Below are 71479 nucleotides of genomic sequence, written 5' to 3' on the forward strand. Positions count from 1 at the left end.
CCCTGCATGAAACATGGGGCTACCAGCCTTCCCAGGATCCATCTAGGACGCCCACACAGAGACCTTCCCTGAGCCCACCCAAAATGAACCCCCCTCCACCTTACCCATAGCTGGGCACTCACCATTGCACCACCCTGCTTTATCACAAGCCTGGCGTGTTTTTTTTTTTAATTGAATCACCATTAGACACAGTTACAAAGCTTTCATGACTGAGTTTCAGTCATACAATGTTCCAATACCCATCCGTCCACCAGTGCACATTTCCCCCCACCAATGTCCCCAGAATCCCTCCTACCCCCTGACTCTACGGGGTGGTGCAGGCTGTTAGCAAAGCAATTTTCCTCTTACTCTCTCTCTACTTTGGGCATTATGGTTTGCAATACAGATACTGAGAGACATCATATCTGGTCCTGTATCGACTTTCAGCTCACATCTCCCATCCTGAGAGATGCCTCCAACCATCATTGACTTAGTGATCCCTTCTCTATCCCAGCTGCCTCCTCCCCCCCCCCCCCCCCCCGCCGATCATGAGGCAGGCTGCCAACTGATGACACTGCATTGAAGGGAGCAATTCGCTTCCGGTCTAGTGAGTGGAAACTAGGCAGGTTGCTAAAAATCCAAAGAAGAAGCTCTCCCACCTGGACCCAAGGAAACATCACCATTCTCCAAACTGCAAGAGCACCAAGGTCAGAAAAATGTTGCTCTGAAGAGCAAACACTCCAGCTAATACTTAGAGGCGGGAAGAGGAAGCTGGTGCATACGTTAAGGCCTGATCAGGTTAAAACTGTGCCTCTGTGTCTTCTGCTGCCCTTCCCCTCTCCTAGTCCTTTGGTCATTAATTTGCTCCCACAGATGTTACCGAGTATTGCTATTTGTTTAACATGGGGTGTGCGGTTGTTTCCATCCGTCGCAGCTTCAGAGCAAACCCGACTGTTCTGACAGTTGCTGTGATGAGGAATTTGGAAGGCATCCAGCAGGGTGGTGCCAGGTCAAGGTGCCCAGTGGAGTGGAATCCAGATGGCAGCCAAGGGTCACTCCCCTTGAAGGCCCAACTGGGCCTGAGGCCTCTTTGGTGAAGACTAGCTCCTATAGCCTCGGGGTGGTGCAGGCTGTTAGCAAAGCAAGTGACCTCAGGTTCCTCATGCCTGGACCCCTCTGCCCGCCCAGCTCCTGGCCGGCACGTGGTCTGGGAAAGAGCAAAGCAAGCCGTCACATGTTTGTCTCCCTGCTTTTCAGCCCCGCGCCAGCCCTGCCACCTTGCTTCCCTTGTGCAGATCTCCTCTATATTTTTGATTATTTATGTTTTTTAGTGAAGCAAGGTTTTTTTTTTTATTGAATGAAACATGCTTGGAAAGATGTGAGAGGAAAGGGCAAATATGTGTTTATAAGAGAACAGAGGCTGGGGCTGGAGAGAGAGTATAGCGGGTGAGGAGATGCCTTACACACTGCCGACCGGGTTTGATCCCCGGCATCCTGTATGGTTCCTGGGCATCATTAGGAGTGATTCCTGAGTGCAGAGCTGGAGCATTGCCACATGTGAGCAGGGAAAGAGAGAAAGAAATGCATATATATATATATATATATGTGTGTGTGTGTGTGTGTATATATATATATATATATATATATAGAGAGAGAGAGAGAGAGAGAGAGAGAGAGAGAGAGAGAGAGAGAGAGAGGAGAGAAAACACAACATTCTCCAGAATGGAAATAGTAAGCAAAGAAATACAGAGACGAGCAAGCGATCTATGAGTTTGCAAGGATATCAATAAAAACCTAGATTCACTGAAAATGTTGGTTCACATTAATTCTAAGGTTCTGTGACTCCATTGAGAATTCAACATTCATTACTTAATGCAGGCAACACAATAAAAGAAAGTCATACAATAAATGTATGAAAATACGTTTAATGCAGAAAATACAATAAAAGAAAGTCTGACAAAATATCCTGTACTGACAATACAAAATATATTCTTTCAGTTGTGTTTTGGGACAGGGATTGGAGTTTGTGATGGAAACATCCCGGTGGTGGGAAGGTGTTTGAATATTAAATGTAATCAAATACTGTGAACTAACTTATAAAATAAACAATTTTTTTTAAAGTCAAACAATGAGAATTTTCAGAGATAGTGAGTCTTTTCCTAGGTAAGGAATTTACATTTAAACTTTTCCACACTTCATTCAGAGGTATAATTAGGGATTTTTCTCATAGGAGGTGATTTTTAAACTGTTTCTAAACTTGATGGGATGTATGAAGGAGAATAGTTCTGTACTTCACATAATTTATTATTAGTCTGGAACATTTTTAATGAAAATGCATTTGTCTTCTTAAAAAATAAATAGTCATCCTGTACAAATAACTTCATAATCAAATAGTTTCAAAATACACTAAACTTCAGTGTATTTTTCTAATATGTAGGGTCTTAAAAGCTTACTTAAGATCTAAACTCGAGGGCTGGAGAGAGAGTGCAGAGGTAAGTGCTTGCCTTGCATGCAGCCGACTCTGGTTTAGTCTCGGGCACCACATATGGCTTCCCAGGCACTGCCAGGAGCTACTCCTGAATATAGAGGCAGAAATAGGTCCTAAGCACTGCGGGTGTGTGGTCCAAAATTGAAAAAAATATAGGTTTGAGCCTAAAGAGAGAGAGGGAGAGAGAGAGAAAGAAAAGGAAAGGGAGAGAGACAAATTGAGAGGGAGAGGAAGACAGAGAGAAGAAAGGGAGAGAGAGAGGGGGAGGGAGGCGGAGATAAGTAGAAAAGAGAGAGAAAGGTAGAGAAAGAGGGAGAGATAGGCCAGAGACGGAGGGAGAAGAGGGGTGGAGGAGAGAGGGAATGGAGAGAAGGAGAGAGAGGGATAGGAAAGAGAGGGAGGGAGAGAGCGTACTTAGTTGCTGGGGGCTCTTCCTTCTCTCCTTCAGGCTCGGATTCTTGCCCCTCCAGCTATGAGGGTGAGACTCCTGTTTCCTTCATCTCGCCTTGGGAGAAGCTACATGACCTCAAAAAGAAGCATCTGGAAGAGACAGTTGGAGGGAGTCTTAGTTCTAAAACAGTCATCAAAACTAGAGTTAGGGGGGCTGGAGCAATAGCACAGCAGGTAGGGCATTTGCCTTGCACACAGCTGACCTGGGTTCAATTCCCAGCATCCCATATGTCCTCTGAGCACTGCCAGGGGTGATTCCTGAGTGCAGAGCCAGGAGTAACCCCTGTGCATCGCTGGGTGTGACCCCCAAAAAAGAAAAAAAAAACACAAAAATGACTAGAGTTAGGAAAGAAAACTTTAAGAAGCTTCAAGGTGAAAACAAGAAACTAGAAGGGGGGGTGCAGGGAACCCAAGTGTGAGCACCACAAATCAAGACTGTGACCCAACTTCTACAAAATAAACAATGTAGTAATGATTAAAACTTGGCTTTTAAGAAATTATTAGATTCTGGATCAGAGAGATAGTGCAAGTGATTAAGGCTTTTACCTTACATGTAGCTAACCCTGGTTTGATCCCCGACACCCCATATAGTTCTCCAAGCCCGCAAGGAGTAATTCCTGAGCACAGAGGCAGCAGTAACCTCTGAGCACTGCAGGTGTGGGCGCCCCACCCCCAGAAAATAGTATAGCTGCCGTCTGTTCCCTAAATCAAGTAAATCTTTCAAAGAACACAGTGTCCCATTTATTTTCACTATTTACACATAATTGGATTACCCAGATCCTATTTCTCTTCTCCTCTTATTACCTGTCTCATTTCCTCACTTAATATACATGAGTCCTGTGTGGAAAAATGAGCATGAAGAAAATTTACTCAATTTTCCTTAATAAACATTTCTTGTTTCTAGGTTTAAATAAGTCCTGAAAATATGTTTGCACTTATTTGTATTATTGTTAATATATGTCACTCTCAATCTCCAAAATGCTCTTCTCTTCTTTGAAAAATCCATTCGTTGGGGCTGAAGAGAGTGCTGTGGGTGAAACATTTGCCTTGCACATGGCTAACCAAGGTGTGACCTCCAGTACCACATACGAAATGGAATCCTGCCACAGGTGATCCCTAAGCACAGAACCAGGAGTGACCCCTGCTGTGACAGGTGTGGTCCCAAATTTTAAAAAAATCACTTATTTATCCATTAGCCTTCCACTTTCCCAATTTTTACCTATTACCTGTCCCAGGTAATTATTTAGCTAATCTATTTGTCTCCCACACCTGTGTAGTTATATCATGGTCCCTAGATGTTTGTTTCTATCATCCATGTCCGAACCTGTTTCCATCTGGTATTAAAAAGAGCCATTCAATCATTCAAGCACAAATGGAAAAAAAAAATTAACGCTGTCTTCCTAGAACCATGGGCTTCATTAATCCACGGGTGATGGTCTGTTTTCCTAAAGACATTGAAAATACTCCATGCAGATGTTGACTGTTTTGTGGACATCCAGAATCCCCTGGTCTTGCTATTTATTTGTCCTTCTAGATAGGGGCTGCAGATGTTTTAGCAAAGAACATTAGGAAAGCATAAGGGTGTCCAAACCACCGCAGTGTCATTGAGGGAGCTCTTGGTTCTGTATCTGCACATCCATGTCAGATGCTTTCCCTGGATTTAGCATTTCCTGGGCTTTGGTGTCAGTCAAGTCCAACCCCCACTTCTCCCTGACCTGACTCCCTGTACTCCAATAAAACAATCAAGCCTTCTTTGTCAGCAGCTCAGGGTTAATTGTTCTTTCTAAAGCTTGACCTTCGGACTGTTTCAAATCCCTACCCTCTTTAATCTACTGCTGCTGCCTCTTTGATAGAGTTTAACTTACTTATGCCATGTGCATGCATAAACTATTCTTGCTGGGTGCTGCTGTGGTGGCAAACTCTCTGAAAGAAGGTGACTTCATCCTGCAAATTGCTTAGGTAGATCTTTTGATTAATCGTGGTTGCGAGAAATACTTCAACACATGCCTTCTTTTTTCCACTGGTCACTTACCAATTAAAATGTTCCTCCAGTTGTTCCTTATTCATGCTTTAATTGTCCCAGCCCGAAGCATGCTGACTGTATTAGCCGATGGAAAAATCAATGTTTAACAAATAAGTGAAGCATTAACCGCATGAAAGTTAATCACACCAATAACGCACATTGGGTTTATCCGAGTCACCATCTCACTTTTTTGGGTTTTGCTTCCATTTTTCTATCAAGTCCCTAAAGAGTGATGGTTTTTCAAGGATTCCTGAGGATATCATGACATAGAATGTGGGAAAAAAAAAACCCAAAAAATGAAAAAGTCATCTTGTGGGCTAGGGTAGAGAAAAGACCAGGCAGAGTAGAAGATAGAAATTCTGCTCTTCAGTCCAGGAATAGATGTTAGATCAGGTCTGCGAAAATTGGCAGAAATTCGCGTTTGTGCTCGATTCCTTTTCCAGATGCATGTTTTCCAAAATCAGGAGGGTTTCTTCTGCTATATGCACTCTCATTGTATCTGGGGGCTTTTAATAAATTCCAAATGTTCCCCTGGCTTATTCATGGGTACTCAAAATGAAAATACCAGCCAGAAATGGACAAATTCTTCTGACCTTTCTCCTCACAGTGGCCCACAATCTCTTGAATTGGAGCAATAGCAGAGCAGGTAGGGTGTTTGCCTTGCACACAGCTGACCTGGGTTCAATTCCCCCACCCCTCTCAGAGAGCCCGGCAAGCTACAAGAGTATCTTGCCCACATGGCAGAGCCTGGCAAGCTACTCATGGTGCATTCGATATGCTAAAAACAGTAACAAGTTTCATAATGGAAACGTTACTGGTGCCTGCTCAAGCAAATCGATGAGCAACGGGATGATAGTGATACAGTGACAGTGATACATTTTTTGAAACTGGAGCCCTGCCTGTCGCCTTTACCTGGGCTGGCCACTATCTCAATGTGTTCAGGTCCTCTGGGTTAATGGATGTGATGGTACTTGAGCCACCCCTCCTCATTTTTACTTTGTCCTTAGGAGTTCTCTGTTACCATGACTCCTGACATCGGAGAAAATGTCTGGGATTATAAACCAGCACCTGCATTTTTGCACAACCGAGGTCAATGGTAATTTCTGAAAGCTAGACTACTGCACGACATCAAATTTTAAAGTCTTTACCTTCACTTCCAAAATGAAAAAAGATGATATGTTTTAAAATCTAATTGGGTCAGGGATGTAACTCAGTAGCAGTGAACATGCTTTGAATGTATTAGCCAATGGAAATTGTGGGTGAAACAATTCAAACAATTCAAAAGGCTCTGTGTCACATACAAACTTATTCTCTCTAATGTTAAAAAAGATGATCACGGGGCTGGAGCAATAGTACAACGCATAGGGCGTTTGCCTTGCACACAGCCAACCTGGGTTCAATTCCCAGCATCCCATAGGGTCCCCCAGCACCACCAGGAATAATTCCTGAGTGCAGAGCCAGGAGTAAACACTGTGCAAAGCCGGGTGTGACCCACAAAGAAGGAAAAAAAGAGATGATCACTATCATCCTATTGATCGTTGATTTGCTCAAGCGGGCCCGGTAACATCTCCATTCGTCTAGCCCTGATATTTTAGCAGTCTCTCTTTACTCGTCCTTCCCAACAGTGCTGCATTAGAGGCTCTTTCAGGATCAGGAGAAGGAGATTCATCATTGTTACTGGTTTTGGCATATGAATACGCCACGGGGAGCTTGCCAGGCTCTCCCGTGAGGGCATGTTTTTATTAAAGGAATAAAATTCACAAAGATTTTTTTGCCAACAGTCTCCAGGACCAAGCCTTAGGACCGTCTTGTCCTGCCCATTATTCCAAGGATCAGCATGAAACTCCACACACAGACCTGGAGAACTCAGAGCTGTGAGCCAAGAAAGGACAAACTTCTAGGGCTGACCTAAGAAGTCTCTGCCTTGGACCTGGAAATGTCCTGATGGCAGGCTCCCTCCAGCACCAAGTCACAGCCCCACCTGGGGAGACACTGCCAGATGCTCCTTCCTCTCCCGGGAACCCATAGCAGGCTGGAATTAGGGCTGTCTGTCAGACAGGAGTGCTGGGCCCTGTCTACAGGGCAGGAAACTGCAGCCCTGAGACCTGGGATTCCTCCCTAGGCCCACAGGAAGATTCTTATGGGCCCAGCCAGGGGCTGACTCCTAGGCCAGGAGCTCCTTTGATTTAAGTACTCCCTGAGCTTCAAGGCTGCCCACAGTTACCACAGCCCCCAAAGTGGTTCTGCCATAGGGGCAGCCACAGGGCCTCAGCGTGGACAAACTTTTAGCCTCATTCTGCTCACATAATTATCGTGTGTGTGTGTGTGTGTGTGTGTGTGTGTGTGTGTGTGTGTGTGTTTCGATTTGGGGGCCACAACAGGAAGTGCTCATGGCTTATTCCAAGCTTTGCACTGAGGGATCACCCCTAGTGTGGCTTGGCGGATGGTTGGAATTCCAGGAATTGAACCTGGATTGGCCCTGTGCAAGGGAAGTGCCCTCCCCGCAATACTACCACTCCAGTTCTTTCTAAATAAATTTCGTTCCAACACATCAGGATTGATCCCTGAAAAAGTATCTCCTCACACTCCCCCGCAAAAAAAATTTAAAAAACCAACTATCTTGCTTAAAAAGAACCCCTTTACACGCAGTATAAACCCTTACATCCGGGACTCGCCTAGTCAGCGTCAGGGAGTTGATGAAGAATGGAGGGATGCTTTTCAACTTGACTTGAGGGACCAAAAATTCTTTATCAGGAAAAAAGATACCAAAGTAGGGCCGGTTAGATAGTTATGAGTATATGGTGCTTTGGGGCTGGAGTAATAGCACAGCGGGTAGGGCGTTTGCCTTGCACATGGCTGACCCGGGTTCGATTCCCAGCATCCCATATAGTCCCCTGAGCACCACCAGGAATAATTCCTGAGTTCATGAACCAGGAATAACCCCTGTGCATCGCTGGGTGTGACCCAAAAAAGCACACACAAAAAAAGAGTATATGGTGCTTAGGGCTGGAGTGATATCACAGGGGGTAGAGTGTTTGCCTTGCATGTGGCCAATTCGGATTCGATTCCCAGCATGCCATTTGGTCCCCCGAGCACTGCAAGGAGTAATTTCTGAGTGCAGAGCCAGGAGTAAACCCTGAGCATTGCTGGGTGTGACCCAAAAAGCAATAAATAAATAAATAAATAAATAAATAAATAAATAAATAAAATAAAAAGAGTATTGGGTGCTTCCCTTACTGATGAAGACCAATCATCGGCATCCCATATGAAATCACAGTCACTGATGGAAATTATTTCTGAGGGTACAGCCTATAGCCTGGAGCAACCTCTGAGCACCTATAGGTATGCCCACTTCCCCACCAAAAAAAAAATAATAAACAACCCAAAATTGTCAGAAAAGTAAATGTTCACTTACAAACCCTAGCCACAGGCAAGAACCACTTTCTCAGGATGGCCTGACTCCTTGCAGCAGCCAGTGAAAATGACGGGCATCGACAGGGTCTCTCGCCATTGAGGAGGTCGAGTAGGTGCCCCTCAAAGTGATTAGCGGTTCTACATAAGCACGTCTACACCAAAAGCTGCAGCACAGAGCCCAGCACAGCCCTACGTTGGATGGGTGGGGACGTCGAAGACTCCCTCCATTGGCAGGTCCTATACCCCCAAGTCCTGCAGCCCACACCCCTGTGCTCAGCTTCGTGCCCAGGCGACACTGCCACATTGCGGAGTTGGAGGCGAAGCTGCCCCCAAGGATCATACACTCAGACCCTCGCCCCTGTGCCTGCTAAATCCCCACACTACATACAACAAATCTTCCTAAAGCCTCTGGAGCAAGTTGGACCCCAGGAACCACCTGGACATTGGGGGTGGGGGAGTCAGAAACAACCACGATAGTGCCCCACAAGCTGGCAAGGCCTGTCAATCACAATATGGGGACTGGAAGCAATAGGTGCTCATGTCCTGCCGCAAATTGGACTTCAGTGTCTCCCTCCCACAGTGGGGTGTCACTTTGTCCTTTACACACGCGCCCAGAGGTGACCTGATCCACTTGACATCATCAGGAAGAAAAAAGATGATAATGTAAATAATATATTTATAACATATATACATATAAGTATACAATAGACATATGTCATTGATCAAGAGAATAAGAAGACAAACCATAAACTGGGAAAAAATACCAGCCAAAGGCATGGCTTGTAAACGTGTACAAAGATAGAATCTGTCTGGGGCTGGAGAGACAGTACAGCAAGGTAAGTTGCTTGTCTTGCATGTGACCAGCCCAGGTTTTTCTTTGATACCACATATGATCTCACAGGCCCCACCAGGAGGTATTTCTGAGTGCAGAGCCAGGAATAAACCCCGATCCAAAATTTTAAAAAGCCTTTGTACATCTATAACATATTAAAGAACTACTACAACGTAATGAGGGACCCCTACATGTGACCAGGTATGGAGCATCCGCCTTGCGTACGTGAGGGCTTGAATTCTATTCCAAGCCCTGAATATTGCAACCACAAAGAAAAGGAGGGGGGGGATAATTTTTTAAACCTAGCAGAGGGCTAGAGGTATGGTTCAAGTGGTGGGATACATGCCTAGCCTGAGGGGGCCCTGAGCTCAGCCTCTGGCACTACACGGACCTCAGGCGGTGCTGGCCCGGAGCACAGAACTGTCAGGCTCGTGCAGCTGGGCTGAGCCTCATGGGATTGGCTTTGGACCACACTGGTGTTCGTGAAAAATAACACCAGTAACGGCTAAACAAACCAAGGTCGGTTCCATCTGGATTAGAAAGTGGACTAGGGCCAGGAGAATGCACAAAGGCCAGACCTGCATGCTTTGCATGCTCGTGTTCCAGGCTTGATCGTAAGAGGTTTGCTCTGAAACTTCAGGGACCCCCCCTCCCTACACCAAGCACCATCAGGGGTGGCCCCCAAACAAAGACAACACAAAAACCAGACCCACCAACCCTAATAGATACAGCAGCAAAAGTATACAGAAGGCAAATACATCGAAAAATGTTCCACGGGACACGCTACCAGAGAAGATGCACATTGGCAATGAGATGCCACCACGTGCCTACGGGAATGGGCAGAAGCCATAACACCAGCAACACTGCATCTTGGGGAGCACAGAGCTTCGGGCACTTCCGTTCACTCACTGCTGAGGGTCAGCCATGTGGGGTACTCATGCTGGAAGACAGTTTGGTACTTCTGCCCCAAACGAAATGCTCTCTTATCACTCAGTCCTACAACAATGTTCCTTGGTGTTGGCTAAACCCAAAGAAATGCAACTCATGTACATACTAAACCCTGCACAGGCATTGGCAGGCATAGCGGCATAGCTGTGTGTGTGTGTGTGTGTGTGTGTGTATGTATATATATTTGTTTTGTTTTTTGGCCACAACTAGTGATGCTCAAGGGTTACTCCTGGCTCTGTACTCAGGAGTAGGTCCAGGTGGTGCTTGAGGGACCATATGAGATGACGGGGATCAAATTCGAGTCAGCTGTGTGCAAGGCAAATGCCCTACCAGCTATGCTATTGCACGAGCCCCCTGATCAGGGATAATTTATAGCAGCTTTCTTCACAATTGCCAATGCCTGAAGGGTTCCTTCCAGAGGAGAGTGAACCAGTAAACAGTGGAGCATGCAGACCATGGAGCATTATTCAGTGCTAAAAAGGAAACAGAGATCATGGGGGAAAGCTATGGAGAAAACTTGGATGCAAATTAGGAAGTGAAAGAAGCCAACCTGAAAAAAGTGTCAGAGTGTATCAAGTCCAACCAAATGACATTCTGGAAAAGACAATGTTAAGGAGACAGGAACAAACTGCTTCCTTCAAGGACAGTGATAAGGGAATGGGAGAATAAGCAGGGAACAGAGGGCTTGGGGGACCGTAAAATGACTCAATATGGGACTTTCATGGTGGACATATTTGTCCAAACCCATTCAGGGTACAAAGGGTGCATGAGCCCTACTTTAAAATCAGTTTTGCTTGTTTGGTCTGAGGGCCATACTCGACAGCGCTCAGGGCTTATTCCTAACTCTGTGCTCAGGGGTCACTCCTGGTGGTGCCTCAGGAACCATATGTTATGTTAGGGATTGAGCCCGGACCAGCTGTGTGCAAGGCAAGCACCTTACCGGCTGTACTATCTCTCTGACCCCTACTGTGTACTTCACATTGAGGGTGATAACTATTTACCAGGATAGGTTCTGCAGGGATGGCAAACGAACCAGTTGGGACTGTAGAATGAAAATGTAAAGAGGTGTCCAACAAAAAAAGTGTATAGCTGGTAGGCTATACACTTTCTCATCTTCCCATCAAAATATTATGAAAGAGTTGTTCGAAAACTAAGAGTCAACATTTGCCAGAGTCTGGGGAAAATTTGCAAAATCTTCACGACAGTGAAGTGAAGATGCCAAACCGAGAACCTTTCTTTTGGATCCTTTGTCCTCTGTAAAAGAAGAGTGAAGTTGGCAGGGAGGCGTTTTAAGCCTCTCAACTGTTATTAAATCAGAACTGACAAAGCCCCAGAGGAAGTCCAGAGGGCCCCGGGAGGTAGGGGAGGCTGTTCACAGAGTGTGATGGATAGAAGCATGGAATCAGGAGGTGCAGATAAAGCAGCGGGCGGAAGCCTGTGGACAGCCCACTGTTTTCAAGTTTGTCGTGTTTCCATTCATCACTGCTGATTAAAGAGGACTCACAGATAGCCTCTGTCTCTTGACAATATCAATTCTCCTTATTGCAGACAACTGGACAATGGGCAAGGGAATCTTGTCAGGGCAACTGTTCAACAGGTGATAAATGTCACAGTTGGCTCCATAGGAGAACATGGGGCAGGCAGAGTGCATTTGCCCCTACACAGCATGTTCGAACTGTCAGATTTCTAGAGAATGAAGCAGAGGAAATTGCATCTGTCAGGGGCCCTGCTCTGACACTGGGCAAATTCCCTCCCGCATGCATTCTAGTAAAGTAATCCTTAGCACCACAGAGTGATCCAAAATTCGATGGGAGAGGAGAAAAATGTAATCAGGAGAACTTCCGGGGAGAGATTGAACCCAAAGACAATTCACTCCAGAAAAGGAAAACTTGAGAAAATGCTTGTGTCTTTAGAATAGCACATGGGGCTATTGGTCTGTTGCACAATGAGGTAAGGAGGAATAGAAGAATAGCAAGCTCTTCCATGTGGAATGAAGATTGTTGTGGAAAGCAAAAAAGCCAAATGGACTCTGTTTGGCTCATCCAAACAGTCACATGCATAGGATGAATATGAAGGGGTTACTGGGGGAGAGGGGATTGGGCCATACCTGCTGGTGCTCTGTGCTCAGGGATCACTCCTGGAGGGTTTTGGGGAACACATGTGGTGGCAGTGATAGAACCCAATCTTGGGGCTGGAGCAATAGCACAGCAGGTAGGGCGTTTGCCTTGCATGCGGCCAACCCGGGTTCGATTCCCAGCATCCCATATGGTCCCCTGAGCACTGCCAGGGATCATTCCTGAATGCAGAGCCAGGAGTAACCCCTGTGCATTGCTGAGTGTGACGCCAAAAAAAAAACAAAAAAAAAAAACAACCAATCTTGCTGTACCACACAAGGTCAGGGCCTGGGCCTGGTCTCCATACTATCTCTCCAGCTTCTGAATAGGTTTTTCAAGACTCCTATTTCCCCACGGACTCAGTTTTCTAAACAGTGTGCTCGTCATTACTAGCTCCTATTTACTGTGCTTGAAGAACTGCATTTGGTGTTTGTGTTCATCCCTGGTCTTCAGGTAGGCCCTGGGACCTACCCATCTATACCCAATAAGCATTACTGTCCCCGAGCGTGAAGGCCTCGGAGTGAAGGCCTCGGAGCATGTGTGAAAGGAGTGTTGGCTGCGGGGTGTGGGGAGGGCTGTCTTGGTTTTGACATTTTTGTTCTGTTCATCAGCATGTACAAAAACCCCACCTGTGAAGGAAACTTACAATAACGGGGCCACAGTACATGCATGTCATAAATGCATGTCTGAGCGTGTTTGTATGTCTATGTATTCATATGTTTAGTATATGTGTATGTCTCTCTGTGTCTCTCTATATGTTTGTGTATCTTATCTCTGTGGATGCTAGGTATGTGTCTGTGTTTGTATGTCTATGTGTGTGAGCAGTTATGAAGTATAGGTTGGGGAAAAAAATGTATATTTTTAGGGAAATGGAACTGTTGGATAAAGGAATGAGGATGATAGCAAGTCAAGGGTTATTCGAAAAAAGTGATAGAAGGGCTGGAGTGACAGTATAGCGGTAAAGGGCGTTTGCCTAACATAAGCCCAACCCAGGTTCTATCCCCGTCATCCCATCTAGTCCCCTGAGCACGCCAGGAGTGATTCCTGAGTGCAGAGCCAGGAGCAACCACTGAGCCCCACCAGGTATGGCCTTAAAATGACAAAAACAAAACAAAAATGGGAAACAAGTAGTAAGGCTATTCAACGGATTTAGAAGAGATGTTACTTTCCTAAGGTTATTGCTGAATCAAAAGGAAGCAGAGAATACTCCCTCTGCCTTTTATTACCAGATCAGTATCCTTTGCTTATTGCTTTTTCATTTTCATTCTTCACCCTCCCTTTGTTTTTTCTTTTTAGGTCACACCCGGCAATGCACAGGGGCTACTCCTGGCTCTGCACTCAGGAATTACTCCTGGCGGTACTCGGGGAACCATATGGGATGCTGGGAATCAAACCCGGGTCGGTCGCATGCAAGGCAAGCACCCTACCCACTGTACTATCACTCTAGCTCCATCATCCTTTCCCCTTTAAAAAGGAATCCTTATCATGCTTTCGACTTGCCAATGTTATCTTTATAAACAGTTCAGTGTGTCTTAGATTAAAGTCCTACACCTTCATGGCTTCAAAAATAGAAGTAATCCCTTAATCAAGTCCAAAATGACAGGCAGGCTTTTGGGCACTCAAGCTCCTTGCAAATTAAGTTCTTCCTCCTTTAAGGTGGCAGAATCTTCTCCAATGACAGGTAGAGATCCATGGTGGTGTGGGGCAAGGGGGAGGGGTAGGTGATGGGGGGGATGGTGGCAACAGTTTCAAGCAGGTTGGCTGGAGGGACTACCTGCCTGGTCACTTTCCATCAGTCGGTGCCCAGGCACATGACCTCAGCCAATTGCAAGAGGGGAATAGTAACAGTGGGTGTGGCAGAGGAAAGTGAGGTGTAGTGGCCTCTCAGCTTACCTGCTACAAAATCCAACAGAGGACCATCCTGTAGAAGCTTCTGTGTGATCCTCTCCTCATTGTCCTACCTAATCTTACATGTAATCTTCAAATGGGGTTGGCTACTAGAACATCCAGTTTAGTAACTCATGGTCACACAGCCCAGAACCACAAACCAAATATGACCCAATTCTGCCTCCAGAGCCTGCTGTGTTCAGCTAGTTCTCCCATTACATCATACTCGGGAAGTGAGAGGATGGCCTGATCGATCGGTGATGACATGTTAAAGACCATGCGACTGCCAACTCACCAAGAGTTCGCTCTTTGTTGGAATGATGGGCTTTCCTATTTGAATGCACAGTGCACAACTGGGGAGACGGTTGCGGTCCAGTACAGCAAAAGAGTGATCTTTGCTCGCTCCTGTCTCCTCTGAGCTAATAGACAATGCACGTTTGCCTTTCTAGAATGAATAGCTTCTACCTCCCACTTCTCCTTGGCTTTGGGTTTTCGAGCCACACCCAGAAGCGCTCGGCAGTCACTCCTGGTGATGCTAAGGGACCGTACAGCGACTGGAACTAAGGTTGGCTTCTTGCAAGGGAAGTGCCTTAACCCCTGTACTATTTTTCTGGCTCACATATTTGAAAAAAACATTTTTAACTTATCATACATATTATATTCACAACCCTTTGGACTGAAGAGATATCAGATACAGCTATTTACAAATAATGTTCAAACAAGAAATGGTGCTTTTCCATTATAATGTACCCAACTGCCATATAACTATATTACACATTGCAGTATTATGCTACTTTACTTAATCCATATTACTACCAAATGAGTTGTTCTTCTTACCAGTATTTTATTTATGTAGAAATAAAGGCACAGAGATTAAGAAACTGAACTGAAGCAACAGTCGTGAAGAAAAAGTCAGGCTGATGGGTGAAAGTTGTCCAGTGAATTTCTGAGTTCAAGTTCATAGGTCCCATTTATTCTTTGGACATTTCCTTTGCTATGTAGTATTATACATAGTCCTTCAAGATATTTATTACTTGGGATTTTCATAATTTTTTGTTTGATTCTGGGCCAGACCCGGTTGTGTTCAGGGCTTACTCCTGGCTCTGTGCTCAGGAATCACTCCGGGCAGTGCTCAGGACATATGTGGTGCCATGATCAAACCTGGGTCAGCAGAGTGCAAGGTAAGCACCTGACCTGCTATATTCTCCTGGGGCCCTCATAACATTTTTTATTCTTGCTTCTGGCAACCTCATTACACCTTTATTTCAAGAACTTGTTGAGTATGTGAAAGCTTACTTCCTATTGTCTCTACAAATATGTGTCCTGCTCGAGAGAGCATGAGAAAAAAAAGCTAATTTAGTTGTTTCTCCCAAGTCAGTTCACAACTTATTTTATATAGACATTCCTTAATTTCCTCTAAAAGGCACATACTCAACCGAAACAAATTTCATATACTAAGGAAACATCTATTACCATTTCCAGAGAGGTTACTTTATCTGTCAAGTTTCTGATACATAGAACTGGAGACTTCTTTTTTAAGGAGAAAGTTTTGAAATATTAGTCATTTTAAGTGAGTCACTCCCTGAATTTACTTGGGAGTCAGAGAAAGGTGACTTTAATCTCACAAATAAAAACCGGGATCAGGAGCGGGGAGAGAGAAAGCCTGGCATACCGGCCGGGCCCAGGCTCCATCTGGGCACCACATTGGTCCCCCAAACACGGGCAAGAGTGACCACTGCCCACTGCTGGGTGTGGCCTAAACCCCAAAAGCAGGAGAGAGAGAGAGAGAGAGAGAGAGAGACAGAGAGAGAGAGAGACAGAGAGAGAGAGACAGAGAGACAGAGAGAGAGAGAGAGAGAGAACAGCAGGTAAGGTGCTTGCTTCCGCTCAGCTTGGTTGGGTTCAACCCAGGCACCAGCACTGCAGTCTCCCTACCACCCCCGCCAGGAGTGACCCCTGAGCGCAGAGCCAGAACTAAGTCCTAACCACTTCCGGGGTGTGGCCTGCAAACCAAAAAATAACCACCCGATCAATTTGTTCATCCGTTCAGCCTGTGAATCTGCAGAGTGTGACCATCTTGGGAAGATCATTCTATCTGGTTTATACTGCACGATGGAAATGCCGGGTGTCACCTTAGCAAATCTGGCCCGATCCAGCAGACAGAAGGAACGGGGGTTCCAAGGGCAAGCAGTCTTTTCGTTTGGTTTTTCTGTGCCTGCCGCGGGGAAATATGCAGACCCCCTCCGCAGAACCTGAGGCCTGAGGCTTACGGCTCTTTTCTCTCCGGGGACTTGAAGCTGGACCGGGGCTCAGTAAAAAGGGGGGGGGCGTGGAGGCGGCCCCAGAAGTTTCGCTGACCAGAGAGCAGCTCTCTCCCTCTCCGACGAGCAACTCTCTATGAGCTTTGCAAGCGGTTCTGTGCCAGCCCGGCACCACCAACCCGTCCTTTCTCGGCTTTAACACGTTGGAGCCAGAGGAGCAGGGCCAGGGGCGGGCGGCGGAGGGAAGGAACTTCCTGGAACTGGCAGGGCGGCGGCCCCGGGCCGTCCAGGTTGGCACGTTGGGGCGGCACCTGCGATTTCCGCTCTGGTCCTTCCCCATCCTCCGGGCTCCCCGGCCAGGTGGCTGCCTCCGAGCTCCGCTTCCAGGCGGAAAAAAAAAAAAGGGTGGGGTGGGGGGTCCATGACCTTCTTGTTTGCAATCACTGCGGCACGAAATGTGCGTGTGTGCGTGGGCACGCTGGCCTCGAGCCTCCAGCCCGGGCCTCCGCTCCGCTCGTCCTTGGCCTCGCTCCAAGATGAGGTTTCACGCGATCACCCCAAACCCTCCCGCGCCCCAAGGCGCCGGCCAGTTCTCAGGGTTGGTGGGGGATGGGGGAGGCTTTCCGGCCTCTCGGAAGGCCACGGGGGTCTCCCCGCACCCCTGCTTCGCGCCCACCCATTGTCTCCCGCCCCTCGGCAGCTGTCACGGCGCCTGATTGGCAGACGGGCCCGTCACTCGGCGCCCGGCCGCGCCTTAAAAGGTCTCGGGCCGCCGCGCCCGGAGCCGGCAGGTACCGGCGGCGGCGCGGGCCGCGGGGGAGGGGCCGGGTCCTTTCGGGGTCCCCCGTGACCGCGCCCTCCGCACTGCCCCCCACCCCAAGTCCCTCTCATAATGCCCGCGCCGCCGAGCCGCTCTCGTCACCGGGCAGTCAGCGGCGCCCGAGCACGGAGGGCGGGGCGCGCGCGCGCGGCCGCGGGAGGGGGCGGCGGGCCCGCGGAAGGTCCCGGATGTGGCCGCGGGCGTGACCGGCGCAGGCGCAGAGGGGCGGCCCGGCTCCTCGGTGGGGGCGGGGAGAGCGCGGCTCGGCGCCGGTTTCCGAGGGAGTGGGAGCTGCTGGAGGCGGCGGGGCGAGCCGAGGTAGGGGGGTCGCGGGCGGGCGGGCGGGCGGGCCGGCCGGCCCCGGGCTCCGGGCCTCGAGGCGGAGAGGCGGGCGCGGCTGCGCGCTCCCGGGCGCTCGCCCTCGGGCGCGGGCGGGCCGGAGGCGCGCGCCAGGGAGCGGCGGTTGTGCTGGGCGGGCGGGCGCCCACCCCCACCCCGAGCTGTGGGCACCAATCAACGGTTGCCATAGCAGCGTTTGACGTCAGCGTGCGTGTGGTGCCCCTGCTGCCGGGGCTGGTGATTGGAGGAAACCCCGTGTCTGCGGCGCGGCTGTAGCCTGTGAGCAGCGAGATCCAGGGACAGAGTCTCAGCCTCGCCGCTGCCGCCGCCGCCGCCGCCCAGAGCCCGCCGAGCCCCGGCCCGTCCGCCGCCGCCGCCGCCGCCCCTTCGGGACCCAGGTGAGGCGCCCGGCCGCCACCGCCGCCCGAGCCGCCCCGACCCCTGCGCCGCCCGAGGCCGGAGACGCTGGGGCCGCCGCGGTCGCCCGGCGCGGAGCGGCGCGGGGCCGAGGCGGCGTCTCCGCGGGCGGGGACGGGCGGCGGCTGCGCTTCCGCCAGGTTCGGGCGGGCGGGGGCCGGCCGCGGGCGCCCCTCGCCGGCCGCCCCGGCCAACGGGGGCGGTGTGTGTGTGGATCCGCGGGGCCCCGGGAGGGAGGGAGGGAGGGTCCCGAGGCTCCCCCGGCCCCCGCCCGCCCGCGCCTACCCGCCCGCGCCCAGTTTCCGCCCGCGCGCGCGCCAGGAGGGGCCTCGGGGGCGGCAGCGCAGGTGAGGCCGCCCCCTCTCGCGCCCCTCCGGGACCCCCGCCCGGACCCCCCCCCGGCCCGTGGGCGGCCGGCGGGCCCCGGTTTCCTGGCTACCGCGGCCCGGGGCGGGAGGCGCGCTGGGGGGCTTTCGGGGGGAGGGGCGGCCCTTTCTCCCGAGGATGGGCGCGCTCGGGGGGCCGGCTGGGAGGCGGGAGGGGGGCTCGGAGGGCCGGGCCGGGGGTCCCCGCGCCCCAGCGGCCGGCGGGGGCCGGCGCGCCGGGGTGTGGCCCGGGCCTCGGCTCCCTGCCCCCGCGGGGTTGCAGCTGTCGCGGCGCGGGGGACCCGCGGGCCGGGCGCCGGGCGGGCCGCGGCGGCCCCCGAGGTGCAGCGGCGGCGGCGGGCGGGGGCGCGGCGCTCCTCCCCCGGCCCCAGGCCGCCATGACAAAGAGCGCGGCGGGCGGCGCGGAGCCGGGCTGGGGCGGAGCCGGGCGCGGGGCGCGGCGCGGGCCCGGGAAGGGTTAACTGGGCGCGGCGAGGCCTCCGCAGTGGAGCGGCGCGGCCGGGAGCCCCGCGCGCCCGCACCCCGCCGCGGCGGCCGGGCACCTTTGTGCGGGTTTTCCATCCTTTCTCTGGCACACACACACCCCTCCCCCGACGTGGGCAGGGCCACTGGCCAGAGAGCGCATTGGGGGGGCTCCTCGGCGCCCCGGGGGAGGTGGGGGGTGGGCGATCGCGCTCCTGCCTTGGCAGGGAAACGGTTTCCCCGTTGGAACCCTCCAGGCTGAGCGTCCGGCCCTGGGCGCTTCTCGGGTCGGGGAGAGGAAATTACTGCGGGTCTCCCCGGGCAGGTGGGTGGTAACTGCCGAGTGGATTCCCACCGCGACCGTGCCTCTTGGCCTTTTTTCTTCCCCAGCGCTCCGAGGCTGCCCGCTTTTCCCCCCTTTCTTTTTGTTCCGTGGGCTCACTGTTGAGCGTCTCTCCGTGTGGCTTTAGCAGCAGAGGTTTACCTTTAAAGACGCGTTGTCGTAGGTAAATGGAAATGTAGGGGGGGTTACATTTTCCCCCCCTTTTTTTGCTGTTCCTCACAAAGCTAATTTACGATGTAGGGAGCTGACATGGAATTTTGTGTTGGGAAGACATAAAATAATTCGATGGGAACTCATGCTCAGGGGCAGCTTGAGTGAGAATATTGAATTTAGCTTTGGCTATGAGAAATAAAATGCAGGCATTCTACGTGAAAAATGGAATGATCTTACAAATGTTTGTCGCACTGGAAGCACTTAATGCATTGTAGTGTTCACTTGAACATTTAAACTTGGGTGCGTGTGACAAGGTTATGGACAAAGGAGGCCCGATGGTTGCATATTGATCTTGGGTAGGTAGTTGTGTTGCAGTAAAAATACTGTAGAACAAGCATTTTTGGTCGTTTTTCTTGGAAAGCCATTAGCTGTCATCTGCTCGCATATGAAGTAGAGCTCCAGTGAATTTGGGGTGTGGTAATACAACTGAATTTGAACACTGCTGATAAGAGCAGGTAACATTCCTGACAAGAGCAAGGGGGGGGGGGAACGCCATTTAATTGATAATGGTGGTTCTGGAAAGTGTAATCTAAATAAAATCTTTCTTAAATGGTGCTTGCAGTACAAAAAACCTTACATTTTTATTCCTCTAGAGACAGGGTTTAATTGATATCAGCCAAATAAGAAAAGGCTTGGTTTTTAAGGCAACCTCTTAACATTTTGACATAGTGTGAAATTAGGATCTTGAATAAATAGGAAATATGTAATTTTGGTTTTGCTAAACTGATGTTGGGCACTTTGAATTTATCTTTTGCTTGCTGAATTTGCCAGTTTTTGTTTTTCTGATCCTTTTGTGAGATTGTTTCTTAAGTTTTTATGTGAATGATTTTTAAAGGGGTCGAGGTTTGAGGTATTTGTAGTTTATTTACACCAGATACATTGAGTCTGTTTCAGTGGAAATACCTAAACGCTGTCTCTTTTTTCCCCTGCAGAACAACATCCAGTCATGGATAAAAATGAGCTGGTGCAGAAGGCCAAACTGGCAGAGCAGGCTGAGCGGTATGATGACATGGCAGCCTGCATGAAGTCTGTAACTGAGCAAGGAGCTGAGTTATCCAATGAGGAGAGGAATCTTCTCTCCGTTGCTTATAAAAATGTTGTAGGAGCCCGTAGGTCATCTTGGAGGGTTGTGTCAAGTATTGAGCAAAAGACGGAAGGTGCTGAGAAAAAGCAGCAGATGGCTCGAGAATACAGAGAGAAAATTGAGACCGAGCTGAGAGATATCTGCAATGATGTACTGGTGAGAATCAATCATCATCAAGTTTTACAGAACCTAGAGTTTCTATTAATAAATATCGGTTATCTTTTCCATCTTTTCTTTTTTTCTGCCCTTTTAAAAGTTGAGCTTAAATTTTAACATCCTTTGAGTGTCATTATTAAAAGATGCTCTAGTGTACTCAAAGCTCATGAAGTAAATCAATGGGTTATCGGTTCAGGTAGACTTAAAAATAGGCTGGTAGTATATTTCGAAAGATAAAGAATAGGGTTACTGATTCAGTTATGGTTAGGCTGCTGTTCTAGGGTTAATTCTCTGAAATGTACATGTGTGGATACAGAAATTTCTATAGAGATGGTTTTATGTAAGAGCTGTAATAGGAGGAGACTGTGTAGTAGACATGGTTCCCTTCCCTGACTTAGCCACTATGTTAATGTAGTTAGTCAACCAACCAGAAAACTCTTTAACTTCACAGGTAATCATTGCCTCTTCTGTATTTAAGCGTTGAAATGAGTTTTGAACAGACAGCCCCAATAAGAGGTCATGAATAGCTCAAGAATGTATTTTACGTATTCATTACTTTCCATGTTAAAATGCTGGGTTTTGTTTTTTCTTTAAAACATGAACTAAGTGTACTGCATTTGGGCTACTTTCCATCTGTCAAGTGATAACTTTCTGATTCGGGAGAGTGAATCAGGGTATGTGGGCTGATCCCATCTATAGTATACTCCATCCTATATACTTCAGTATTGTTACTTTTCAATGAAACCTGGAGTTTTGAAATATTTAAAGTGATTTTTATTAAATGGTTATCTTCAGGCCCAGAGAGATAATAGAGCATTTAAGGCACTTGGCTTGCATGTGGCACCCCATATGATCCCTGAGTACTGCTGGGTGAAACCCAGAGAACCCCTTCCTCCCCTCCCACACACCCCAATAAAAGTGACTACCTTTAGATCACAAGATTCAGGTTACAGGTTCCATTTCAGTATGGCAAGACTCAGGTTAGAAAGAGGTAGTAGATCGGTTTCTCTGGACAGGTTGGTTTATTGAGTGCCATTCAGGGTGGAAATCCACACATACACCTACTGTTTGAATCTCATTCATGGAAGAACTCGTACTGAATGCTAATGGATTCTTTCTGGTGTAGTGAGGCTGGGGGACTGTTAGAGGACTTGATAAATTTCTTTACATTAGAATCACTAATAAGGTGACTTTAATTCTTAAATTGTATTTTTCTTAGTTGATACTCTTAATGCTGTCTTTTGCAGCACAGTAATATCTTCTAATGTGATCATAGTTTTCTTATGTATATGTCCTGAGTGTTTTTTTTTTCTTTTTACATGCTTACTCAGAATTTATGACGACTCATTTCCTAAAATGAGAAAGGATTTCTATATCTATACTTTCATTGAGGCTAAATGACAAATGCTTATCTTGTGGTTTGCTAAGATAATAATTGTTAAAACTTTAAAAAAAATACATTTTTTTTCTATAATAAAGGAGGTGATTTTTTTCTTTGCTTTTTCACCTATCTACATGCTAGTGGATGTAGTTCATGATGACCTTTCCCACCAATTTTGACACCTACTGGTTAAAATTTTTTAACCAATTTTTTACTAGTCCCATATTATAAGTTATAGATTTCTTTAATCAGAAATTAAGTTTAGGGGCTGGAGCAATAGTACAGCGGGTAATGCATTTGCCTTGCATGCAGCCGACCCAGGTTTGATTCCCAGCATCCCATATGGTCCCCTGAGCACCGCCAGGAGTAATTCCTGAGTGCAGAGCCAGAAGTAACCCCTGTCCAATGCTGGGTGTGACCCAAAAAGCAAAAAAGAAATATCAGGTTTAGGGCTGGAGTGATAGTACAGTGGATAGGGCGTTTGTTTGCCTGGCACACAACTGACTGGGGTTTAATCCCCAGCATCCCATATTGTTCCTCCGAGCACTGCCAGGAGTAATTCTGAGTGCAGAGCTAGGAGTACCCCTGTGCATGGCTGGGTGTGACCCAAAAAGCCAAGAAAAAAAGGTTTAGGGATTAAAAAGGGAGGCCTTGTAGTATTTACCTTTTACTAGCTTTGTTACTGTTCAGGTGGGAATTTGCATGTTTTCAACATGCAAATTTGTATGAATTCGACAGTATAAATTCATGTCATCGTGGGCATTTTCCTGTAGCACTGTTGTCCCATTGTTCGATTTGTTCGAGCGGGCACCAGTAATGTCTCTATTGTGAAACTTGTTACTGTTTTTGACATATTGACTACGCCACGGGTAGCTTGCCAGGCTCTGCCTCTGCCTCTCGGTAGCTTGCTGGGCTCTCAGAGGGACGGAGAAATCGAACCCGGGTCAGTCACCTGCAAGGCAAATGCCCTACCCGCTGTGCTGTTGCTCCTTAAAAGTACATGTAAATGAAAGTTTGATTTCTTTACCACGTAAACAAATTCAGCAAATCCTAAACAAGATTTTGTTTTCAGCTCTTATGCTTTCAAGAGTAAAAAGTTCTGTTAGTGATCTTTGACTTTTGCCTTCTAAAAAATAGTAGATAATGAGTATTTGTTAAATACTTTGAACAAAAGGGCTTCTTGGGGCTGGGGGGGAGGGTAATAAAATTAGGTCAGCAGCACCGCTAATTTTCCAAGGCTGTCTGTTTCAACTTGGGAAGATCTGGTATTTATAGATACCGTGATTTTGTTTAAGCAGGTTTCTTCCCCACCACCCTCCCGTCTTTTTTTCCTCCTCCCTCCCTCCTCTTGGTTCCTTTCATTTTTGTGCCACACCCAGCAGTGCTTAGGGGGCTCTGCCTGACACTGTGGCCCCTGGCAGTGCTCTAGGAACCATATATGGCCGTGTTGTTGGATCAAGTACCCTCTTTTTTTCTTTTTCTGGGCAGTAGTTGATTTTGAAATGATATTGCGTAAACTTTTTAACTTTTTAGTGAAATAAATGAATGAGAGTAGAACTGGTATTTTTAAACTAGGAAAAAATTATTTGAATGGTATGTACTTCATTAGTCACATTGCTTTAGCTTTATTTTACCATAAAAATGATAATTTAGGGGCTGGAGCAATAGCACAGCGGGTAGGGCATTTGCCTTGCACACAGCCAACCCGGGTTCAATTCCCAGCATCCCCTGAGCACCACCAGGAGTAATTCCTGAGTGCAGAGCTAGGAGTAACCCCTGTGCCAGGTATGACCCCCAAAAAAGCAAAAAAAATAAAAGGTAATTTAAATATTCAGGTTTTTTCTGGCCTTTATTACAGTGGGTAAGGCACCTGCCTTGCACACAGCCCGCCTGGGTTTAGTCCCCAGAATCCTATATGGTTGCCCAAGCACACTGCCAGGTGTAATTCCTAAGCACAGCCAGGTATGGCCCCAAAACCAAAAAAGCAAAATATAAAACATCCCCCAAAACAAGTTTCTTGCCTTCTGTACTATCTCTTCCTCTTTTTTTTTTTCCCTGTTTAGAAAAAATAAGCAGGTTGTCTCCTTTAAGGATGTAGCATCAGTGATGAGCCAGACTTACAATTTGAACACCTATGCCTACCGCTTAAGAAAACATACTCCCTATAAATACAGGGGGCTAAACTCTAAAATTGAAAGTTTTTCTAAAGAACTCTTTAACCTTTTTTTTTCCTTTTCTTTCTTTTTGGGTCACCTGGCAATGCACAGGAGTCACTCCTGGCTCTGCACTCAGGAATTACCCCTGGCGGTGCTCAGGGGACCATATAGGATGCTGGGAATCGAACCCGGGTCGGCCGCGTGCAAGGCAAACGCCCTACCTGCAGAGCTATTGCTCCAGCCCCTCTTTAGCCTCTTTTTAAATCCTTATTGCTAATTTTAAGTGTTAGTTTGGTGGCCACGCCTGAATCATTTCTAGCTTTCTTTGTTTAGGGATCCTTCTGGTGATGCCTGGGAGGGGGGGGATCATAATTGGTACTAGGGATAGAACCTGACAGTGCAAGGCAAGCACCTAACCTGCTGTGCTCTCAGGCTCCAGTTTTCAAGAGTTATTGCCATTTACTAGTATACCAGAGAACCAGAGAATATGCGCTGAAAAATATTGGTTGGAAGCAAATTCACATATTGAACTTGGTTATTTTAAGAAAGAACTTAAGAATTCTCATCCTTGCACTGTTAATTTGAAATTGTAAAACTAATACGGTAGCCTGACCTGTCAGATCTTACACCCAAAGCTCCTGGTGTTCCAGTACTAGGGGCTCAGTACCTTTGATCCCTACCATCTGGAGTTAAAAATGGGATGTCTTTTCTTGAACGTGAAGTGGAAATTTGGAGATTCAAATTCAAAAATGTAATGGTATAAAAAGAATTGTTACGATTGAGTCAAACCAACTTTTGCCTTTTAATAATTTCCTGGCTGAAGGAAATCACTTTTTCTGGGAAGACTGAGCTCACCTAAATGGGAATATCTACCCCATGAGATTGTAGTGGAGAAAGAGAATCCTTTAAAGCAACTTGACTACTACCTATATCGTGTTTGTTTCACTTTTGGGCAACTCTGTTCTTACAGTTTTAAGGTAGTAACTGGACAAGCCTGCCTAGTCAAGGGGCAGGGGAATCTCAGTCCCTGAGTGAGATACAGAAGCTCCAAGAAGACTGAGAACTTACTGGGGAGAGAGGGCAAACACAGAGCATCCGTACCCACTGGTAATTTTTTGAAAGTTACACTTAAAACCTAAAGCCCTACTCAATTCGTCTGGTGGTAAGCAGCAGTGAAAGTTGCAAGTTCAGCATTGGCAGCAATGGTTGAGTAATAATGATTCTTTAAACTAATGAGGTTCCACTTCTACATTTTTATTGGCTTAAGGCAATTTTGGGGGTCATGCTGGGCAGCACAAGATTACCATCATAAAGGAACTAGAATTTTTATGACAGACAACTGTAGCCTCTTTGAGAAAGGAGTACATGGTATAGTCTCTATCAGTAGTGATGTGTCAGTGGTCATTTTTAGAAGTATTGCTATACTAGAGAGCTAGTACAGCAGTTAGGATGCTTACCTTGCACGAAACTGACCCAGGTTGGATCCCAGGCACCCTGTATGGTCCGTGAACCCTGCCAAATGTGCCCCTGCAAAAAACAAACAAAAAAAATTTACCTAGTGAGGTAGTGTTGGTAATATTGTACATTTGGAAAGTTAGGGAGATGAAAAGTGTAAACAATAAACAAGGAATGAGTGGGAAAGTGTGGAAGGGCACAGTCTCCTGATTAAGTATTACCAGTGATCCTTTTTGTTTAGTATAAGACTAATCAGTGAAATCCTCCTTACCAGTGAGGTGACCTTTTTTTTTAGTAAAATGAAATAAAAGAATGATGTGAAGTTGGAATTAGCTAGAAGGGAAAGGGAAATCTGAACGTCTTAAAAACTACACACTTAGGAGATTAAATGATAACTTTTGGGTCTGGAGGGAGGCGGTCGGTGCCCCACAGAGTGGTGCCGGGCTGCTTCCTGTTGTGCCGAGGTGGGTGGGGAAGGGACATGGATGAGGAAAGGGAATTCACCCATCTGAGGAGGTATGCACACCAGTCCTATGAGCTGTCTCCATCTCAGCCTGCCCAATGACTCTTAAAAGAGGAAGGAAATTGTATTTAGTTGTAGTGGAGGCATTTTACTTAGTGAAAAACAACTCACCCGTAGTTCCATTTGCTCAGAGAGAGTAGTTTTATTTTCCATTTTCTCTTTAAAGAACGGCCAGTGTTACCAGTAATCTAATACTTCATTAGGAATACAGTAAGGGTATCCTTGTTTATTGCAAAATTGTTCTAGTATGTGTGATCATACTTGTTTTAAAACATCTTAAATATAAAACATGAAAGTTGTCATAGGGACTGGAGTTCAGCAGGTACAGCATTTGCCTTGCATGTAGTCAACCCAGGTTCCATTCTTGGCATCTTATATGGTACCCCGGGCCTGCCAGGAGTGAGCCCTGAGCACCTCTGGGTGTGTCCTCCCTCCCCCAAAAAATGTTTCCATTTGCATTTAGTGTCCTAGAGATGTAGATTTTCCCTAATTTTTGAATTGTCCAAGTGTAAGACTAAAAAAAGGAAAAGAAAAGACAAACCCCACAGGAATGAGGGACAGTGAGTCCCCAGAGAGATCATCCAGTGGGGAATGGGCCTCCCTGGCCCTGAGCACCTTCAGGAATGATCCCTGAACACAGCTGGGTGTACCCTACCCCCAAAACAGATTGGTATAAAAAGCTTTCTATTTAATTTTCATCAGAACACCTCTTTTTTTTACTTGCATTTCATAACACTTAAGTAGCATTTGAAGTGATTACAGATAGTATAATGGCATGTTTTATTAACAAATGGAACTATTGAAAAGATGTTGGGAGGATTCCTGATAATCTAAAAACCTACTATCCTCAGTCATTTGGACTAGGTCGTGGATATTGTTTACTCAGGAGAAAAGAATCTGGTATTAACCAGACTAAGTAAGAAGGAATGTAGTTAATTCATCAAATTGAGCAGTAGTATGGTGATTATAGCATCGGCCTTGCATGCATCATACCCGGGTTTGATTCTTGGTACCCCATTTGGTCCCCTGAACACCATCAGGAGTGATCCCTGAGTGCTACCCAAAGTGGCCTAAAAGCAATCCAAAAAGACCCCCAACAAATTAAATGAAAGTTTTCTAGTAGTTGTTGGATTCTTGATGGTTCTCTCAGAGCCTTGGGTGGAGAGAACGTTTCTACATGTAAAACGCTTCTCCAAGAATTTTGCAAGAGATTCGACCAGTAGAGGATATTGGTTAGATTAGGAGCCAGATGCCTGCTCTAAGTTACGAAAAACACATCAGAGGAAGTGATGTCAGATTTTTCTCTCTGAAGGTCAGTTGATAGAAATGCAAAGCAGTTGTTTTACAAAGGAAATCAGCTTTTATGATTGTCAATTAAAATTGTTTATTTTGTTTACAGTATTAATATATTAGTTTTTCATGGACATGATTATCGGTTTTTTTTTTTTTTAAGTAAGATTTGACTTGTGTTTCAGTTCTAGTCTCTGGAGTAATTTCCTGTTTATTAGGATAGTTCTTCGGTACCCTCCATCAGTTTATCCTTTGTATATTGTCTTGCTATATTTTGGGAGGGTTTTGGCATTTTGAACCGTTTAATGACCTAGGGATGAATATAATATCTGTTTCACATCTATTAAGTGGTTCTAGCTTGTAAAGGGAACCCAAATTAGGAAATAATGCTGTTTTTAAAAATTAAATATTGTGTGTTTATTTTGACCATGCATTTTAAGTATTGTCTTAATTAGTGAACCTTGGCACAGAGGAAGTTTTGATGGTTTTGGGGATTTAGCCTGAGGCTTCACACATGAAAGGCAGGTGCTCTACCAGTGAGCTACATCCTAGCCCAAGAGAAATAATTTAAGTCAAAACTACGAGTGTTCTGATGTCAGTGAGTTTTTTTTTTATTATTACTATTTTTTGCTTTTGGGTCCACCCGGTTGATGCACAGGGATTACTCCTGGCTCATGCACTCAGGAATTAACTTGGCGGCCCTCAGGGTACCATATGGGATGCTGGGAATCAACCTGGGTGGGCGATGTGCAAGGCAAACGCCCTACCTGCTGTGCTCTATTGCTCCAGTCCCTGGTGTCAGTTTTGAAGTTTAAGTTTAATAGTATAATTTTAGAATGCATTCATTCCCCCCTCCACCCCCAGCCCCCCAGTGTGAGAACTTTAGTGACTTCGTCCTTGTTACCATATAACTATTGTGATGGTTTTATTTTGAGAATTAAACATTATTTTAGGTGATTGGGAATTGATACTTTTAATTTTCCCAATGCCAGAGTTCATCATTTTGAAGCTGCCTCTTCTAATAACCTATTTTGGCATATTTCCTATGCTTAAACACAATGGCATCTTTGGCTATGTTTTCTGCCTGCAAGTTGTTAGTTGCCTTCTTGTTCCCTCCATCTATGTCCTCAACCTTGACTTCAATGTTGAATACTTAATTTGTATGTAGCAGTACCCAAGGATAGTACCTTCCATTCGGAAACATATGACAAGAAAGTGATAGCGTAAGGAGAAATATGATATACTATTAATATACAAATGCTAACTTACAAACCTTTATTGCTCCTTGTGGTTATTTACACAGTCTTGCTACCTTTACTATTCCATTATTCCCTCGTGCACACCCCCCCCAACCCCCCAGCAACTTAGTCTTTGCTGTTTAAAAAAATTGGGACCACCAAAGGCAGTGCTCACGGCTTACTCCTAGGTTTGCAGTCAGATCACTCCTGCTAAGGCTAAGGGTCATATGGTGTGCTAGGGATTGAAGCTAAGTCAGCCATATGCAAGGCAAGTGCCCAACTGGCTGTACTATTTCTCCAGCCCCTGTCTTTTCCTTTGAAAACACTGGTTTTGTTCTGGACATCTGCTTGATCTTACATATGTTGTAGGTCCTGGAAGAATGTTTTATTATAACACTGAAAAAAATTAGTCCTGATCAGTGTTGAACAAAACATTTTAGAATCTGCTTTGATATACTTTTCTTCACTCAAAGTTGGGGTTGTCTGAACTAAACCAGGATACTGAGGGCACCTTTGATCTAACTCAGTTTACCTTAACTTTCTCAATTCAAGGATTGACTACATTCCTTCTTGAAAACAGGGCCATTGATGCTGGTGATGTTCGTTTCTCTTGTAAAAATTACACTGGAGGAATAAGCTATGCCAAATACCAGCTGATACAAATTTGAACTTGGCCTGGAAAGGGGAGCACTTTTTTTTTTTTTCTTTTCATTTTGGGTCACACCCAGCAATGCACAGGGCTTACTCCTGGCTCTGCACTCAGGAATTACTCCTGGCGGTGCTTGGGGGACCATATGGGATGCTGGGGATCGAACCAAGGTCAGCCGAGTGCAAGGCAAACGCCCTACCTGCTGTACTATCACTCGGGCTCTAGGGGAGCACATTTTTAACTACTAAATATGTCATAGTTCCCACTGTACTAGGTGTATCTCTCTCTTCAATGGGCCATCTCCATTTGTTCTCTAACTCCCTTGAATTATGAACAACTGATCTCAGTGGAAATTGCTGTGCAAGAGTGGTTGTCTCGTCATCTCTGTGGTATTGCAGTGTTCTGGGAAGGCATGTATCATGATGTCAGGCAGTATAGTATACTGTTTGGTGAGATCTTTTTTATGGGACCACACTTAGAAGAGTTTCTCCTGGCTTGGTCCTTGGTGTCAGTCCTGGTGGTACTCTGAGGATCATGTGCCTGGGAATTAAGCTGGACTTCCCACAGGAAGACTGTTTGCTTCAGCCCAGAGCTTTCTCCTTAGCCCTTCACTATTTCTATTGATTCATAGTTCTGTGAGAGTGTGGAAGCAGAACTGAGTGAAGAAAGCTGATTTACTGTCAATTTCTTGTATAGCACACTGGAATAGATACAGTTTATGCTTGTTAATTTTTTTCAGGTCTTCAAATATTTCTTTTTGTTTATTGATACAATTTGTTTAAACAAGTGTGAATGTTTGGGTGATACAGTTTTCTAATAACCAAGACATAAGTATACGTATCAGTGTGAATTTCTTTTTTTTTTTCTTGCTAGAATTTGCAGTGTGAACTTTTTCTTGCTTCTCAAAGCCTAGATAAAAATGAATTTAAAAATGACTAGTACTAACCATAATTGTATGCTAGGTAAGGAAAGGATAGTCCAGAGATAAGCCTAAAGAGTTGGAGAGATGGCACGGTGGCCTGAGTACGTACTTAGAATCCCTGGCACCTCTGTCCCCAGTACTGCTGGGAATGCCAACCTGCGCCTCCGCCCCCCCGTCAGTCAGAGATTTACTTGATTTTTTAAGTATCTCAAAATGAGACTTTGCCACTGGGTTGACCTGTATCCTTATTTAATTTTAAAAATCTAGGAAAGCTGTCACTGCGTTTGATTTATCAGGAATGTGAGTTTTTAATGGGCTAGTTATAATTAAAGGAGAAATGGATTACAAATGAGTTTGGGATCTTAAGGTTTTTTTTAGATTAGCAATATTGCCAATTGTAAGCTGATTATTTCTCAGCTTGGTGATTTGTACATACTTTGTACATACAAAGTACATACTTTGCCAAGATACACTTACTTAGATTATTGGTCCATGATCCCTAGACTGTTAGCTTTTTTTTTTTTTTCACCCCTTATACAGCAAGTAGCTGGAGAGTATAGAGACAACGTATAGTGATGCTGACAATGCATGCGCCTTATCCCTAGTTTAATCCCCAGGATGCCTGTGGATTGATTCCTGAGCCCAGAGCCAGAAGTAAGCCCTGAGCATAGCAGCATGTGGTGAAAAACCCTCCAAAACAAAATAAGAACACTGTAGGGGCTGGAGAATATAAAGGTTTAAGACAGTTACCTAGAATGTGACTGCAGCCATGATCCTAATACCATCCCTGTGCCCTAGCACTAACGGACAAAAAACATACTATAGATATTGCCCAGTTTAGAAGCGCTCACTTAAAGTACTTTTAATTCAGGGACACTTGTTAAAAATCCTACCTGTACCACATTAAAATGTGATTTGAAGGGCTGGGGCTATAGTACAGCGTTCAAATCAAGTAGGGCACTTGATTTGAATGCATCCAACCCGGGGGCCAACCCTGAATGGAGAGCCAGGAGTAAGTCCTTGAGCACTGCCAGACGTGGCCCCAAAACCAAAAATTAGTGTGATTCTGTGGAGTTGACGATTGGGGGCAGTATTATGTCAGGCGATAGTATATAATAAACGATTCTCAGTTGATGAGTACGGTTTCCTTCCAGTTTCAGTTTCCCTCCGATTGGTTCCATTTCATGGGAGTGAGGCAGAATAGCAATCAGGCTGCTAATTAGATTATAGGCATAAAATATGAAGAATAATAGTCTTTGAAAAGCAAGGAAGTTAGTGTGTCCTACCATGTTTCAGAGGTGATGCACATAGTTTGAATTATTCTTTGGAACTACATCTGGCAATGCTCAGGGCTTAACCTGGTGTTGCTCTGGGACCGTACGCAATGTTGGACATCAAACCAGAGTCGGCCACTTGGAAGGCAAGCCCTTGTATTGTCTCTGGCTCTAGAGTGTGAATTTTTTGTTTATGATTTATGACAAGTTATATTATTGTGATTTGCTACATCTTCTAAATGAGAATGATAATATGAACTACCTCTAGGATGCTTTGGAAATTACTTCCCTACTTTCCTTGATAATCTTTTATAATGGTGTGGTTTGATATGTTAATTTGACATTAAGATAATTTTTATAATCTTGTGCTCTTTAATATGTATTGATCATGTATTTGAGAAGCCCTTTGTTATACTTTGAGCCCAAAGTTATACTTTGATGAGAAGTATAACCCCCAGGTATATTTCTCAGATATAAGTATATCTGAGAAGAGTTGTTCTTAAAGAATCTGATTCTAGAAAAGAAACATGTACATAAAAATAAGAAATAAAGTTTTGCATGAATGTTAAATGTAGACATCTAACTAGGAATTTATAGTTATTGCATATGCAAGTTTAAATGATACAAATGAGGTGTTCCAAGCAAAGAAAAAACGTAGAAATATAAGGGGATGAAGCCTTTAGTGAAAAATTTTTATCACGACCAAGTTTAGTTCTTGCTTTTTAAAGGGAGGGTGAAGGAAAGCCCACCCATTTGTGTCAATAATAATCTTTAACAGCTAGCGTTTGTAGGCTGGAGGATAGAGTACTTGCCTTTCATTCCATGCGTGAGGCTCTGGGTTCGATTCCCAAAACTGCTTGAAGCAGTCCCTGAGCATCAGTCCGGGACTAGCTCCCTAGTACCACCAGATGTGCCCCAGCTCCCAGAAAATCAGAGTTTCCAGTTACTTGCAGTAAGTTCTTTTTGGTACTTTACCATTTTACTTTTAACTTCTAAAAGCTTCAGTTTGGGACCAAAGAGATGACAGAAAGGTTAAGGTGCTTGTTTGCCTGGCATGTGTCTGCAACCACGTACTGGTTCGATCCCTGGCACCCATATAGTCATCTCTGAGCACAAACCGGGAGTAAGCACTCAACACTTCTAGATGTGGCCCAAATACTTTTTAAAGAACTATACACTGGAGGGGGCTGGAGCAATAGCACAGCAGGTAAGGCGTTTGCCTTGCACGTGGCCGACCTGGGTTCAATTCCCAGCATCCCATATGGTCCCCTGAGCACCGCCAGGAGTAATTCCTGAGTGCAGAGCCAGGAGTAACCCCTGTGCATCACCAGGTGTGACCCAAAGAAGGGGAAAAAAAAAAAACTATACGCTGGGAACATCTGAAACTTGATTATAAATAACTTTGTAAGTCATGATATCTCATACTTTTTTTTTTCTTAAAGAGATAAAGCTACATTGGGGAGAAAGGGTTCTTTCTTACTTGTGTTTTTTTTCGTCATACCTGGCAGTACTCAAAGACCATTGTGGTTCCAGGGATTGAACTTAAGTCCAACTTAACACTGAACTATCCTCTTCTGCCACTAAGGCTACATTTTGAATTTGAGGTCTAAAGTATTGATTCTGTTGGGATTATTTTGCTAGCTTTAAAGATCCAGAATTCTCTGAACCTGATTGATATAATTCAGCAGTTTTTAATGCCACTTACTTTAGCTTTTTATGTTTTGGGTTCTCTGTCATGTTTGAATTTTACTGTTATCTTGTATTTTGTGCAAAATTCTGGGAGTTGACTGAGTTAGCTCTTAACAAGAATTATAACAAAACTTTATACTTAAGACCAGGGATAATTCTTGGTTTTAAGAGTTAAAAGGGGATGATGTGTGCCAGGGATAAAGCTGTAGAAGCATGCATGTCTTAGTATGTGAGGCCCTGGGTTTGATCCCTGTCACATAAAGTAAGATGGAAAATATAAAATTACATGAGATTTGTCACTGTTAATAGAAAATACTTCATTGCATGAGTGCTCAGAATTCTCTTGATTTCCATCCTTGAGGTAAGAAGTTTGTTTCTTCATATCTGTGACCTTATTCAATTATAGAACTTATAAACTTTTGCTTCCTTTTGCCAACACTGTGCAAATACTGCCACATTAGATCAGGACCTCACCTGATGAGAGGGTTTGTTTTCCTAATTGATTAGTTGGAAGCAACTGATGAAGTTGTAATTGAAAGGAAAAAGCCACTCCAGCCACAAGGGGGAGTATGGGATTGATTTCCAAATCTAGAGGCCCAATTTCCATCAAAAAGCTGCTTTGCCTCCTTTCTTTCTAGAACATTAAAATACCAAGAAATGACATGGTGCAGTGAGTCTGCAGAATAAGGTGTCAGTTCTAGAAAAATCCTCTCTGCCCAAGGAAATTGCAGGACAGTTTGGACCTTGACGTTGTGCTGCAAAAGTGGAATTAAATTTTCTACTGAGGATAGTGTTAAAAATACGTTTAAAATTTGTGTGGGGGTGAGGATATAAGCCTCTGAAAGGGCTGGATTGTATGCTTTACAGACAACAGGAGCCCTCGGTTCAGTCCACAGCAATGCTATTGTGGCCTAATTGCACCCCAAAAGGAAGATACATGTGGGGTATTTTTACTTTATTTGAATAAAATAGTTGGGATTCAGTTTTCTAGAACTGTTGAATTTTAGGCTTTAAGGAGCTTCCAACCTGGCTCTCACTGTTTACTGAAGCTACTGGATAACACCTGCTATTCACTGACATAAATTAGGTCAGATAATAAGCTTTAATATTTGCTGTCCCTTATGTAGTATCACCTTACTAATAGCTATGTTTGCTGTGATGAAAGTGTATGGGTTAGAGGAGGGAGCGATAGAACAGCATGTAGGGTGCTTACCTTGGCATATAGCCGACCCAGCTTTGATTACTTCCTGGTACCACATACAATCTTTCCCCCCTGCATATGGTCCCTTGCCACGTCCCTGCTAGGTAAACTCTAAGCACTGCAAAGTTTCGGCTGTAAAAACAAAAACATTTTATATGTTTTAGAAAGGATGGGCTTGTTGAAATACTGAGAGGTGGTGGTGGGAAATGCTACTTTTCAAAAAGTAGCAAGAAGCTGGAGAGACAGTACAGGGATATACAATAGAGTACCTTGCCTTGCCTGAGGCTAACCTTAGTTTGGTCCCTGGAACCCACCAGGAGTGATCCTTGAGCACAGAGCCAGGAGAAAGCACTGAGCTTCTCCAGGGTGACCCAAAGCCCACTCCCCCTTCCCCCCCAAAAATAGCCCTAAAACCAAAGAACAATATTTTGGTGCCCCGTGTCTCATTGGTATTTTGTGCACGTTTTGTATGAAAGAGAATCTATATCCTACTTGAGTCTTCATTTATTGTATTTGAGTCCTTGGAGCGATAGCACAGCGGTTGGGCGTTCGCCTTTCACTCGGCCGACCCAAGTTCGATTCCTCTGCCCCTCTTGGAGAGCCTGGCAAGTTACCCGTGCGCATTGGATATGCCAAAAACAGTAACAATAAGTCTCTCAATGAGAGACGTTACTGGTGCCCGCTTGAACAAATCGATGAGCAACGGGATGACAGCCAAATGATGCTTGGTCTTTGCCTCTGTTTTTTGTTTGGGGAACCATTTGTAGTGCTGGGGATTGAGTCAGGGTCAGCTGCATGAAACACAAACACCTTAATCCGTGTACTCTTTGGTTTTTTCCCTTTCACTTAATATTTGTGTTTATTTTATGCCTTGTTTATTCTTGGGCAGTCAGTGTTTGCTTCTTCAGTTTTCTTCTGTGAATACCATTTTCTTCTGTGCCAGCTCCCCTCAGGTGTAGGAACAGTCTGCTCTTTCTCGTGAGGCGCCTGTCCATGGAGAGACTCATGGAGGGGTGAATCCAGCCCTGAGCCCCCTTAAGTTCTGCAGGGGTTCCTGGATATTCCTGGAGATGCTCAGTTGTCTGAGAATGTTCATCTAAAACTTAAGTTCAGCCTTACTCTGCATTTTTTAGGCACATGCAGTAAAATTTCCACAGTAAAATTTTGGCTGCTCCAGTGACCCTGTGTCCAGCCTCACTTTTTGACCTGGACATCTATGCCAGCTTCATCTAGAATGAAGGAATGGTACGCCTTGATCTGGAGAGTGACATCCTTAGATAGTTGGAGTTTCAGATTTGCCTGTCCCTAGATGGCTTGTGCAGTTTCACTAGTGTCCTTAAAGTAAACGTGAGGGTTTGGATCTTTTGATTTGCCATATTTTATTTTTTCATCTTCCAAGTCAAGTGGCTTGGGAGTCATTTTGATACACCGTAAGGCTCTCAGGCTCTCTACATACAGACTGAGAAGTGATGGGACTGGGAGAAATCTTGAACATCAGCTGTCTATATTTTCAAATTTTAGTCTATGCAGTAGAGATTTACTGTTTTTGCTTTGATATTCTGGGCTGTTTACTTAAATTTGATAGTTTTTATGTATAATTGGCTCAAAAAAAAACCGAGTATTCTGTTAAGACAAAATGGGAAATGTCTTCCACCCTTCATGTTTTTTTTTTCTTTATTTTTTAATAAGTGAGTCACCGTGAGGGTACAGTTACAAATTTACCCATCTTCGTGCTTGTGTTTCCCTCATACAATGTTCGAGAACCCATCCCTCCACCACTGTCCATTCTCCACCACCAGTGAACCCAGTATCCCTCCCACCCTCCAATCCCGTTCCGCCCTTCATGTTTTTGCAGATCATTTGCAGTCGTACTGAGCTAAGTTGTAGGATCCTGGTGATGCTAAGGGGATTTTGTGGGGCTGGGATTCCTCGGGCGCTGGGACATGAAAGGCTTGCTCACCAGCCCTTTGAAGTGTCCTGTCCTGTCACACCTTGCGTTTTTATTTACAAATGTGTTGCTTGTATTTGTGCCATTAGTTGTAATATTTACTACTAAGGAAGTTTGGAATGCAGATGAGTACAAAAAGGGTTTGATGATGGAAAGCAGAACTCACCGGTAATGCCATTTTCTGGAAATGGGTGGGAGGTAGTATTACCATATGATAATTTTGATAAAGGGAAAATAACTAACTATACTTTCTAGAGTTACTTTTAACTTAAGCATCTTTTAATTTCAAAATGGAGGGGGAAATACAAGAAATGTTTCATATATCCTTTATCTGGTCCCCACATGTTAATGATACATGATCACCATAGTATATTTTTTGGAGGACAAAGGGTGGTCTTTGGGCTACATAGGGGCTATTTCTGGCTCTGTGCTGGAGGGTAACTCCTGGTAGTGCTCAGGAAGCCAGAGGCACAGGAATGAAACTGGGGCTGGCTACAAGCAAAACACGCGCCACTTGATCACTTTTTTTTTTAATTTGTGAAGCTTGCTTATAAATTTTGTCGCCTTAATCTTTTTCTGGCCTAAAATTCAAATCAGGCTTTGACTTTGCAGTTAATTGTCATGTATACTTAAACTTAATTTGGATCAGCTTTTCAGACTGCCCCTTTCATGGTTTGGGGGAGTTTATTATGAGTCATTTTGTAGCTTTCCGGGGATAAAGTTGGAAGTGCTTTTGAAATTAATGCTGTAGTGAAACACAAAATCAGATGAAGAAATTTGGTCATTGCTTTGGTATCTTCAGTCCCTGTCACTTCTCTCAGTGCAGCCTGTCTCTGGTACGCTCTCTAGCCCCCTCTCCCCACACCCCTAGCTCTTAGCTATTGCCTTTCAGCATCATTACTTAGAAACCTGGAGCTTAGCCGGATCCTGGGTGCACTGATCCTGGGATCAACAGTGATTTTCTGCCTTTTATACTGACAGACTGATAGCATTGGGGGGAGGGTGGGATGGATGTGCCAGCCTCCCATCCATTCATCCATTGACCGCTGTCTGAGTGTACTTAGACCAATACCAGCTCACTTTTTGGAGCAGTTTCTTAGCTTTCCAGAGAAGCTGAATGTTGTTTTTACTGTATCAACTGCTTTGATGTCTTGGGTATCTTTTGACGTTTAAAGGTTGGGAGGGCGGGGGGAGAAGGAGTTTTTTATAATCTTTAGGAGGCAGAGCTAAAATTTCCTCCTTTACACTGAAGATAATCTGCTTTTCAGAGCCGGAGCAGTAGTACAGTGGGGAATGCACTTGCCTTGCACGTGGTCGTCCTGGATTCAGTCCCTGGCACCCTGTGTGTAGGGCATCCCTGAGCCTGGCAGTAGTGATCACTATATAGAGCAGGAGTATGCCCCGAACACTGTTGGATGTAGCCCAGAAAACAGAACGTTCATCTACATTTCCTTTACATTTAAAGAAAGCTGTTCAAAACAATTGTTCATAGTATTCATTCTGAGGATTTACTATTTGAAAGTGAAACAAGTCTTTAAAGAGTTTCAAAGTATGTTAGGAATACATACATAAGCGGAAAGTTAGAAGTGCAAAATCATGACTTAATTTTTAAACTGCTTTGGATAATTAGGATAATTATGGATATAAAGTGAAAAAAAGGATATTCCATTCTGACCTCCTCTCACCTCCTCAGAGTCGATTTTGATTTATTCTTTTTGGATTCTTAGGATTTGCTGTATCTATGTAAACAGGTCTATCTTTGAAGAATACAGATCAGTCATACACAGACCAATTTTTACATTTGTATATTCACACAAAAGTGCGACGCAAGGTCAGTGTCATTTAGCTGGTTTGCTGTTTTTTTGTGGTGCTAAGATTCAACCCAGGCCTCACACATTCAGGGTACAAGTGCTGTGCTACAGACTATACCCCAGTCCTTCTGACGGGGCCATTCACCAGTGCTGTTTGATCTCAACCAGGCCTCAAAGGCAATGCGGTCTTGGGAGTGGCCTCAGGGCCTATCTTACGGGAGGTATAGGTTCGACCACTTGGACTGCCTCCAGACCCCAGCTAGTTTGTTGACAAATTAAGAGTTTGTTGTGTCTCGTTCAATTAAAAGCGATTTTACTGATAATAGCATTATAGGTAAAACCTATTGTTAGAGATAAGTATTGAGAGAATGGTATTTAGCACAAATTAAGTTCTTGGGCCAGAAGGATAGTACAGCAGGTAGGATGTTTGCCTTGCATACAGCTGACTATGGCCTCAAAAATTCTTAAAAGTATTTGCAGGTGCTGGAGCGATAGTACAGTGGGTAGGGTGTTTGCCTTGCATGCGGCTGACCCGGGTTAGATTCCCAGCATCCCATATGGTCCCCCTGTGCATCGCCATGTGTGACCCAAAAAGCAAAAAAGTATTTGCAGACCCCTAAGAGATTGTTTAAAGGTGGGGGAGGATAGTCCATAAGGTTGCAGCTGTTTCGTAGTACTACTAACTAGTCACAGATGATTTATCACTGTAGGTGGCAGGGGTGGGGATGTTGTAGGTAGACATTAGTGCTGCTAGAGAAGCAGTGGTGACTAAAATTGTTGGTTTTTTCCTTAGTGCATATGAAGACCTAGTAACTGCTAAAATTGTTGGTTCCTTAGTGCATATGAAGATCTAGTAACTGCTATTTTCTTCATCACCAAGCACTCAAGGTTCTGTAAAGATTTGGTGGCTAGGGAATAGCACAGGACTGCCGTCCACCCTGGTTTAATTCCCCAGATTATATGGTGTTCTCTTTCCCCCACCCCCCTCTTCCCCGGGCCTTACCTGGGTGGCACTGGTGGACGCTTGTCACTGAACCACCCATCCCAGTTAGCCTCTCTTTCTGGGGACTGCCCCAACCTCCCCAAAAAAAGTTTAGCTTGATATTCGTCCTTGAAGGGCCTGAGAGCCATAGTACTGCAGGTAGGTAGGGTGCTTGTCTTCCATGTGTGGGTTTGATCCCCGATATCCCATATGGTCCCTTAAGCATCACCAGGAGTAATTCTTGAGTGCAGGGCCAGGAGTAACCCCTCAGCATCACTGGGTGTGACCCAACAGCCAAAATAATAAAATTAGCTCTTGATGCATTAATATTCTTTGAGGCGAAATGGGATGTATTCCAGTTACTCCTAGGAAAAGTATTGTGATTATTTATAAACTGACCTGGCCCTTTCTTTTTCCTGGAATACTGTGTTTAAGGGAGTGGTAGACTGATAAGCTAGGATTGTTCACACCTGACTATGCCAAATATGGCTTGCTTCAAGGAAAAGAAATTGTGGTCAGTAGAAAAGAATCAGTTCTGAAATGAGACTGAGAATTCTGGAACACTTGGACCTTAATGATCTTGACAGCTTTCCAAACATTTTTACTGAGTAGCAGGAGTCTTCAGACTTAAACACAGGGCTGGCACTTGGAGAAGCTGGTACAAGGGTTAAGGTGCTTGCTTTGCACATGACCCATGCGGGTTCCATCCCTGGCACCTACGTATGGTCTCCTAGGCACTGCCAGCCCTCCTCAAAAAATCAAAAAGCCTTTGAAATGGATTATGCGCTGTTAGTAGTCTTCTGTTCAGAAAGTGTGCTTCTCTGCAGTAAGTGCCCATGGATGGAAGAATAACATTTTTAAATGTAAGGTAATTTGTTAGTATGAAAGAAAAGAGCAAAACTAAGGTAGGTTCCTAGTAGAACCGTGTGTCGTGTGAATTGGTTAGGCATCATTTTAAAAGTTTGCTCTAGTACAGATATTTTGTGTCCTGTGATTGGATTGATTGGCGTAGGTGTCAGTACTTTATGGAAAGAAAATTGTTAGGTTCACTGTTTCATTCTCTCACTTTTACTTTTCTGTGTATTAAGTCCTGTTTAATTCTCACAACAGCCTTGTGTGTTTGGCTGCTGCTGTGCCCCTGTTTTATAGGTGAGGAAGCAGGGTACAGAGAGATTTCAGAGCCATGTATAGGTGACCCAAATATAAGCAGTGAGCTGAGGTGTAGCTTAGACAGTAAGAAGTAGTCTAGTTTACATGGTCCCTTACCCAACCAATAGTAAAAATAGCAAAGGAAAATATTCTTGCCTTGTCTTTGTCTGTGGGGGGTTAAGTCCAAAACATTGCTCATGTGTCCCCTGGGACCGCTCATGCATGATTCACTACTAAAGTCCTAAGGATGAGCTTTTGGGGTTCCTGACCCTGAAGCTCTTAAGTATTAGAAAAAATATTTATTTAAAGTGTTTTCCATCACTTTCTAGTTCCCCGTCTGGTTGCTGGGGATCAGTGTTTCCTCTTCATTTCAGTTTTAAAAATCAAACTAAAGAATCTGCAAGACATGTCTTAGGTTAGCATAGAGGTAGATTTTTATTTTGTAAATGTTTCATTAGAAATATTTGCCCACAGAATATTTTCTTAAATTGTGTTTAATGGAAGCAGGTTGTTTGTACCCCAAGAAGGTAATCAAAATTAGATGAACTGTTACTTTCAAAAGTACTGCCTTAATTTTAGGATACTTCTAAATCAGAGCTTTGGTATTTCATAGGCCTTTTCTGGATTAGAGTCTGTTAAAAATGAATGTACTCTGCCTGGGATAAATGTACTGAGTGTTGCTGGGGCAGCGGTGGTGATGGTGGGGAGCATTACCTGAGTCCCCTTTCTTCCACTAACACATCTGAAGTGTTCTTTCAGCCTCCTGTATTGTGGAGGGCGGGGCAGAGGAGTCTTGGAAATTTCCCAAATTGTGCCAACGTTAACTGGGTACATTCTGTCCGAACCACATCCTTTCCTTAGCTCTGGATTGTGGAGTGTTTACTTAGAAGTACTGGTGATGAGCTTGTAGTGCCATCTGGTTAACTTTTTTTCTTTTCTTTTTGGGTCACACCCAGCAATGCTCAGGGGTTACTCCTGGCTCTGCACTCAGGAATTACTCCTGGCGGTGCTCAGGGGACCATTTGGGATGCTGGGGATCGAACCCGGGAAGGCAGTATGCAAAGCAAGCGCCCTACCCGCTGTGCTATTGCTCCAGCTCCCTAAATCTCAGTCATACAATAATCATCCCTTCTCCAGTGTACACTCCAGGTACCACCAAGTACCCTAGTACACCCCCTATCCCACCCTCTACCCTGCCTGTATGGCAGGTGATTTTCACTTTACTCTCTCTTTGATCACGTTCAATTTTCAACAGAAAACCCACTATTATCATTTGGAATTTTCCCCCAGCAATCAGACCTGCCAAAAAGGCATCACTAGATCATTTGTTTTCTGTTGCTGATAATGAAGAGCATATGATGTCAGATGGCCGCAACAGCGGGTGTGCAGTTTTGGAATTCTGATATTTTAGTAATTAAGACCATAGGTATTTCTGCCAGCAGCCGCTGTGTTCCGAGATTGGTTTGTATACCTCTGGGATCAGGCTGTTCAGGATTGGAGGAGCCATTCGTGGGCAGCTGCTCAAGTCTCCATCTGGCTAACTTTTTATCTTAACATTGACACCACGGGGCTAGGGTGGCACTATAGCAGGTAGGGCATTTGCCTTGCGTGCAGCCGTCCAGATTCAGTTCCCAGCATTCGATATGGTCCTTCGAGCACCGTGAATATTATGTGAAAGCAGAATATTGCTTAGCTGTAGTTCAGCATTATATATGTGAGCTGGTTTGGAGCACATTGTTGCACCCCAGTGTCTTCTGCACAGTAATGGTACTTGTCATGTACTCTCTGGGTAGGGTTCTGCTTTTTTTTTTTTTTATTTTTTTTTAAGGTCACACCTGGCGATGCACAGGGGTTACTTCTGGCTCTGTACTCAGGAATTAACCTCTGGCAGTGCTCAGGGGACCATATGGGATGCTGGGAATAGAACCTGGGTCGGCCGAGTGCAAGGCAAACGCCCTACCCGCTATGCTATTGCTCCAGCCCCTCTGGGCAGGTTCTGGAAGGAGAAATGAATCCATGATTTGGCTGTCAAGTGTAATTTAAATGTCAAAAAGTTACATTTATTGAAATGTTATAATGCTGCCTGACAAGGCAGTCAAACCGTACTGATTGAAGAAGAATATTATTGGGCTGGAATGTAGATAGTACACGGATTAAAGAACATGCCTTGTATATGAGATTGCCCTGAGCTTGCTCCCTAGCACTGTGATGTGTCCCAGTCCTCCCAGCACTGTCTCCTTGGGCCTTGCATTGAACCTGGGGCTCCCCTGCTTGGGAGGTCTCCCTCCAGTATTATCTTGGGTCAGAGAGCAGTCATAGGCTGGAGCAGTTGCTTTGCATGTGGGAGGCTCAGGTTCCGCCTCCAGCATATCTCAATATGGCCTCCCTTAAAAGCAAACCTCCAGGTTGTTTGGAATCTGTTGGACAGTTCTTCTTATATGTTGTCGGAAGTTGTTCATTGCTGCCTTTAAGCTGGGGTTAACTTGGCCTTTCCAGCAAGTTGTAGGGAGTTGGGGGCGGGGGGGCTGAAGGTTCTTCTTAGTAGAGAGTGAGCTTTTAACATGCTGGCTGAAGGCTTCAAGAGAATGAAAGGGGAATTCAGTCTTAAAGCCTGGAGCAACATTTGCTTTTGCCAGGTTCTGTCAGAACAAATCAACAAAGTATGCCTGAGAGAAAGGAGATCGATTCTACCTCTTGACAGAGGAGCAATGGATTTTGTGAACACAGATAGCAGGGAAGTTGGTGGAGATTAGTGTGACAGAAGTCACCTACCACTCTAAAGATCCATTGCTGATTCTGCAGAATTACCTGATGCCTACTTGAATTTTACATCAGTGAGTTCCCCTGCTGTATGTTTGTGGCCTTTTTCACATAGACTAGGGGATTAATCAGTCACTGAGAAGTGAACGGTGTGACCAGCTGTTTCCTGACTAGAGCACTTGCCTAGAGACCTAGACTATTTTGTTCATCGCTGTATTCTCGTTGCCTACTTTACTAGTAGCATGGGAGTATTTGGAGATTAAGTGAACATAAAAAATTGGCAGAGACCATCAAATATAAAATAGGAATGCCTAATAGCTGGACTTGGTTATAGTCAGTTATTCTTTATTAAAACGTTCTCAGTATAATCTTAAATATAGTCAGTGTACCAGAGTTCACAATTGAATTGCATATGGGATCTTTTAAACAATATTTTTGTCTCATTTAATTTGAAGTTAGCTTTTCCTCATCAGCCACATCACATCTTTTCTTAGATGACTCTAACCCTTTACCTAACTGATTGGAAATAAAATGTACCCTTAAGCTTGGACTACCACAGTTTAAATCTAGACGTGACAGAGGTATAGAAACTATGTGTGCACAAGCACATCATTTGCCATAGTGAATCAATGCCTTTTTGTTTGAAAATACACAGCTTTGAAAGGTCTGGTCATATAGGAGGAAGGGCACTTACTATTTCAGTAGACCATTGGAACTACAGATCCCCCCTCCCCCCAAAGCAGCCATAGGCACTAAAAAGAATTGGAATTAAAATGACAAAACACTTATAAGCAGAGGGTCTTGAATATAGAGATAATTGCCAGTTGTTAACTCTTTCTGTAATACAGTCCTCCTCTGAGTGTGGCAAAACCAGTGGCACAGGGAGTGTGGGCAGAAGGCCCACGGTGAGCACATGTGGACAGAGCTCCAGTGACACCTAGGCAGAGGGTGGGTTAACATTTTATAGCATGGTTTGTTACTGTGTTAAAATTGATTTCATACATTTTCATGTTAGCGGATGGCCTAAGAAACTTGAGTAGTGGAAGAGTAGAAACTAAGGCCCATAACCGGTCTGCTTCCTGGGGGCAGGAGCAAGCTCAGGAGGAGCACTACTGCGGGCACTGGTGTGGGTCCCCTGGGAGCCCTGGGTGTGGCCCGGAAGCCCTGCATCCCAGTTGACTCAGTGTTCAGTCCAGTTGAAATGAACTTTCCTTTGCTACACAGTATATACTAGGAGGAGGTGGGTATGGCCTGTCAGTTTTGTACTTACAAATTTTTAGCATTGCCTAATTCTGCTTCTGAAATTAATGTCTTTAAGAAAAGATCCACCTGTTTATTGCATTTTCTCCCCCTTATATGATGATCAGTATTGGTTTTTTGTTTTGTTTTTGCTTTTTGGGTCCCACCTGGAGATGCACAGGGATTATTCCTGGCTTTGCACTCAAATTACTCCTGGCGGTGCTCATGGGACTGTATGGGATGCTGGAAATTGAACCCGGGTCGGCCGAGTACAAGGCAAACACCTTACCCGCTGTGCTATCACTCCAGTCCCAATCAGTATCGGTTTAATTATACTGCAAAATATTATTTTAGCGTTATTTAATGTTTATTGCTGTAGACAGTGAAGTGTTAATCTGTTGTCTGAGGTGCTACCATGGACATGTATCTTTTTTGGGGGGGTGGGGAGGTTCTTTCCCATTATTTCAGATTACTTAGGAAAAATAAAACTTGGAACAGTTTCTACCTTTCTTTCGTGAAATGTTTCTTGATTGTGTTTTAGTAAATGAAGTTGTATGTGTTCACTCATGTTTATTTTCTCTACGTGGTGTCAAACCCAGGGTCTGGACACACAAGGTGCATGCACACTACCCCTGAGCTCCACTCTTGGCCCTGCCTGGTTCATGGTTCAGTCCTGTTCTCCAGCATGATCCAGAACATGACTTCATCCCTCTTTTCCATTTTCATGTCTTCACTATCTTGAAAATGGAAAGTTTGCTAGCTTGTTAGAAAATGTCCAGGGGTGAGGTGGGGAGGGGAATGGGGTGGGAGGGGGTGGGAGGGATGATGGGGTCATCAGTGGAGAACGGGCAATGGTGGAGGGATGGATACTCAAGCTGTATATGACTGAAACACAAGCATGAGAATATGTAAACCTGTATCTGTATCCCCACGGTGATTCATTAATTAAAAAATAAAAGAAAATGTTCAGGGGCCCAGGAGTGATACTTCAGCGGGGGAAGGGCATTTGCCTTGCACGTGGCCAACCCCAGTTCAATCCCTGGCATCTCACATAGTCCCCTGAGCATCGCCAGGAGTGACCCCTGTACATCACTGTGTGTGGTCTCCCCCCAAAAAAGTTTAGAGATCATGCTCTTTCATATTCGTGACTCATTAAGCATGTATTTTTGGCAATGATTGTGTGTTAAAGGTCTTAGAAATTAGGATTAATGGACTTTCAAGAAATGCAGATTGTTTGTCTTGCAGATATTGTGTTCTTATTAGGACTTTGTTTTTCTTTTTTTCCAAGTCTCTTTTGGAAAAGTTTTTGATCCCCAATGCTTCACAAGCTGAGAGCAAAGTCTTCTATTTGAAAATGAAAGGAGACTACTACCGTTACTTGGCGGAGGTTGCTGCTGGTGATGACAAGAAAGGTATGCTGGATACACTGGTTTTGGAGAACTGTGGTGTAGAAGTGAATACCTTTCCAAACTGTGAGCTGTGGCAAATTGATATCTGCTGCCTGATACGGGTGCTTTAGATGTGCTTGCTGGGAAGCCGTTGAGCATCAGAAGGAACCTTCACAGTTGCCAGCAGTGCAAGCTAATCATAAAAAGATGGACTGGAGGCGTAGTACAGCTGCATTTACCTTGCATGTGACCAACCTGATTCCATTCCCAGCACTGCATATATATAGTCTTCTTGAGCACAGCTAGGTGTGCCCCCGACAAAGAAAAGAATAATAGCACAAATGATAAAATTTAAAATTTACACAGTGGTGACCTGTGGCTAGTGTGATACTCCAGGAGAAGCCTGCATTTTCATGTTAGCCTCCCATTCAGTTAGGGGTGCTATAGCTTAATACTTCAGAGGTGATACTGCATGTTAAATATTTGGTTCAGGGACCAGAGTAATAGTACAGTGGGGAGGGCGTTTGCCTTGCAAGTGGCCAAACCAGATTTAATCCACAGCATTCCACTTGGTCCCCTGATCTCGTCAAGAGTAGTTCCTGAATGCAGTGCCAGGAGTAAGCCCTGAGCAATGCCAGATGTGGCCCAGCCCCACCCCAACAAAAATTTGTTTTGACTTAAGGGTTTGGGGGTTAGAATGAAGCACAGACTTTATAGGTATATTTTGCTGTGTCTCGTTATCCAGGGATTGTGGATCAGTCACAACAAGCATACCAAGAAGCTTTTGAAATCAGCAAAAAGGAAATGCAGCCAACACATCCTATCAGATTGGGCCTGGCCCTTAACTTCTCTGTGTTCTATTACGAGATTCTGAACTCCCCGGAGAAAGCCTGCTCTCTTGCAAAGACAGTATGTATATCAGCACTTAGTTTTTGGATTTAGAAACTCATGCTATTTGAGCACTGAAATGTACTTTTTTATTCTAGGCTTTTGATGAAGCCATTGCTGAACTTGATACATTAAGTGAAGAATCGTACAAAGACAGCACGCTAATAATGCAGTTACTGAGAGACAACTTGACAGTAAGTACATAGCACTATTCACTAATGGCTGAGAAAGTTGGAGCGATTTTATAGAATACAAGAAATATTTCCTGTCTTAATAAGTATTCTGTGTGTGAGCCAGACAGGGGCTAAGGAGTTTTCCTTGTTCAGAGCTAACCCATGTCCTGGGTGTCACTTCCCCCAGTCCTGCTGCGAAAGAATCCTGAGCCAGGAGGCTAACATGAAAGAACTCCTGAACTCAGGAGTAGCCGAGAATGGCTCCAGAACCCAAAGAACAGAATGGAACAAGACCAAACGAAATATATGCTATCTGCTCTTAAAACTGAAGAAAACCACCAGGCACAAATTGGAAATTACATAGTTCTTGTTTGGTTTTGAATAACTATGATTCTGGACTTGTAATCACATTCACCATTTTTTTTTTCCCATTTCAGTTTGGGTAATTCTGCTATTTTAGTTAAAGAAGAGTTTGGATCTCTTTCATGTTTAAATTCTATTGAAACAATCTATTGGGGCCAGAGCCATAGTATTGTAGGTAGGGTGCTTGTCTTGCATGTGGCCAACCTGGGTTTGATCCCTGGCATCACAAACGGTCCCAAGAGTCCCTTCAGGAGTGATTCCTGAGTAACCCCTGAGCACTGCCGGGTGATGCCCTCCCCAGTAAGAAATTGATTGTCCATAAAAATGCCTCCATATTGATAGAGAAATGGTAGGGTGTTGATAACTTGAACTTTCAGACACTCTAAACAGCAGTAGGGTTTTACTTCCTGTCTGCAGAAAACTAGTGATCTGTAGAATATGAATAGAAATCTATTTTGCCTGGTCTATAATATCATTTTCATACCAAAAAGTGACAGTCCTCAAGCATCTTTTCATCATTGAGCACCTATATAGTACTTAAACTTGTCTTTTGTTTTTATCCGTTTTGGTTTAGGGATCATGATGCCTGCCGGGGCACAGGGAACCATATGTAGTACCAAGGACTGAACTGGGTTGGCCGTGTGCAAGGCAAGCACCCTACGTGCTATATGATCACTCTGTGGCCCTTTTGTTTTTCTCCTTTATATTTTATTAGAACTGAGATCCAAATAAAACTACATTACACCTTGTTGATATGATTCTGGTTCCATTTTCCCCCTCCCCCATTGTTTGTTAAGTAAGTTTTGAGGTTGTCAGGTTGTGCCAGTTAAAGAACTGAGAAGGAAGATTTTGATCTAGTACTGTTGGTTTTTATTAACTTTACAGTTCTCTCTCTCTCTCTCTCTCTCTTTCTCTCTTTCTCTCTCTACCCCCTCCCTCTGTCCCTCTCTTCCCCCCCCCCTTTTCCTTTCCTCTCTCTCTCCTTTTTGGGTTTCGGGGCCACACCTGGTGGTGCTAGGGGATTGTATGTGGGGTGCTGGAAATCAGGTCTGCAACATGCAAGGCAAATGCCTATCCCGATATACTATCTCTTTAGCCCCAATTAGCCCCAATATCCGAATTTCTCATGGGGATCATACTACATTGTTCCCATTCCAGTTGTACTGTTTACTGTTAATTTTCTGTAAACCAGTTCTACATTCTAGAATATTCTCAACGAGAATTTGTATTAAGCACCTGAAATTATTTTACAAAGTACAGTTGTGAGCTGCTTAAAAAATCATAAGATGCCAGGGAAATAACTCAAAACTGGCACTTGTGCTTTGTATCTGGGTACCTCAGAGAAGGGAGGAAAAAGTAAGGTATTTTACTCATGAAAATACGCTATTATACCTTAAATGAATATAATCAAATGAAAAAAGCATGTAGATTTTAAGAACTTGGTTTTCTGGTGTTTGAAGTAAGGCGGTATAGTTGGCATTCTTTTTTTTTTTTTCTCTCTTTTGGGGCACACCCGGCAATGCACAGGGGTTACTCCTGGTTCTGCACTCAGGAATTACTCCTGGCGGTGCTCAGGGATGCTGGGAATCGAACCCGGGTCAGCCGCGTGCAAGGCAAACGCCCTACCCACTGTGATATCACTCCAGCCCCTATACTTGACATTCTGAAGGAAGACCCAGAGCCCTGAGGCTACTGTTTGCCGTTCACTGTTTAGCAGACTTGGGTCATACTTGTAGTTAACTTTCTGGGGTCTGTGTAGCATGAAGAACACTGGCAGCAATTGAGGTTAAGAAAATCCAGGGGCTGGAGAGATAGCTCAGCAGGGTAAGCACATGCCTTAGAGGCCGAGGCCTGGGCTGAATTCTCACACCTCATGGCACTTCCACCAGAAACCAACCTCCTCTGAGAGTAAGCCCCGAACAACACTGTGGCCCAAAAGTGTAAAAAGAAAATCAAGATTCTGATTATCACTGCTTCCTTGGTGTCTTCTCTGAGCCTTTGTTGTGTCTCATTACAGGTTTATCAGGTTGATTTGTCCATGAAGTAAATATAACTCGTTGACCAGTATGTTGATAGATGGGTGACGAGTGTTGACATTTAACTCTAGGAAGAAAGATATATCATTTGTCTCCATTTCGTATGTGGAAAACTCAGAATGCTTGAAAGTTAGAAATAGAAATACAAGTTAAAGACAAATTAATCATACCTTACAAGTCTCTTATTCTTAATGTAGGGACCAGAGAGGTAGTACAGTGGGTTGCCTTGCATGCAGCCCACCCTGGTTTGATTCTTGGCTTCCCTCATGGTCCCTGGAGGAGCACCAGGAGTGATTCCTGAGTGCAGAGCCAGGAGTAACGCTGAGCATTGCCTCTGTTGCTAGCCTGCCAAAATAAAGCAAGCCAAATCCAAATATCTTGTGTAACAGGCAAGCACGAGCTTCTGCTTAGTCATCTAATTGAACTACCTTGGAAGGGTTTCCTTCTTTTTCAGATTAGAGAGAGATTTGTTTAAATAAAACCAATGGATGCAAGGTTATTTTGAATGATTATTCCTTTTTCTATAATTTCTCTCAGTAACAAAGGTATAAAATAATACTGTGAAACAGCAAGAATAATTTTGAAATTTCTGATTTGTTGAAAAATTATAACAAGTTAGACAATTCACTTATAAATTTAAAAATTAGACTAATTTTTAAAATTAATAAGTAATCCTGTTACTCTGGGACTCTAATTGACCTCTTAGGTTCTTTTCATACTGTTTATGCATTCAAATTCATGAAGGTAACAGTGTCAGAAAATCTTAATTTGGGGGGCCCGAAAAGCATTGCCGTAGGGCATTTATTTGTCTTGCATGCTGCCAACCTGCGTTCAATCCCTGGAGCATCTGGTTTTTCCAGCCCCACCAATAGTGATCTCTGAGTGTAGTTTGGAGTAGGAGCACTGCTGGGTGTGGCCCCAGATACCAAGGTGGGGGAAAAAAAAAACAAAACCTTAATTTGTTCATTAGACTTGATCCTGTGTCTTGGATGTCATGGAGTGTTGGGTTTTTTAGGAGTGAGGGCAGAAAAACATTTGGTTTGAACTTGAACGTCTTTCTCATTGGGGCTACTTAGCTAAGTAATTATCAATATCTCTCAGAATATCAAATTGTTAATTTATACTTAGTAGCACAAGTTACCTCCTATGAGTCCTATTTTTTTCTTGACTTGTATGAATAAGGCTTTCTATATCTGATTTTGTGATTTAAAGACTGCTGTGCTGATGAGAAGTTTGGGGACAGGGTTCGAAATGAATGTGTCTGTTGGTGTCCCACAGCTTTCAGCCCTTCGAGCTTGGGGGAGCGGGTGAGAGGAGGGTGCCAGAGCATAAGCACTGCCACTGACCTACATTTCTGACCAGTGCTTTTAATGTTTTTAAAGCCCAAAGGCCATAGTTTGCATTCTGGAGTCTTGATTTACTGAGATTATTTTCCTACGGAAGCATGCTGAGAAATCTTTTTTCTTTCTTTCACCAGTTGTGGACATCGGATACCCAAGGAGATGAAGCTGAAGCAGGAGAAGGAGGGGAAAATTAACCGGCCTTCCAACTTTTGTCTGCCTCATTCTAAAATTTACATAGTAGACCATTTGTCATCCATGCTGTCCCACAAATAGTTTTTTGTTTACGATTTATGACAGGTTTATGTTACTTCTATTTGAATTTCTATATTTCCCATGTGGTTTTTATGTTTAATATTAGGGGAGTAGAGCCAGTTAACATTTAGGGAGTTCTCTGTTTTTTTTCATCTTAAGGTGGCCAATATGGGGATGTGGAATTTTTATACAAGTTATAAATGTTTGGCATAGTACTTTTGGTACATTGTGGCTTCACAAGGGCCAGGGTTAAAACTGCTTCCATGTGTAAGCAAGAAAACTGCCTTCATATTGGTTTGTCCTGGTGGGGGATTAAAAGGGAGAATTGGTTCCAGTCACAGGTGTAGTTACTGTGGGTACTTTAAGGTTTGGAGCACTTAGCAGGCTGTAGTGGAACTTGATTATCTCATGGATGTTGCATGTTGACCCGTGTGTGTCTGAATTACTGAAGCTCGTGCACACCTAGCTGCAGCTGCAGAAGTGTCTCTAGACAGAGCTGTGACCCAAGTTACTGTGGAGAAGGGCGGAAACGGTTCACATTCCATTATTTGTAAAGTTACCTGCTGTTTGCTTTCATTATTTTTGCTACACACATTTTATTTGTATTTAAATGTTTTAGGCAACCTAAGAACAAATGTACAAGTAAAGATGCAGTAAAAATGAATTGCTTGATATCCATAACTTCATGTATGTCAAGCACAGCAGTCAAAACTCATGTATTTAACTTTTTTAGGGTTTTTTTTTCTTTTTTTTCTTTTTTTTTTTTGCTTTTGTGATTTTTTTTTTTTTTGATACTTGCCTAACATGCATGTGCTGTAAAAATAGTTAACAGGGAAATAACTTGAGATGATGGCTAGCTTTGTTTAATGTCTTATGAAATTTTCATGAACAATCCAAGCATAATTGTTAAGAACACGTGTATTAAGTTCATGTAAGTGGAATAAAAGTTTTATGAATGGACTTTTCAACTACTTTCTCTACAAGCTTTTCATGTAAATTAGTCTTTCGGTTCTGAAACTTCTCTAAAGGAAATTGTACATTTTTGGAAATTTATTCCTATTCCCTTTTGGCAGCTAATGGGCTTTTACCAAGTTTAAATACAAAGTTTATCATAACAAAATACTACTAATATTGTACTACTGTTCCCAACCATGTCCCATAATATTCTTTCTCTCTCTCTCTGAGGGGAAAAAAGGGTGGGTTTTTTTTTCCCCCAGGGGCAGAGGGGATTGATTGGAAAAGCAATGAGTTCTATTTACAATTTTTGGTATGGGATTTTCTAACCTAGAAGCCGCAATGTTCTGGCCCACCGTGATATTGGTAGCATCAGCTAGGTTTTGTGCTTCCAGATCACTTTTGTTTTTAAGAATTTCTTGATATTCTTACAAGCCTGCCTTCAATTTTGATCCTTTATTCCCTTTATTCGTTGGGTGCACAGGATGACCTTTTTCAGCCTTTGTCTTGTCACCAACCATTCCTCTTTGGTGGCCGTGTACTTGGAGAAGAGGCCGCATGATCTTTCTGGCTCCACTCAATGTCTAAGGACACCCCGCTTTCCTTTGCTTGCATCCCACAAACAATTTCCCTCATCCTATTACAGCAGCAGATCTCTCCTGAGTTGATGAGATTGTGTTGATCTCCCTGGAAACTCCCCCTCTCCCGAATGGTCTGTCATTGTCTGCCTTTAACTCCCCCCACCCCTCCTCTTTAAATAATGATGGGGCTAAGTTATTCCCAAAGCTCACCCTACCCACTGTTTCCTCAGTACCTTGCAGAAAACACCAAACAAAAATACCATTTTAAAGAGGTGTATTTTTTTTTTTTTCGTTTAGAATGTAAGCTCCTCAAGAGCAGGGACATCGTTTTCTGTATGTTCTATTGTGCCTAGTACACTGTAAATGCTCAATAAATATTGATGATGGGAGGCAGTGAGTCTTGGTGATAAGGGGGAGGAACTGAAATCCCGAACACTGTTCTGCTGGTTGTTTGCTCATGACCTCAGATTAAACTGGGAAGTATCAGCCCTTGGGGATGATTATCCCAAAATCACATTCAAATAAAAGTGCAATGGAAGCTTTGGGGTCTTTGAAGGAGAAGAGTTCTCTTAACGCTTTTGGGAAAACACTGCATCTTCGGTTTTCTTGTATTGATTTCTCCTGATCCCCGGGCCAGAACATGAAGTTATCAATTTATAGCTAAAGAGAATTACATTAAGTCTTGAGGAGGTGGATCACATTCAAGTAAATTATAAATAAAATCTAAAGCTTGTCACATTTGCCTATCTATGTGCATCAGTTCTCCACTAAATTTGATTTTGAAATAAATTGTGATACTTCATTAATAGTAGCTGTTAAACATGTTTCCTTTAGTGTCCAATAGTAGATTCCAACATAGGATAATTTCAGTAATTTATAGAATACTTGTAAAATGTTCTTAATGGTTCCCAACCCAGGCTTCATGTCTGCTTTGTCAGTGGAGTGTGATAGGGAAATTTAGAGAATCCAACAGTGCATCTTGTGCTTCAATTTACATTTCCGGGGCCGGAGCAGTAGCACAGCGGGTAGGGCGTTGCCTTGCACGTAGCCGACCTGGGTTCGATCCCCAGCATCCCATATGGTCCCCCAGCACCACCAGGAGTAACCCCTGAGCATCACTGGGTGTAACCCAAAAGCAAAAAAAAAACAATTTACGTTTCCACTTTAGAGTTGGCTATTGTGGTTGGAGCAGCATTGCATTTAATTCGAAGGATGGTGTGGCTTTTCCTGTTTATTAGCACTCTGGAAACCTAGAAGTGGAGATGGAGGAGAGGATCAAATCGCCTCATCCAGTAGCACAGTAAATGACACTGGTGGAGTATGAACACCAACAACCTTAAGTTGGTAGCTGAGACTGGGCATTTGGGAAGTGATTAGATTTTTTTTTTTCTGAATGTGAGAATTCCTTCTTGGAACCGTAGCAGTCATAATCTAGTTCTGTCTCAAAGACCCTAAAAATGACACTGAATTTTAAAATAAGAGGTAAGGTAGGTAATAAGAGATTGGTAGGGCTTATTCAGAAACTTCAAAATGGTCCTCTGAGGAAACTACTAAGCCTTAACATGATAAAATGGAATTCAAGGACTCAGTGAACCTGACTTCAGCGATCTCTGGAAACTTGCCTTGAAATGGCTGCATATACGTGTAAAGCCTCATGATGCTACTTGATACTTTAAAGTCTTAACACCCATGAAACTCCAGGGACGGGTTACTGGAGAGAGATCTGTACTTAACCCTCTGATGTTACTCATTCAGTTTGTGAGTGTTGAATGACCTGCTGAACAAAGCAAAAATGTCTTAACTTTTTGTGTGGGGGACTGGAACAGCATGTGCCCTACCACTGAATTCCAGCACTGCGTGGATGCATAAAATTTGATTAAGAAAATCTGTCTCGGGCTGAAGAGATCTTACATAGGGTTGATCTTGCACACAGCTGACCCAAAGTTGGTCCCCACATCCCATATAGTCTTACCAAGCACCACTAGTGGTCCCTGAGCATTGCCGGGTGGCCAAACTGCCTCCCTTGGAAGTGTTCCAGCACAGCTGCTATCCACATTGGTGACATCAGAGACCTGGAGAGTGGAGCTCTTTGTGAAGGACCAGTATCCAATTGAAGACCTTGTTGGTACCAGTTTCCACTTCCAGAACTAGTTCTGGTAAACGTTATCGGTGGGATCCAGAAGTAAAGGGACTAAGGCACTGGTCTTAAACACGTGGCAGACCCTAGTTTGGTCCCCTGCACCCCACATCCATTCCCTCAGCACCACCAGGAGTCATTCCTGAGTACAGAGCCAGGACTAAGCACTGCTGAGTGGCAAAAAAAAAAAAAAAACCTGAGATGCTTAATATTTAATACTCTATTGGTTACATTCAGAATTTTTTAGACACTTCAGTGTTTTAATGTTTGAGTCAAGACTTGGGGAATCAGAGGGATGCAGATAGGAGATTAGTGTGTCCACTAAAATGGTGTTGAGATGTAGGAGCTGAGGGCCCCGACCGCAACCCTCCACTCCTGCACACAAGCACCTGCACAGTGAGGGCTCTGGAGACGGCAGAAGCAGGTCCTGCAGGAGTGACATTTGTCACAAGTCACTCGCTTATGTGATACCTGCTGTGGGGCAGGAAGGAACACAAGGTCTGCCTGGGTATTCCACCACCTAGTGTCAAGGACGCTGTTGGAACTCAGGAAGCATGAATTTTGAAACGTCCACCCACATAGCTAAGACAGGCAGTGGGGATGGGGTCGGGGACAAGCTGCAACACCACAGTACAATTCTAGTCCAGAAAGCGTGACGAACCAGTCTGCCATGGCCAGAAAACGAATTAGGGTCCACCCAGCTGATTTTGTTTCCCCGGGCGAGGATGTAAGGGTTAAAGGTGGGTTTTTCACATGACGGACCCTGCTTGCTTTGGGAGCAGATACTTCGGTGTTGGTGGGAAAAATCAACATGGCTATTTGAATTTAGGAAAAGGCTATTTATATGTTATTATTAATCTGTATCCTGACCCAAAAATAAGTGAATGAGGAACTCAATAGCCAGCCTCATAATATTCGTAAGATGTAGGAAACAAGAATTTTATATAAATTCAAAGTCTTAACGAATCTTAAAGTTCAACTGCATGAAAGGCGATCTAGGAAATGGAGAGAGAGTACATAGGTAGGGCACTTGCCGTGCATGTGACCAACTCTGGCTCAATCCTCTGTGCTCCATATGGACCCTTGAGCCGGGCCAGGAGTGGTCCCTGAGGATAGAGGCAAGAATAAGCCCTGAGCACCACTGGGTGTGGCTCAAAGGCTCAAACCACCGCATCCCCCATCCCCTACACCCAAAACGAGGATATTTAAATAGTGGAAAGCAACTGAGACAAGACAAAAATAGTAAACATGTAGGAGGAACTGTGATACGCCAAAGAGAGCACAGGCGTTAAGACTCGTGTGTGAAGTTCAATCCCAGTAGGTCAATCCCCTGAGCACTATAGGGAGTAGCCCCCAGGCACCCACCCCCTACCCACAAAATACAACACAAAGTGGGGCAATGTTTAGGGGCTTTTCCTAAAGGAGGAATTAATCACTTGAGCATAAATATGTGAGTCTTAACCAGGGAACTAAGATCACAAGATTTCCAGGATTTTACCTCCATTTGATTAGTTGCTAATCTTGACCGTAGTTTCCAAGTGACAACTTTAAAATTAGCAAATGGTGGGACTGGTATGGGTTGGGATGGAGTCATTGCTGACAGGAGTTCTGTAGTACCTGCCTCTGAGGTGTAACGCTACCTTAGGAAGGTCAGCATTCGCTTTTCCTATCGTGGGTGTGTATCATCAAGCATTTGCATCCGTGCACCGACAAATCGTTAAAAAATTCACAGCTGCACAGTCTGAAACAGCAAAAAACTAAAAACCAACTGAGCCGGGGAGAGATGTGGGTCACTTAGTGGTGGAATCCAAGCGTCACATGTGTGAGTCCCTGCAACGTGACCCCCCGCCCCCAATAAACCCAAACCTAGGCGCAACCCTAAATGTTTACTAAAAGGTTAGGGACTGGAGTCCTAAAGAGGACAGTGAGTGGGCACTTGCCTTGCACACGGCTGACCCAGGTTCAGTCCCCAGCACCACATATGGGCCCCAAGTACCGCCAGGAGTGGTCCCTGAGTGCAGAGCCAAGAGTACCCCTGAGCATCTCGGTGTCAAAACTGCCCCCCTACCCCTCAAAAAATGCTAGTTATTTACCTAATTAAAAGGTTCTTTTTGTTTCTTTTTGGTTGTTTTGATCACACCTGGTGATGCTCAGGAGTTACTCCTGGCAGTGCTCTAGGGACCATATGGGATGCTGGGGATCAACCTGGGTTGGGTGTGTGCACGGGAAGCACCTTACCCTCTGTACTACCACTCTGGCCCCTGACAAAGTCTTGAATGAATCTATAACCCAGTGACAATGAATGTGGTTGAATCTAATATTAAATGGCAGGGAGAGGGGGAACAGCCCCACCACTCGGAATGATAGTACAGCAGGTAGGGTGCTTGCTCTGCACGAGGCTGACCAGGATTTCATCCCTGGCACCACATATGGTCCCCTGATCACCTCCAGGAGTGATCCCTGAGTTCAGAGTCAGGAGTGAGCCCTGAGCACAGCTGGGTGCAAGTCAAGAAACAGAGAAGGGCCGGCCACCGCCCCCGAACCAAGGCTGAGCACAGACAGGGATGAGCCGTGCGGAAAACACTGGGTCTAATGCATCTAATGGCATTAAGAAGATGAAAGAAAGACTTGAAAGAGAACTGCGGTGTGGGGTGGGGAGTGCGGGGGGAAGGCAGTGGAAAGAACGAAATGACTAGGTAATTCAATAATGGAGCAGGTAATCTAATTTGGAACTAAAACCCAGCTCAATAAAGTAGGAAAACATTCCCACTCTCCATTTGGTTTTAAATTTTTGTTTCTTTCCAAGGACCTTCAGGCAAAACACGAACCATGAAACACTCGCTTTTCCCAGGAAATAAAACCTAATGACTCAGAACAACAATTATATTCCCGCCCTGAAAATCAAGTCTAGTAATTACTCTTCTTGGGGTGGAGGGTGGGGGGACACACCCGGAGGTGCTCAGTGCTCAGGGATCTCCCAGCTGTGCTGGGGATCATTCATCAAACCTGGGTCTCCTGCAGGTAAAGCAAGTGCTCCAGCCTGTTAAATTCCCTCCACCCCGGAACCCTACATCAAGATACTAACATAATCGGTGTATCTTATTTTACATACCTTGCTTGCATCACTTAGCGAGTAGTACATTCCATGTTGCAGAAGGTTGCAGGTGATTTAGGGGTTACAACCCTTTTGCTTTGTATGTCAAGTATAGTAGCAAACATTTGTTTTCCTTAAAAAAATTCATATAGGGGCTGGAGAGATAGCACAGTGGATAAGGCACTTGCCTTGCACACAGCTAACCTGGGTTCGATCCCTAGCAACTTATGTGGTCCCCCAAACCTGCCTCGAGTGATCTCTGAGCTCAGAGCCAGGAAAAAACTCTGAGCACAGCCAGGTGTGGCCCCCCCAACCAAAATAATAATAATAATTACAACGTAAAATTTTTTTTTTTTTTTTTTTTTTTTTTGCTATTTGGGTCACACCCGGCAATGCACAGGGGTCATTCCTGGCTCATGCACTCAGGAATTACCCCTGGCAGTGCTCAGGGAGCCATATGGGATGCTGGGATTCGAACCCGGGTCAGCCGCGTGCAAGGCAAACGCCCTACCCGCTGTGCTATCACTCCAGCCCCGTAAAATTTATTTTTTAAAAGCCAGGAGTAAACCCTGAGCACAGCCAGGTGTGGCCCCAAAACCAAAATAATAACAATAATTACAAAATAAAATTTATTTTTTTAAAGTTTGATATATAGCTCAAGAGGTGGAAAGCAGGGGCAGGAGCGATAGCACAGTGGGTAGAGCCTTTGCCTTGCATGCAGCCGACCCAGGTTCGATTCCCAGCATCCCATATGGTCCCCTGAGCACCGCCAGGAGTAATTCCTGAGTGCATGAGCCAGGAGTAACCCCTATGCATTGCTGGGTGTGACCCAAAAAGCCAAAAAAAAAAGAGGTGGAAAACATCCCTTGCATAGAGGAGGCCTGGCTTCGAGCCCTGGCACCCCAACTGATAAACCCCAGGAATGACCCCTGAGCACAGACCAGGATTAGCCCCTAAACACCCTCAGGTGTGACCCCAAGAACTAAATAACTAATACTATATGTTATTAGTCAATGCTACCACGATAAAGTTTGTTCAGATTGACAGTTTGCAAAATTGTACGAAGAATTGTATGGACCCTTACTGGGTCGCCGGTCCCTGCATTGCGGGAAGTAGCTCCCAAGTCCCGGGCATGACCCCCTCTCCCACCAGCAAAGAGCAAAACCCAAAACCCTGTTACCCTGCAGGGAGCCCGCCTGCGATCTCCTCCCACAGTTCCAGATCTGGCAGGAGCCCTGTGGACCCGCAGCCTGCCCACAGGGGTCCTAGCCATCTCTGCCACCAGAACGTCATCCCCACTTTGGGGGAACAGGGTCCATTGAAATTGCTGCTGGCTTGCTTGTTGGCTGTAGGGCAGCATCCGCTATTTGCCGTTAATAATTCAGCCCTCAGGGAGAGGCTGCATGCGTTATTAAGGGACTCTTAGGCTCGGTGTCTGGGCTCGGCGCCTTCCAATCTCTGCCCTTTGTTACTTCTCCTGCTCTTGGGGGCTGCTCGCTGGCCGTCCGGGGGTGCTCATTTCCAGGGCTGGCTGGGAGTTGCCCACGCCTCCATCCTGCCTCCCGACTTGAAAGATGCGAAAGGCTAAGCAAAGGCAGATCTGGGGATGCTTCTAGGTCCCCACCATGTTTCAGAGGGCACGAGGGCTTGCACCTGTGGGGGATTGTTGGTTGCTTATTTTTCCCTTGCTTCCGATGGCTTCATGCAACCACAGCTTGGCACTGCTGGAATATATCTTTGATCTTGGGGTCTGTGCTCACGGCTCACTCCTGGAGGTCCACAGGCGAGAGAGGATTGAATCCGGGTCAGCAGCCCGCAAGGCAAGCACTGCACTGTTTCCACAGACTCAGAGCCGCTGGTAGAAGAGTGGAGCATGCACTCTGTGTGCATGCACTACACATATGTGTGCGTTGTGTGTCCTGTGCATGCATGCATCATGTGTATGCATTGTGCAGGCATGCATTGTATGTGTGTATGTGTTGTGTGTGTATATGTGCATCCTGTGTGCATGTGTGTGCGGGCATGCCCGCTCTGTGAGTGGGGGCCGGGACTGAACCAGTGGCTTTGTGAGACTCTGGGCCCAGGGGGAGGCTCTGACAGCTGATCCGTCTTCCCCACAGCTCCTGGGACAGCATCCGTGACAAGGCCAGTCTGGTGTGGATCAACAACTGAGATTTGGGGTGTAGCAGAAGTAAATTTGTAGGCTCCAGGGTGATTGCCGCCGACAGGGCAGGCTCCGGGTGTAAATGCTCCCTTGCACCGAGTGAGAGCTGGAGTTCAGCTTCGCGGGGGGCAGAGGCGTCTACAGGGAGTGACCTGGGAGCTGGGGAAACTGAGCTCTGGGATTTGGGACCCGGATTGAATCCAGCGTTTCTGGGTCTCCACCTACAGAAACCTGCAACCTCTGACTAATTTCCTAAATTCAAGGCAATTAAAAGTGAATTGTTGGTCACTGAAATATTTCTTAGTCTTCCGGCGATCAATAGCGAGGAAATTAAATGCTGAATACATAATTCAGCTAATGGTTTTCGGGCTCAGCAAAGCTGTTCATCTCCGCTCTACTCGGGACCCTGGGGGCAGCGGGAAGATGTGCTTCCCGGAGGGCTCCGTCTCTGCTGGCTCAGCGCCCTGGGTCTCTGCCGGGGAGCAGATTGCCCTCTGGGGCCCGTGAGACCCCCACCTTCTCCAGGAGGTGGGGCCCGGGGTAGCTGCATTTCTTACGTGGCAGTTGCTTCCGAGAGGCGGGAGAGGAAGAACCACCCCAGTCGGGAACTGTCATGCGAACTGGTGCCAGGTCACCTCAGCCCTAAGACACTGACCGCAGCAGATCAGGTCAGAGTGTGGAGAAATAGCCCTGATGCCTGATGGAAGGATCATAACATCACATGGCAAAGAGCATGCAGGAGGGACAGGTCATCTTGGCAAGGCCCAAACGGCCACACCACAACGAGGCTGTGTGTGAACATGCCATCAAACCAACATCAAAGGAAACCATCACATAGTGACTGTTCAGTATCAGTATTGCAAACTTCAATGCCAAAAAGGAGAGAGAGAGAGAGAGAGAGAGAGAGAGGAAGGGAGGGAGGGAGGGAGGGAGGGAGGGAGGGAGGGAGGGAAAAAGAGAAAGGGAGAAAGAGAGAAGGGGAGAGAGGAAGAGAGAGGGAGAGGGAAGGAGGGAGAGGGAAAGAGAGGGAGAGAAACAGAGAGGGAAAGAGGGAAAGAGGGAGATAGAGGGAGAGAGAGAAGGAGAGCTCCTGCCATAGAGGCAGGCAGGGGGTGGGGTGGGAGGTGATGGGAGGGAACCTGGGGACACAGGTGCTAGGAAATGTGCACTGGTGGAGGGATGGGTACTGAAACACTGTATGACTGAACCTAATCATGAACAGATTTGTAAGGGTCTATCTTTTAATTTAAATTTTTTTAATTAAAAAATTTTTGTTTTAAAGCCATCACAGTTGTCTTTATCCTCTTATGAATGTCCCCTCCACACCTGTCATGTCCTATGCAGTTGGAGATTGTGCTGGGATCCGACCCAGGGCCCCCCACATAGATACACATCAGCCCCGGCCCTGCTCCTTCATTGCCATTTGTCGTGAGGAAGAGTGAAGTTCATGGTGTGTCACCACCGGAAGAGATTACTAAGGAACCACTTGTGCAAAAGTTTACCACTCCAATAAATTTCCTGCTTTACTAACTGTGCTATTGATGCGAGGAAATGGCCACGTTAAATAGAGCACAGCTGTTCCTGTTTGCTTGGTTTTTGATTTAGGGGCTACACCTGGCAATATGCAGGGGTCACTCCTGGCTCTGCAGTCAGGACTCACTCCTGGTGGTGCCCATGGGATCATATGGATGCCAGGGATTGAACCCAGGATGGCCTTGTGCGAGGCAAGCATCTCACCAGCTGTATTAGCTTTCTAGCCCCCAAGACAACCGTTTTTATTGTTGTTCTGCTGCTGTTGCTATTATTTTTGGTTTGGAGGCAACACCTAGCAGAGTGCAGGGGCTACTCCTGCCTGGTGCTCCCAGGACCCTCCAGTAGGGAAAACTGAAAGCAGACCTCCCACATGCAAAATAGGTACTCCATAAACAGAGCGGGAGTTCAGCTCTTATGTTATATATACATGTAAAGAACATATTTTGGGGCTGGAGAGAAAGCACAGCAGGTAGGGTGTCTGCCTTGCATGCAGCCGACCCAGGTTCGATTCCCAGCATCCTATATGGTCCCCTGAGCACCGCCAGGAGTAATTCCTGAGTGCAGAGCCAGGAGTAACCCCTGTGCATCATTGGGTATGACCCCAAAATTAAAATAAATAAATAAATAATATATTTATAAACAATATATACTCCTACATTATACACACACACACACACAGACTCACACCATACCAGCAGTGCTCAGGGCTCAGACCTTACTCTTGGCTCTGTGCTCAGGGATGGCTCCTAGGTGCTCAGGCAGATCTAATATGATGATGGGTGCTGGTCAGCCACATGCAAGGGAAGTGCCTTAAGTGCTATACGATCTTTCTGGCATCTACGTGGTATATTTTAAAGCTCCTTAATGAACTAATTGGCTTTAGTGGGGGGGGGGGTGTATGGTGTGGTTAGGAGATGACTTATGTAGACACAGGATACTCGGGCCCCAAAGGTTGAAGTCCTGAGAAAACCAGCGATCTGTGTGTAAGAAACGGACAGATAGCTCCACTGCAGTCAAGTCACACTTTTAAAATGCTTGTTTCTGGGCCTTGGTGGTACAGGGGTTAAGACTCTTGTCTTGCACACAGCCAACCCCAGTTGGAGTCCTGGCACCACATGTGGCCCCCTGAGCATGAAGGCAGGAGTCAGCAAGCATGCCTTTCTGCTGGCTGAGCCGTCCCAGCCCCAGGATGCTGTGTTTTCACCCAGGGGAGAAAAGACGTGCGGGACAAGCAGCATTGCTTTGTCCCCTCATTGGTGATCCCAACTTTACACTTGCTCATAATAGTGACTAATAGTTCTAGCTAAGCAAAGCTGTGATTTTCTTTCCCATTGGCGTTTGCTTTGCACATGACCGACCCGGTTTTGATTCCTCCGCCCCTCTTGGAGAGCCTGGCAAGCTACCGAGAGTATTTCGCCCAAACAGCAGGAGCCTGGCAAGCTACCCGTGGCATATTCGATATGCCAAAAACAGTAAGAACAAGTCTCACAGTGGAGATGTTACTGGTACCCACTCGAGCAAATCGATGAACAAAGGGAGACAGTGCTACGGTGCTAAGTATCATACAGAGGAAGAAAGCAGAGGTCGGGTACTATGCTGTTCTCAGAATATTTTTTAAAACTTCATTTAACCACTGCAAGTTTACAAAGCTGTTCATAAGACAGCTATTTAGAATATTCAATGTTCTTTATTTTTCACTTTATTTAAACACCGTGATTTACAAAGCTGTTCACAATACAGTTATTTCAGGTATTCGATATTCCAACCCCAGTCCCACCCGCAATGGACCCTTCCCTTCACCAATGTCCCCAGTGTCCCACCCCCAAAGCCTGCCTCCTTAGCACGCACTCATTAATTTACTTTCTATTGCTTATTACAGCACATATCTCATAATGGGGGGCTAAAGTCACGGCCTGAGGGTCCCTGAGCTGTTAGGTGGGAGTGGGGCCTCTGTGCTCTTGTTTCACTCACTGAGCTTAGGAGGCCACCACTCAGTGTCCCACCTGGTTTTCTGCGCTTCTGCTGGGCCGTCAGCTTGCTGAAGAATGGTGGGTGGGACGCGGCCACATACGTGGCTGCTTGCTTCCGGGCTTCAGGGCTGCAGGTGTCTCTCTGGCCTCTCTGAGGCCAGTCCTGAAGCTGGGCTGTTTGTCTCCCAGTGGCGGGAGCTGGCTGTGGGTGGGTGGAGCACTGGGCCTTTGGCGGGGGAGGGGAGACTAATCAGCCCCCATCCTGCCTGGGGTCCAGAGAGGTTGGTTCAGTGGAGTACAGACCTTCCTGGGATTACTCAGCTGCCGGCATCTCAAACATTCTGGCCCACGATCCTTAGCATCCACCCATGAGCTTATTGATGAATCTCTTACCACAATGACTTTTTTCTTGGGGGCGGGGGGGCGGTCACATCCAGTGATGCACAGGGGTTACTCCTGGCTCATGCACTCAAGAATTACTCCTGGCGGACCATATGGGATGCTGGGAATCAAACCCAGTTCAGCCACGTGCAAATCAAATACCCTACCCACCATGTTATCGCTCCAGCCCACAATGACTTTCTAATTCCATTATTTCTGTTTAGCCTTTACTGGTATGCAACTGTAAAAAGGAACTTTTCCCCCCTCCTCCTTTTTTACCGATCAGTTTTAACAAATTATTATTATTTTGGCGGTGGGAGAAGGACACAACCTGCAGTGTTCAGGACTTCCACCCTTCTCTGTGCTCAGGGATCATTCCTGGTGGGGCTCAGAAACTCGAGAGCGAGAGACTTGAATGACGCACCCAAAGGCGCAGAGTGGTGGTTTGAAACCCCCCATCCTCTGCTTCTCCCCTGCCACACAGGCCCTTGGCTCCTGTGGGATGTTTGAGAGGAGAGGAAACGAAGGAAATGAGCGAGACACCAAGATCATAGCTCAGGGGCTGTGCAGTGTTGAGGAACCATGGGTGGCTGGGGGCGCCTTAAGAAAGGAACGGCTCTTGGGGCTGGAGAGTACAATGGGTAGGGCACTTGTCTTGCATGTGGCCCGCCTGGGTTCAATTCCTGGCACTCCATAAGGGCTCCTGGGCACCGCCAGGAATAATTCCTGAGTACAGAGCTAGGAGAAACCCCTGAGCATTGCTGGGTGTGACCAAGAATTAAACAAAAGAAAAAGAAAAGAGAGAAAGAAAGAAGGAAAGAAAGAAAGAAAGAAAGAAAGAAAGAAAGAAAGAAAGAAAGAAAGAAAGAAAGAAAGGAAGAAGGAAGGAAGGAAGGAAGGAAGGAAGGAAGGAAGGAAGGAAAGAAAGAAAGAAAGAAAGAAAGAAAGAAAGAAAGAAAGAAAGAAAGAAAGAAAAGAAAGAAAGAGAGAAAGAAAGAAAGAAAGAAAGAAAGAAAGAAAGAAAGAAAGAGAGAGAGAGAGAAAGAAAGAGAGAGAGAGAGAAAGAAAGAAAGAAAGAAAGAAAGAAAGAAAGAAAGAAAGAAAGAAAGAAAGAAAGAAAGAAAGAAAGAAAGAAAGAAAGAAAGAAAGAAAGGAATATTTGTCCCCAGTCTCCAAGACCCAGCTTGCACCAGTGTCCTGGGCAGACCTGGGGGCACATGATGAGTGACAGATGCTCTGGGGGGGCCCCCGGCCCTCCCTCTCCTCAGCCACACACCTGTGCCCTCCCCGTGTCTCCCCACCGACCGTCTCTGGATTCAGTCTTCATACTTGCGGCCGTAACTAATGAATCTTCCTGGAGCCTCAAAGGAGTCCACATGGGGGTCACAGACAAACCATCTGGGGGGCATTTCTTGGCGCAGACCCCGGGAGGAAGAGGGGAGAAAGTGCACGGCGAGTCTCTCTTCCACAAGGCCGGAGTTGGACTTGGTCCAGGAGGGGTGTCCTGGAGGCTGCAGCTTCTCCTCTGGTTCCTGGCTGGTTCTGATGGTCCGTTTCCTCTTTCTGCACCCTCCGTCTGCTCTCTGGGCCACTCCTGTCTGGGGAGCAAGGGGTCCCTTCCTCAATACGCAGGAGGAACTCAACACAGCCCGGGGCCACTGTGGTTTTCTTTATGAGCTGTGTGTAGACGTGTTAGTAATCTCATCCTAGAGCAGGGTGAGAGTCAACAACCTTCCCGCACTTTCCTCTAAGGGAACACTTTCAGATCATTTTTAGTGGATTATTCCTAACAAGCATTACAAAATATATATTGTTTAGGATCTGCCTTTGGGGCAAGCTTGGGTCTTGGTGGGAAAATTCAAAATAGTGGTGGTGGGAATGTGTCATGGTGACGGGATTGGGCTTGGAATATTGAATGTAATAAATCATTGTGAACAACTCTATAAAAAATTATATATGGTGGGGAAAAAACAAACCAGAAAAGAGCCATGTATAGCATTGGAGAGAGAGTTGAGTGCTTGGCATGCCACAGGCTCGAGTCCGAGGGGCCTCACCACCATGACAGAGATGGGGGTTGCTCCCTAGCAGTGCCAAGCATGGCCCCCAAACAAGCAAACAGAAATTAAAAGTTGGGTGTAAAAGGCCAGGAATATTGCCCCATTGTTGGCAGCCTGCCTCGTGAGCTGGGGGAGAAGGCAGCTGGGATAGAGAAGGGATCACTAAGTCAGTGATGGTTGGAGGGATGGCTCGGGATGGGAGATGTGTGCTGAAAATAGATAAAGGACAAAATGTGATGGCCTCTCAGTATCTATATTGCAAACCATAATGCCCAAAAGGAGAGAGAGAGAGTATGGGGGAAATTGTCTGCTATGGAGGCAGGGGGAGGAATGGAATGTGTTGGGGGTGGATACTGGTGCACTGGTGGAGGGATGGGTGTTCGATCATTGTATGACTGAAACTCAATCATGAAAGCTTTGTAACTGTATCTCACAGTGATTCAATTTAAAAAATTGTTTTTAAGTTGTACTGGAGCGATAGCACAGCGGGTAGGGTATTTGCCTTGCACGCGGCCTACCTGGGTTCGATTCCTCCACCCCTCTCAGAGAGCCTGGCAAGCTACTGAGAATATCCTGCTCACACAGCAGAGCATGGCAAGCTACCCGTGGTGTATTGATATGCCAAAAACAGTAACAACAAGTCTCACAATGGAGACGTTACTGGTGCCCGCTCGAGCAAATCGATGAACAATGGGAAGACAGTGCTACAGTGCTACAGTGTAAAGGAACTACTGGGCCCAGATGGAGCCCCTTGTGTCAAGCTCAGGTCGCCCAACCAAGACTTGCTAGCTACCCTGGCAGGGCTCTGCCTTCCTGGGAGTTGGCATGTCGAGGGGCTGCAGCTCCGGCAAGCCCGCAGGGTGCTCAGCCTCGCACCCCGTAGGTAGGGAGACTCTGAAATACTCCTCCCCTAAACACTTACCGCATCTTAGCCTGCCTCGAAACACCCTGTTCTTTCCACAGCTCTTTGGGGTCTCCTTTCTAGCTAGATGGGGTACAGGTTCATGGATGTTTGAATAAAGCTCGGGAGGTGTTTATTTTTATTTATTTATTTTTGCTTTTTGGGTCACACCCGGCGATACACAGGGGTTACTCCTGGCTCTGCACTCAGTAATTACCCCTGGCAGTGCTCAGGGGACCATATGGGATGCTGGGATTCAAACCCGGGTTGGCCGAGTGCAAGGCAAATGCCCTACCCACTGTGCTATCGCTCCAGCTCCCAGGAGGTGTTAAATCCAGCAGGACAGTTGTTCTTTTTGTTTGTTTGTTTTATGGAGCAACGTGCAGCGGTGCTCAGAGATGACTCCTGGCTCTGTGCTCAGGAAGCACTCCAATGTCGGCTCTCCAATGATCCAGATCAGCCGTGTGCCAGGCAAGTGCCCTCCCTGCTGTCCTATGGCTCTGCCCTCAGGATGGTTGTTCTCAACAGCCGTCTCCTCCTCCTTGGGCAGGATGTGCCCGAGGGGCTGTGGGTCCCAGGGACCACTGTTAGGAGACAGAGATAGGGCTGCCAGACCCCCTTGCTGGAGAGGCCAAGACTCACTCCACACCCCAGCCTAGCCTCAGAAAGTGACAGTGCTCGGGGAACCATAGCCCAGGAGGGTCCCTCACCTGGTCGGCACTATCTAGGCCTGCCATCTGCCCCCCTGTTCCGCTCCTGGTCTCCCTGGGGACACTGCCTCAAACACCATGGAAAGGATGATTCCAGGGGTCACCTCTCCTGCCGTCGATCCGAGTCAGGGAAGTGCAGGTGTGTGTGTGTGTGTGTGTGTGTGTGTGTGTGTGTGTGTGTGTTGGGGTGGGGAGGGTGCCTTATCTTCCCCCAGCTAGTGGGAGAGTCAGAAATTACTAACTGGGTGATTTGGGTGAATGAATCTTTCAGCCCAGAAATAAGGACGTGGACAACTTAGCGTCTGCTCCAGGAAAGTTAGCTTCTGCTTTTGCCTTTCCAAGTCCGCAGGGAAGTTGCTGTCTGCTGGGTGCTGCCTCTGGATCCCCAAGATAGAATGAGGAAGGGGTGTGTGGTAGAACGGTGAGGGGTGGGCACACACCTCCTGGGGACACAGGCCTGGTGGGGGGGGCAGGCTCTCTACAGGACTGTGTACCCAGCATCTATCCACAGCACAGGCTGTTTTCAGGCACCTTGCTTCATTCATTCACGTTCACTCACCTGTTCTCTTGCACACTCATTCATTCCTTCACACACATTTGTTGACTCATGCACTCGTTCGCTCACATTTTTTATTTTATTTTTTTTTTGCTTTTTGGGTCACACCCATCGTTGCTCAGGGGTTACTTACTCCTGGCGGTGGTTGAGGGACCATATGGGATGCCAGGGATGAACGCAGGTCAGCCGCGTGCAAGGCAAACGCCCTACCCGCTGTGCTATCACCCCAGCCCTCGTTTGCTCACATTTACCCACACTTTCATTCATTCACACACTTATCACGCACTCTTTCACAGACACATTCATTTGTTCATACATTCACTCATGCACTCATTCACTGACACACTCATCCACCCACACATTCACTCCTGCACATGGGCACATTCATTCGCTCACACACTCATTCATTCATGCACTCATCCACTGATACATTCATTCGCTCCCACATGCACTCACCAATCCATTCACGTATTCATTTTCTTCGATTCCTCCCTTACTCTAGAGTCGTACATTTTGGTTCTTTGTTTTCCCTTCAGAGCCCTGGGGCACGGAGGCTGCTCCTTGGCCCAACACCTTTAGCACCTGGCAGACACAAGTCTAAACCTCCATTGACATTGGACTTACATCTCAGTCCTGTCACTGATTAGCCAAGTGATGCTGGCAACTTCTCAGGGCAACGGGCACCTCAGCCCCGCCTTCAGGGCGCAGGTGTGGGGGCAGGTGTTGGAGGTGAGGGTGGTCCCAGGGCTGAGGGCCAGTGCCAGCCCCCACCTGCTTGGGGCTCCTGGGCACTGTTGGCATAGGTGCAGCCCCCTAGACACGCTATCCGTCTCCAGCTGCCCCAGGGAAAGGGGAGGTGGCTGGGGTTGGGGCATGGGGGTCCGGCCTTGTGCAGCCTGGCCTGGCGGGTTCCCCCTGCAGTGCCAAGGGGGCGGGCCCTCCCTGCTCAGGTCTGAGTCTCAGAATTTACTCAGCCTGGGATCTGGACCTGGCCTTCCGGGAGAGCCCGGGTGCCTGTGAGAACAGTGGGGGACTGAGAAGGACCATCGCAGCCCCCCAGTCTCCCACAGGCCCCAGAGAACCCTGGGGCCTGTTTTTTCCATGAACCCCTAGTTAAGGTACTTTATTTCTTGGGGTGGGGCTAGGCCACACCCAGTGATCCTCAGGACCTACTCCTGGCTCTGGGGGCTGGAGCGATAGCACAGTGGGTAGGGCGTTTACCTTGCATGCGGCCAACCTGAGTTGGATTCCCAGCATCCCATATGGCCTCCCCAGGGGTAATTCCTGAGTACACGAGTCAGAAGTAAACCCTGTGCATCACCGAGTGTGACCCAAAATGAAAAAAAAAAGGAATTACTCTGACTCTGTGCTCAGGTGCTCAGGGGTCCCTCTGGGTGGGGCTCGGGAATTATGCAGGGCTGTGAATTGACCTGGGGTCGGCCACGGAAAAGGCAAGCCCCTTAGCCCCTGTACTCTCTCTGGCCTGAACCCCCTGTATAGAGGCTCATCTTGGGAAAGCAGTCTTGCATGGAAAATGCATTTTTACTTTTCTTTTGGTTTGGGGCCACACCTCGTGGGATACTCAGCATTTACCCCTGGCTCTGTGCTCAGAGATCACTCCTGGCAGGGCTCAGAGGACCTCATGTGGTGCTGGGGATTGAACCCCAGTCAATGTAGCAAGGCAAGCGCCCTCCTCTCTTCGGCCCCAAGAATGGATTTTCTGGCCTAACGGTCAGTGGGTCTCTGGGCTCTCCCCCACCTTCCTGCCCCTTACTCTGTCCTGGTCCCTGGCCCTAAAAACCATATGTGTCCACATCTGGAAGACACGGGCCTGGGCCCCAAGGCTCTTGGAACCCCAGATTTCCCTTCCCTGGAGGGGAGCAGCCCCCAGCCCCCAGCAGTTTCTGGAGCTGACCCAACTCCGGGGGAACTTAGCCCCTCTGGGTGTCGAAGAAGCAGGGGGGGTTGGAATGGCCCCGACTAGTGGGGCAGGGCGAGGATGGGGGGTGGGGCTGTGGGTGTGCTTCAGAAGGCGCTTTACACCTCCTCCGTCCCGTGGGGACCCCAAGCCTTCGGGCACAGCCCCCAGAGGGGGCGAGGGTGCCGGGTGGGGTGCAGATGACTCAGACTCTAGCAGCCCCCGTGGGGCGCACCCACGGCCGGGGTGAGTCGAGGTAAACTATTGTATCCACTTTGGAATGAAATGACTAACCAGTCCCAGCCGGTGCTGAGAGCAAGGATCTATTTAAAGATAAAGAGGCGCTGGAAGGGCGGCTCTGGGGGGAGGCTGAGGGACCCAGATGCCAGTACCCACAGGATTTAGGGCCCCCCACCCAGAAGCCCCCAAACTGGAGCTTGCCAGAGGCCGAGACCAGTGTTTTCTGCCGGGGTGAGGGGTGGGGGGGGAGGTCAGCACACACCACCCTGGGCCCAGCCCAAGGGGCAAATGGGGAACCTTTGATTAAGAGAATCCAAACTTGTCCCTCCACTTCCTGCGCTCAGGGGACAATACGGACACGGTCCTCAGGGGAGACTGGACGAATGAGGGGCCTCGGGCGTGCCAGGGGGCAGTTACTCAGCGCTAAGAACCCCGTGCAAGCTCGGAGAAGTCTGGCGGCGCCTTTGCTGCAGGGTTGGGAGGGAGAGGCAGGGCAAAGGAGGGCGGGGCAACCAGGAGCTGAGGGCTGGAGCCCGCGGGGACCTGGGGGCTGAGTGGGAGGCGCGTGGGGAGGTCGAGGCCACGTGCTCCGTGGGGGGCAGTCCTGTCACGGGAGCCGTTGTCACGTGATTCCCGGAGCCCGTCGGCAGATGGAACAGTGACGTCTAAGGCACGGACTGTGGCTTATTAACAGACCCTGGGCGCCGGGTCCCCGGGCAGATCCCGGATGGATGGGTGGGAGGATGGGTGATCCTTGGGGGCCGAAACGGGACTCGCGGCCTTCCCGGGGCCGCGGGCGGGGGGGGGGGTCGGACTGGACGCGCACGCCCAGGGCCAGTCCTTGGGCAGGACGCAGCCTTCGCTAGAACACCCCCACGGCTGCTCTGCCTGGGTCGGTGCGCGGGGGAAACAGCGCCCACCCGGCAGAGGCGGGTGAGAGCAAGATCGCAGCCCTGCCCGGCCCTGAACTGGGAAACAGGGAAGCAGAGCTTTCCCTCTGGGCGGCTCTGCTCAGCTCCCCGCCTAACCAGGCACCTCAGTGACAGGTGCCAGGAGCCCCCAGAGATTCTGTGTGTGCCGGGGCGTGTGGGGTGTTGGGGTCTCGGCTGCTGGAGGTGTGGAGCTATTTTATTGTACTTGGTTTGGTTTTAGGCTCCACCTGGTTGTTCTCAGGCTTCACTCCTGCTCAGGGATCACTCGGTGTTGATGGGAAGGGGGATGGGGAGTTGAGGGGGGGGGGATCATATATGGTGCAGGGGAGAATCAAGGCCAGGTCAGCTGGCATGAAAAACAAATGCCCTAACCATTGTACTCTCTCCATGGCCCTCCATGGCCCTCCAGGAGTTTGCTTTGATTTTCATTTTTACTCTTTATTGAGGTACCGTGATTTCTTTTTCTGTAAGGCTAAATCGATTCTTGCCCCATGCCTACAAGCCAACCAAAGGATTTCAGCAGGTGCTCACTGCACCTATGGCATAGAAACCGGGGTGGTGGGGGGAGGGGTGAAGAGGGGTGCTCTGTGCTCCCCACACCCCTGTTTCAGCTGGAAGATACGCC

At 46.3% G+C, this 71479-nt stretch overlaps 1 protein-coding gene across 2 annotated transcripts; it reads left to right on the top strand.

Annotated features, from left to right (window-relative positions):
- Window positions 1-17381: 17381 nt before the first annotated feature.
- On the top strand, window positions 17382-52650 carry YWHAZ (tyrosine 3-monooxygenase/tryptophan 5-monooxygenase activation protein zeta). Of its 2 annotated transcripts, none has more exons than XM_055126015.1 (6): window positions 17382-17534; window positions 20309-20616; window positions 45572-45695; window positions 46417-46580; window positions 46658-46753; window positions 50609-52650. In XM_055126015.1, exons 2-6 carry the CDS (start codon window positions 20323-20325, stop codon window positions 50666-50668), a joined length of 738 nt encoding a protein of 245 aa, XP_054981990.1. In that variant the 5' UTR covers window positions 17382-17534; window positions 20309-20322; the 3' UTR covers window positions 50669-52650. The 2 variants fall into 2 exon arrangements, with proteins under 2 accessions (XP_054981990.1, XP_054981989.1); XM_055126014.1 differs by lacking the exon at window positions 17382-17534 and adding an exon at window positions 17771-17953.
- The last annotated feature ends 18829 nt before the right edge of the window (window positions 52651-71479 follow it).

This window comes from Sorex araneus, chromosome 2 (genome assembly GCF_027595985.1).
Source record: "Sorex araneus isolate mSorAra2 chromosome 2, mSorAra2.pri, whole genome shotgun sequence".
In the NCBI taxonomy this organism is placed as follows: Eukaryota; Metazoa; Chordata; class Mammalia; order Eulipotyphla; family Soricidae; genus Sorex; species Sorex araneus.

What these genes read in the sequence shown, in the direction of transcription:
- YWHAZ (XM_055126015.1), top strand. Translation starts at nt 20,323, where the DNA reads ATGGATAAAAATGAGCTGGTGCAGAAGGCCAAACTGGCAGAGCAGGCT. An exon ending in TGCTGGTGATGACAAGAAAG is followed by an intron (nt 45,696 to 46,416) that starts GTATGCTGGATA and finishes CTCGTTATCCAG; the next exon opens with GGATTGTGGATCAGTCACAA. An exon ending in CCTGCTCTCTTGCAAAGACA is followed by an intron (nt 46,581 to 46,657) that starts GTATGTATATCA and finishes TTTTTATTCTAG; the next exon opens with GCTTTTGATGAAGCCATTGC.